We start from the raw sequence: 61,037 nt of genomic DNA, 5'->3' as shown, positions 1-61,037 counted from the left end.
GAGATGTCTTTAATTGGCATGAGAGATTAGAAGGTTTTTTTTTGTTTTTTGTTTTTTGTTTTTTTTTTGAAGGCTGGAACCTTTATTATTTCAGAAATGAGCATCCTATGTAACATGAGGTGGTTGGAATAGTGACTTAGAAGAGTTTTAAAATAAGAAGACACTGTGTTTCCCCCCTGTACATCTGAATGTGAAGTTTGTGGCATGACCTTATGTTGCCATATGAATTGTCATTGCACCAAATTAAGTATGTGATTCAGGCAGTTCTATTTAACACTTGATAGAAACAGATGGAAACCCTGTGGAGCAAATTACAGGATGATTCAGAGCAGGAAACACACTTTCACGAGGAAACAAGAATCATAAGGCCATGGTAATCGTGTGTAATGGGTTCACCCAGGACTATTAAACAGAGGCCCTTGTGGGATAAAGCAGCTTCTATGACTCTTAATGGTTTTCACAAGCTCAGAAACTTGAGTCAGCCTCATTCAAGTGATTTCAGGACTCAGAGGCGTTCCTCATGTCCTGTTTTTTTTTTTTTTTAATCTCCTGACAGATGCCACCCTTTGCTTTTCAGTTCTTGGCTAATGCTTCTTTTTTTTTTTTTTTTTTTTTTTTTTTTTTTTTTTACCTTAAAATGCACCTTGATTGAACACTGATTTAAAACAATTTTCCCCCATTTTTTTGCCACCAAATTTTCCTCTAGTTATTTCTTCTTATTGTATTTTGAGTAATAATGTCTACCAACACGGAGGACTTATTATAAGATAGTTGTTTCTCATTCTTAATTAATCAAAGATAAAGAACAGTTCGATTTAGAACTTCTGGTCTGCTAGAGACCTAGCCACTACCACTTCACTGCCTTGGTATATTCTAGGCTATAGTTTCCCTTTACACTCATTTATCACTTCTGGGACCTCCAAAATGGAGACATTGTAAATGAAGAAGCAAATGCAATGGAATTTTGGTGAAAGAACAAGACTCGTTATTGAGTGAGCTCATATCCTAGTTTTGTATTTCTCGAAGGCAAAATACTAAACTGAGCCTCATTCATTTAAAAGATAATAAAACTTTCTGCATTGTGGGGAAAATTTAGATGGTTCAATATGCATAACAGTGAGGGGGGAAATTAACCATTTAATTTCCAATATTTAGAGTTATTTTACCCTAGTTTTATCTAACTTTAGCTCTGTAAACAAGAAGGCTCCAAATAAGAATAAAAGGTAAAGTTAACAATTATTTGAGAAGTTGGTAAATTCTTTGGTGGAACTTCTCCCAGAAAGTGAGAAAATGAATGACTCTGAAGTGAGTAACAAATGTTTCTCAAAGTAAGGTAGTTTCTAATTCTTTAACAAATCAGCTGGAGGATCATTAAACAAATTTTGGTGAAGATCACTGTATTAGTTTCCTGGGGCTGCTATGACAAAGTACCACAAACTGAGTAGTTTAAACAACAGAAATTCATCGTCTTACAGTTCTGGAGACTAGAAGTTTGAAATCAAGGTGTCAGTAGGGCCTACTCTGTCAGATATGTAGTGGAGAGTCTTTCCTTACCTGTTCCAGATTTTGCTGCGTGTCAGCAATCCTTGGTATTCCTTGGCCTTAGGTGGATCACTTCAATCTGTATTAATCAGTTGACTATCTTCTCTGTGTATCTTCACCTCATCTTCCTTCTGTTTCTGTCCAAATTTCCCCTTTTTAAGATTTTATTTATTTGAGAGGGAGTGTGAATAAGCATGAGCAGGAGGAGGAGGAGCAGAGGGAGAGGGACAAGCAGATTACTCACTGAGTGGGGAGCCTGACCTGGGTCTCAATCCCAGGACCCTGGGATCGTGACCTAAGGTGAAGGCAGCCACTTAATTGACAGCCACCCAGGTGCCCCTCCCCACTTTTATAAGGGTACCAGTCTTATTAGATAAGGGGGACTATTGTGTTCCAGCATGGCCTCATCTTAACCAATTAGTCCTGCAACAACCCTATTTCCAAATAAGCTCACTTTCTAAGGTATTGGGAATTAGAACTTCAACATATGAATTTTGGGGGACACAATTCAACCAAAACAAGGAGAAAGAATTCTAGAGGAAAGAAATTGCTAACTCATAGCCAGAGAACCTTGATAATTTTGTATATTCTGATTTATTTCAGTCCTAAGTCAATAAAAATTGGGAGTTCAACTTGGCCTTTGGGTATTCATTGCTGACTGGAGAGCTGTTTGGAGGCTGGGCAGGTCCATTAGAAGCATAATTCCTTTCCAGAGGTGGTTTGGCATATGAAGCTCACCAGGGGTAAAGGCAGTAGTAATGTGTGGGTGAGCCAGCAGGAGAGGTAGACAAGTCCAGACATAAGTTGAAAAGAACCCTTCTATTCTGGACTCACTTCTCTCCATATTATAGAAAGCAGTTCCTACTGGATCCAGGGAAAGCACCTTCTCAATAGAATGTGACCTTCTCCTTCCAGAGTCACAGATTTATGAATTTTCCTGTTGGTTTCTTTATTTTTATCTCCCTAGTTGCTCAGAGGAAAATCAGGATAATTCTGACAGTAGAACTTTCAACCTAAGACCTTTCATTGCTCCTGGGTTTGTGGTTTTGGGGTATTACTCATACATTTACATCCACAAAGTAACCTTGAGTTGTTGAAATGTGGTCATTAATTAATCAAGTAATCTAAGTAAAACCTTCCCTGTTAGGCGTTTCTTGTATCGTTTTTCCAGTGAGTTTGAAACTGGGTTTCCAATAATTTCTGATCATGGAGGATCCCCTGGCTTTGGACTCACAGTAGAAAAGTTCATGGAAAGCCTAGGGTGTTAACTTCTTTCCTGGCTGTATTCCAGCTGGTTTTAAATCGCTCTGCTTGCTTTGGCTTTCCCACATTCCCTCTTTATGTGGGTGTTATAGGAACCTTCCACTAGTGTCCAGTAAAACTCACCCCTTCCCTCTCAATCTTGCTGCAAAAGGTTGGAAAAAACCTGGTGCTAATCTTACCTTAAAACTCAGGCCAAAGGATAGACAGAGGTAACCACAGGGGGAAGTGAGTTGTGGTGGTCATTTTTCACACTTAACTATTTGTGAGGACCAATCAGGAAAGAGCTCCACAGAGGGAATGGCCCTTTATGTAGTGAGCCCTCTGGAGAAATATGAGTCCCATGAGAATTCCAGGTTCACCTAGAGGTTTAAGAAAGGATTAGCAATTTATGTGTGCTACCAGCCAAAGGCAAAAAGGAAGTTATTCTCGCATTGTGAGTGGATAAATGTCCATGGAATCTATGAAGTTATTTGACAGACATAAATAGCAATGAAGAAAAACAAAGGAGGTATTTTTTTTTCTAAGCAGACAGCTGCACTATTAAGTCATCCAGGTAAGCACTGAGCACTTAGGGGGATATTCAAATGTAAAGAGCATCACACTGTCTCATAGTATATTTTCATTAAAAATTATTATTACCTCCCTTTTATAATTATGAAGATAATACATGCACATTGAAAAATAATCAGACTATATGGAAGAAAATTAAGGAACTGAGAAAAAATATACTATAAACCTTCTATCACAATTATTTTCATCATTGTGCTTTACCTTCTGGTTTGTGTTTAATGCTTTCATTTTCCTTGAGTTGTGATCTGCTTAATATTAAATCATAAACATTTTCCCATGTTGTTACATAGTCTTTATCATTATCATTTTACGTGGTAATATAACTAGTTTATTGTATTATGTGTGTTAAACCATTTTCCTATATTGGGATATTGGGAAACATGGACTTTTATGGGTAACTTGAATTATATTCTTCATAGATGGTACTTTGATTCTTTGCATTTGGGGGAAATACATTTTCTAGGAACATTTGTGTTCATTAGACATAAGAACTTATTAAAAATGAGAATTACCCAGTACCTGTTCCACCAGCCATTTGTAGAAGATGAGTATTAGAAAGTTGGTACCATGGAGTTAGTATTCTAAAAAAAGAAAAAGGAATAAAAAGTGTTCTTTGGGTGTCAAAGAGAGTCAAAGAGAAATTTAAGGCATTAGCAGAGAGATTAGTGACTATACTAACGTATTTCTGTGTTCTGAATAAGAAGCCATTCGGCATGGTCTGTGCAAAATGAAGCCAAGTAGAAATGCAATAATGTTAAGAAAACTTTTCTTGGCATTATAAGCTCACACATGTACTTTTATGTGCTACAAAGCTGAAAAGAAAGTTAAAATTCTGAAGTATTGAGGCCACAGCTATAAAAAAATTAAGGTTTTAAACTAGATTTATGAAAGTAGGAAAATATATGCTATGGTATGCTAAATGCTGTTCTAAATAGTGCTTTTTCATGCTGGCAAATGCTCTATTTCTGCCAATGTGAACAATTATTTTTGCTGGCCAAAACAGTTCAAACAAAAATAGAAGTAAGTCACCATTTCTTAACGTAGTAAAGTTGAAAATTTCAAACATTTAATGGAAATTATTTTCACATTTATTTCATTGGTATTCAAAGGAAGTAGTAGGAATTCCATAAAAGTTTGTGTTTATGGCAAAAGTAATTGCTAGTGTAAAGTTATTTGGAGGTTAGAAGTATGATAAATGGAGATGGTTTAGAAACCAGTGTATCTATTTTAAAAACATTGTTATTAGGGCGCCTGGGTGGCTCAATCTGTTAAGCATCTGCCTTTGGTTCAGATTATGATCCGGGTCCTGGGATCCAGCCCCGCATCAAATATCACCCCCCATGCTCGCTGCTCCGCGGGAAGCCTGTTTCTTCCCACCCCTCCATCCCCCCCGCCACCCCCTCCTGCCACTCCCTTTTATCTCTCTCTCTCAACTAAATAAATAAAATCTTAAAGAAAAAAAGTTATTATTAGCTTCTTTCTTCTTTGACCCTCACAAACTATGTGTAAGAGTTTAAAAAGGATGTGGTGAGTGAACTACCAAATATTCATTCTTTTTTCATGTTTAACAGAAAGTAAATTGTTCTCAATGAGTTCCATGAATCCAGCTAAAATATTTCTCCAGACTTGCTCACAGTTTGGGGTAGTGACATGACATTTTCAGCTGGTGAAATAATTGACAAAATCTCCTAGATTTTTCTCCTTTACTCTTCTTTCCTTCTTGTTCTTGCCTGGAAGGCAGATAGTGAGGTTGAAGGTAACAGCCAACTGAAGACATCCTCAGTAAGGATGAGGCATTAGGCTACATAATGAGAATGAGAAGTGAAAAGGAAATAGGATTCTGGGGCACTGATGACACCATGGAGCCACTGGGCTGCTTGTCTCTGCACTTCTTTTTATGTAAGGGCATTTGGTTAAGCCACTGTCATCAGATTTCTGTTACGTACAGTACACACAAATGCTAAATGATACAGAGCCCTTGATATAACCTCTTTTTGCATCCTGTCCTTTTATTTAAAACTGTCCATAATGGATAATAATGTACATAATTATTTTTATCCTCAAATCCTCTGAGCTATTAATTAAATTAATGACTTAACATTTGTAAAGCTCATTCTCTCTTGCTCATCATTGTATTAAATGCATGTTTCTACACATCGTGTGCACTTAATGTTTCCAAGTAATTTGGAAAGCTGTTTTGACTCCAAAATGTACACACACACACACACACACACACACACACAATCTTTACATAAATGTATGTATGTGCAAATATTTTATATAAATTATGTGTTTTAAAATACTTGTATGGCTTTGAACTACTTAGATATTAGAGAATCACTCTATGAGAATAATTGTCACAATTTATTTCTCTTCCAATTCGGATTTGTGTATTACTGTAATGATGGACATTTATGTGTCTCACTGAACTCTTTTTTTTTTTTTTTTCTCACTGAACTCTTAAGGTCTTAGAGAAACATAAGGGAACTGATGTGACTGAAAGGGAGATAAAGTAATAGTGACTTTAGATCTCCAGCAGCATTTGTCAGGCTACCTAAATAAGCATTCTGTAAAAACAAAATGAAACAAACACATGGGATTTTAAACTCAAGTAACTTTTGGAAATACAGCATGTTACACCATCTTTTTCCTGGTGATTCATGGGTCCATTAAAGTTGCCTACAGTATAGAAATATGTTTAACTTTGTATAATCTGGCATTTTCCAATATTATGTGCCGTGAAACCCTTCTATTCAAGTTACACTTGTTAATAATGCCTTTGGAAATACTTCTGTGATACATACAGAGATGTAGGTAGGGATCAAAACACGAGGACCAGAAACATGAAAGATCACCACTATTCTATGGTATTGATCTAGAGTATTTAGTGCAATTAGATAGTAATCAGAAATAAAACATATGACTTTTGAAAAAGAGAGGAAAAATGAAGACTTTTTACAGAAGACCGAAATACCTAGTTTACTATGAAGGTGAGATATTTATTTTGTTCCTCATTTTAGCTCTGGTGGCCAGAGTACCCATCGGAAACACAAGCATGTTCAATAAATTCTTTTTTTTTTAAGATTTTATTTATTTATTCATGAGAGACACACACACAGAGAGGCAAAGACACAGGCAGAGGGAGAAGCAGGCTTCATGTAGGGAGCCTGATGTGGGACTCGATCCCGGATCCCAGGATCACGACCTGAGCCAGAGGCAGATGCTCGACCACTGAGCCACCCAGGCATCCCGTTCAATAAATTCTTGTTGATGGAAGGAAGTTATAGTGGAAGGAAGGATTGATGAAGAAAGATAAGGAATCTCACGGGATACCAGTATTCCAGAGAAACACCCTGGCAAAGCTGTCTAAGAGCCATGGTTTGTTAAGGTTTCGGGAGACTTGAACATGCCTCAACATATTGCTTTTTGTCCAAATTCTCATTGTTTGATATCTGTTAATCAGATTTTTCTCAACATAGAAATTCAGGCAACTACTACCAGTTGATTAGCATAAGCAACAGAGCTAAAACCATCTCTAGTATCATGATTACTATTTCTAATATAAGCCTTAATATTCCTTTTTTCCCGGTCAAATAACTTATACTTATTTCATAAACACTAGCCTCATGTCCCTAGCATTATCTGAAGACAGATTATGTACTTTTCCCCCTCACATCCTATTGTGCTGGTTTTAAAATGACTACAAATTCTTCGATATTTCTCTTCAATAGTTGGAAGCTAATCCTTGTCCACAGAGAGTGGGCTGGGGTGGACTTAGTGAATCTCTTTTGTTTTTTTATTAATTAATTAATTAACTTTTATTTATTTATTTTTTAGTGAATCTCTCTCTTTTTTTTTTTTTAGATTTTTTATTTATTCATGAGAGACACACACACAGAGAGTCTGAGACACAGGCAGAGGGAGAAGCAGGCTCCTTGTAGGGAGCTTGATGTGAGACTCGATTCTGGATTCCAAGATCACTACCTGAGCCAAAGGCAGGCACCCAACTGCTGAGCCACCCAGGCGTCCCATAGTGAATCTCTCCTAATGAAAAGAATGTGATGGTAGTCACAGTGTGTGTCTTTGAAGCCTGGGTATAAAAGACACTGGCTTCTTGCTTATTTTTTCTCCTTCTCTCTATTTCTATCTTTCTCATGCTCAGATAATTCACTGTGGAGGAAGCTAGCTGCCATGCTAGAAGCCCATGTGTGAGGAACTGAGGCCTCCCACAAACAGCCATGTAAAAGAGCAATCTTCGGCCCCAGTCAGGCCGTCAGATGAAACTGCAGCATCAGTCAATATCCTAACTACAACCTCATGAGAAGCTCTGAGCCAGAGCCACCCAGACAAGTGGCTTCTGAACTCCTGACCCAGAAAAACACCAACACATGATTCCTACTTCAACCATTAAGTTTTGGGATAATAATTAATATATAAATGGATAACTAATTCAACAAGCTGAAGACCTTTTAAAGAAATAGGACTCATTTACAGCCCTTTTTAAAACCCACCCTCTTGTACTCCAATTTCACCACTTTGGTATGGCCAAGTTAGCCAGTTATCCAATGATTTTCTTCTTCCTTCCTTCCTTCCTTCCTTCCTTCCTCCCTCCCTCCCTCCCTCTTTTCCTTCCTTCCAAAGCAAGGGTCAGAAAGTACTTTTAATACAGGGCAAGATAGTAAATATTTTAGGCTTTGTGGGCCATGTGGTCTTTGTCCCAACTACTGAACTCTGCCCTTGGAGCATTGAAAGCAGCTGTAGACAATATTTAAATGAATGTATGGCTGTGTTCTAATGAAAGTTTATTTATGGACACTGAAATTTGAATTTCACATAAGTTTCACATCATGAAATATTATTCTTCTTTTGATTTTTTTCAACCACTTATAAATGTAAAAATCATTTTAGCTTGTAGGTCATGGCAGTGGGCCAGATTTGGCTGATGGGTATAGTTTGCTGATTCCTGTTTTAAATGAATAGAGTTCTTGATATTTAACTGTCACATGGATGCTCAAAATAAATACATATTTCAGACAAAAGCCCCGTGACCACATTATGGTTAAGGAGATGTAGGTGAAAATGATACATGTGAATTCTGAGTCATGCTCTTAAAAGGAAGTGGTGGCCTCTCCCCTGCCCCCAACTTTATTCCCCTTTCCAACTCCTCACTGGCTACAGTGGAGATCATCTTAGGCCATGTAGATGACAAATATGTCCTCGGGATAGTAGAACAAATGGAAAGAGCCAGAATTCCTAGCTTTGGATTGTGCACATATTGTTATAAGGGTGAGAAATAGACATGATTTCAGGTTCCTTTCACACATCACCAAATGTGAGCTCTAACTAATTCAGCTGGTTAGTTTTTGGCTACCACCTCTTAATGTACTTTCAAGAATCTCTGCAGTCAGTGGTTAACAGTTATGTGTGGAGTTAAAGAAATTCATTCTTGGTTACTTATCAAGTCAGGGTAGTCTGGACATAGGATAGCTTTAACTTTTTAAAAATCCAGAATTTCTAAAAAATTGCAGGTACTTGCCTTTTCTTCTGATTGTTGATTTCCTGCAATTTAGATGTGAACAAATGTGCCTTTGTATCCCTTGTCTCCCAAATCTATCATATTATGGCCAAGAGTAGGACATTATTAATCGAGAGAAACATAAACTGTTCACTCTTTATAATCTCTAAGGAAGAATTAATTCATATTGTCCTTTGTGGAGCTTATTTACGTAAATGAATGCGTTTAAAATACCCCACCCCTCCTCCAAGTATCCCATGGTCAAAGGATCTTCTCATTCATATAACTGAAAGAAAAAGTCATAATAGATATCTTATGAGGACTTATTTTCCATAGCAGAACTTGGGGGTCCCAGGCTGCGAATCATAGTGAAAAAAATCCCTCAGCCCAAGTCTACAAACCACTATGGGAATCGTCAGCCATCACTTGGCAGCACCAGAGTATCAGGCATTGTCCAAATACAATTGTTTGAGTTCTTATGCTGACACACTGTTTCCCATTCATCCCCCGCCTACCCCGACCTTCTCTCCCTCTTTTTCTCCCTGCCAAAAACACAACTCACTTTGTGTAGGCACAATCTTCCAAGTCCTGGCTGTTAGTGTCCCCAAGAGATTTCAGGGAGATGCAGCCTTGGCTGAGGGTTAGATCCGGAGGCCAGCCAGTGAGGGGAACAATGTCTGGGTTTTGAGAACAGCTGGAGCTTCGGCTGGGGAGAAAAGCAGTTTGGCGAATGAGGAAAGAATGTAGTTGTCACTTCAAGAGGCAAGAAACTTCGATTTCTCTCCTGCTCCAGCCAGCAAGTGTTTATTGGAAAGGAGAGTGGTGGTGATGGCAGGTGACTTTTGGTTAGGATTTTATGGAATTTTTCATGTTTATTTTACCTTTTCAAGGAGCAGATAAATGTACAAATCCCACAATATAACTATTCTGAAGTCTGCACTTGTTTTTATTGGATAAGTGAGTGTTGTTCCGCAGAGTTATTTTTAAGAATACTGTCCCTGGCCCATTTTGAAACTCTGCTTGCTTTCCTTGTATGTGAGCTAATATTTGTTGTAGCAATACTGGAGAAAAGTAGCAGAGGGTATTAAATGGAAGGTGAAGGCCTAAGGGAGGAAAAATCCTGTTCTGAGAATACGAGCTGAATTTTTTTTTAACTAGCTCCTTTCCTTGTAACAATCTGTGAAATGCAAAATATTATGCCCGTTTTGAAGAAGGGGGACTGAGGCTTTAAGGGTCCTCATAAGTTGCCTGATACTATCTGATATTCTATTAAATGGTAAGGTAAAGTTATTTGGACTTAAGAATGATTTTTTTATCCCAAAGACCATATTCTTTCCACGGTCCCATTTTTGTCTCCATAATAAAATCTGGGTTGATTATGTTTAAATTGATTAATCACTAAAAACTGATTGGTCAGAAGTAATATCTATGTATATTTTATTACTTTTCTCTTGCTAGTGTATTGTGATTCTAAGTAATAAGACATAGTTACAAGGACACAAGGAACCACAGAGTCTTCAACTATATAGTCACTTTGGGTCCCCACATTTTCCCTAACTAGAACGAGTACTTCTTGAGAGAAAAATGGTATGTTGTGGTCTATTTGTCACTAACCACAATGAATCTCCTGGCCTGGCAAGCTTAATGCAAGCCACTTCAGAGGCATGGTCTCTTCCACATCAAACTGTGTGGTAACTAAACCTTTAACTTGGGCACTCCTCTCTGAGGCCAAAGTACCAGTTTCACTCAGCATACCTGGTGTGAAACATAGCAACTATTTGCAAAAAAGTGGTTTGAGGGCTGCTGTTCTTAGAAGAGGCTCGTGAGCAGAGCAGGAACTTAGAATTTCACAGACTCCTTCCCAGCACAAGAACAGATAAGGTGCGTGTGAAGTCAGTAAACTTAAGGGAATATCCTGGGAGCCTCATCTATTGTAGTCTTTCTCCATTCACCAATATCAAAAGCATCACCAGTGGGTTGACATATTGTTGGTTTCTTTTTTCATTTTTTAAAAATTTTAAATATTTATTTCTTATCTATTTATTAAGTTTTTAATTTTAATTCCAGTATAGTTAACATACCGTGTTATGTTAGTTTTGGGTGTACAGTACAGTGATTCAACACTTCCATTCAACACATAGTACTCATCACAAATGTACTCCTTAATCCTCATCCCATATTTCACCCATCCCCCCACCCACCTCCCCTCTGGCGACCATCAGTTTGTTCTCTAGTTATGAGTCTGTTTCTTGGTTTGTCTCTCTCTCTCTCTTTCCTTTGTGCATTTGTTTGGCTTCTTAAATTCCACATATGGGTGAAATCATATGGTATTTGTCTTTCTCTGACTGACTCATTTTGCTTAGCATTATACTCTCTAGTTTCATCCATGTTGCTGTAAATGACAAGATTTCATTCTTCTTTATGACTGAATAACATTCCATTGTATATACATATATACCACATCTTCTTTAGCCATTTATCTATCAAGGAACACTTAGGCTTTTTCCGTATGTTGGCTATTATAAATAATGCCGCAGTAAACATAGGAATGTATGTATCCCTTTGAGTTAGTGTTTTTGTATTTTTGGAGTAAATACCCAGTGGTACAGTTGGTGGCTTACAGGGTAGTTCTATTTTTAACCCTTTGAGGAACTTCCATACTGTTTTCCAGAGTAACTGCATCAGTTTGCATTCCCACCAACAATACACAAGAGTTCATTTGCCTCCACATCCTTGCTGATATTTGTTTTGTTTTGTTTTTTAAGATTTTATTTATTTATTCATGAGAGACACAGAGAGAGGCAAAGACCGAGGCAGAGGAAGAAGCAGGCTCCCTACGGGGAACCCGATGCAGGACTTGATCCCAGGACCCCGGGATTATGACCTGAGCCAAAGGCAGACACTCAACCACTGAGCCACCCAGGTGCCCCAACACTTGTTATTTCTTGTGTGTGTGTGTGTGTTTTTATTTTAGCCATTCTGACAGATATAAGGTAGTTTTATCATAGTTTCGATTTGCATTTCCCTGATGATGGGTAATGTTGAGCATTTTTTCAGGTGTCTGGCCATCTGGATACCTTCTTTGGAGAAATGTCTGTTTATGTCTTCTGTTTTTTAATTGGATTACTTGGGTTTTTTGGTGTTGAGCTGTATATATATATATATATATATATATATATATATATTATATATTATATATTTTGGATACTAACCCTTTATCAGATATGTCATTTGTAAATATCTTCCCCCATTCAAAAGGTTGTCTTTTAGTTTTGCTGATGGTTTCCTCTGCAGTGAAGAAGGCTTTTATTTTGATGTAGTCCCAATAGCTTATTTTTGCTTGTATTTCTCTTGCCTTGGGAGACATATCTAGAAAGATGGTTACAGCTGATGTCAGAGAAATTACTGTCTGTGCTCTTTATAGGATTTTAATGGTTTCATGTCTCACATCCTGGTCTTTAATCCATTTTCAGTTTATTTTTGTGTATGGTGGAAGAAAGTGCTCCAGTTTTATTTTTTTGTATATAGCTGTCCAATTTTCCCAACATCATTAGATGATGAGACTATCTTTTTCCCATTGCAAGTTATTTCCTCCTTTGTTGAAGATTAATCGACCATATAATTGTGGGTTTATTTCTGGGTTTTCTATTCTGCTCTATTGATCTGTGTGTCTCTTTTTCTGCAAATACCATACTGTTTTGATAGCTACAGCTTTGGGGCAGACCAGGTGGCTCAGTGGTTTAGCGCTGCCTTCAGCCCAGGGTGTGATCCTGGAGACCCGGAATCGAGTCCCACGTTGGGTTCCCTGCATGGAGCCTGCTTCTTCCTCTGCCTGAGTCTGTGCCTCTCTCTCTCTCTCTGTGTCACTCATGAATAAATAAATTTTAAAAAATATTTTTTTAAAAAAGGAAAAAGATAACTACAGCTTTGTTATATAACTTGAAGTCTGGAACTATGATACCTCCAGTTTCATTTTTCTTTTTCAAGATGGCTTTGGCTATTCGGGGTCTTTTGTGGTCCCATACATATTTTGGAATTGTTTATTCTAGTTCTCTGAAAAATGCTGTTGGTATTTTGATTGCATTAAATCTGTAGATTGCTTTGGGTAATATAGACATTTTTACAATATTTATTCTTTCAATCCATGAACATGGAGTATGTTTATACTTCTTTGGGTCAAATGATATATTGTTTTGAGTGTCTACTTTGTGCTAATCATGGTAAGAATATTAATAATTTTTAGAAATTGAAAAAATTCTTAACTCTCAGAGATTGTCATGTTGCTGTGTTTACAAATATAGCAGTCAATACAAACACTGGCTAAGGGGTGTCTCAACCACTATAGAAATGTAGAATTATTTCTTATAACCCAGAATATTAAATTAATCAGAACTCTTATTTTCCAAGCATTCTGAGTAATCAATATTTTCTTATCATGTGTACTATGAAACATCTGGGTTGTTCAGTACACTTTATTCTGAATCTTTCTTTAGCATTATGTGAAATATACATGGGAAATATGCATTTTAGTAGTTACAGTAATGGTCACAATAAAATCCAAGTGGGGATGGCATGTTCTAATTCTCGTGAATTGAGGGATGATATTTTATGTGGTTGTTTTCTATAACAAGACCTAAAAAAAGCTGCATATGTCTGGCAATTTAAAAGTTTCAGTAAACTGGGGCACCTGGGTGGCTCAGTCGGTTAAGCATCTGACTTGATTTAGACCCATGTCGTGACCTCAGGGTTGGGGATCGAGGCCTGTGTTAGTGTCTGGACTCAGTGGGGAGTCTGCTTGAGATTTTCTCCCACTGCCCCACCTACTGATTGTTCTCTCTCTCTCTCTCTCTCCCCCCCCCTCTAAAATAAAAATAATTTTTTAAAAAGTTCAGTAAACTAATGCTTGATAATGATACTGACTTATTTCTCTTAAGGATTAAATAACTGGAAGTTTAATTTTGCAACTATATTTAAAAATAGCATATGTCATATAGGATTGCTGATAAGAGTATAGTAGAAGTTACTGGATGAAATATGTAAAACAATTTGTCCCTTGACCAAACCATACCTATAGGGCAAAGTGGATCAGAAGAGTTTTCTAGGGTAACACAACTTTACAGGCTCACATTGCTATTGTTCTATTATAAAATCACATCTTGTAATAGGTATACTTTTACATGTCTAAAATTGAAGAACCTATTATAGATACTACACTCCAAAGCATTAGTGATTCACTGAATGAATTATTAAATAGAGTATTTATTAAAGGACTACTTTTGATAGGTTTTCTAATTTGGTTGTATCATTTTCAATATTTTAAAGGCTCATACATTTAAAATTAAAGAACAGCTACATGTAAAATATCCATACTACTCAAAGCAATCTACAGGTTCAATGCAATCCATATCAAAATACCAAAAGCATATTTTCACAGAACTAGAACAAATCATACTAAAATTTATATAGAATCAGAAAAGACCCCAAGTAACAAAATAATTTGAGAAATAAGAACAAAGCTGGAAGTATCACAATCCCAGATTTGAAGATGTATTACAAGGCTGCAATAACCAAAATAATATATATAGTATTGGCACTGGGACAACACACAGACCAAAGAAACAGAATAAAGAGCCCAGAAGTAAATACACATTTATATGGTCAATTAATCTATGACAAAAGAGGCAAGAATATACAATAAGGAAAAGACAATTTCTTCAATAAATGGTACTGAAGAACTGGAAAGCTACATGCAAAAGAATGAAACTGGACCTCTTTTACCACACATAAAAATAAACTCAAAATGGATTAAAGACCTAAATATGAGACCTGAAACTATAAAACTTGTAGAAGAAAACATAGGGAGTAATCTGTTTTTTTTTTTCCCCTAGATATTTCTACTCAGGCCACAGAAACAAAAGCAAAAATAAACTGTTGGAACTACACCAGAATAAAAGGCTTTTGCACAGAGAAGGAAACCATCAATAAAATGAAAAGGCAACCTACTAATGGGAGAAGATATTCTCAAATGATATATCTAATAAGGATATAAAGAGATTATAATGATCTTATACAACTTAACACATATAAAAAAATCCAATTAAAAAATGGACAGAGCTCAAGTATACTTCAATTAAAAAACATGGACAGAGGACTTGAACAGGTATTTTTCCAAAGAAGACATACAGATGGCCAACAGACACATGAAAAGATGCTCAACATCATTAATCACCAGGGAAATGCAAATCAAACCATGATGAGGTATCACCTTACACTTGCCAGAATGGCTAGAATAAAAAAGATGAGATAAATGTTGGCAAGCGTGTGTAGAAAAAGGAACCTTCATGCGCTATTGGTGGAAATGTAAATTGATGCAGCCACTGTAGAAAATAGTATGGAGGGTCCTCAAAACATTAAAAATAGAAATACCATATGATCCACTAATCCTACAACTGGGTATTTACCCAAAGAAAACAAAACACTAATTCAAGAATATATATGCACTCCCCTGTTTACTGCAGCGTTATTTACAATAGCCAAGATATGGAAGCCACCCGAGTGTCCATCAATAGATGAGTGTATAAAGAAGATGTGTATATATACACAATGGAGAATATCAGCCATAAAAGAAGAATGAATTCCTGCCATTTGTGATAACATGGATGGATCTAGAGGCAAAGAAAGACAAATACCATGCAATTTCACTTATATGTGGAATCTACGAAACAAAGCAGAAAAGACCCATAGATACAGAGAACAAACTGATGGTTGCCAGGGGAGGAGGATGGGAGTATGGACAAAATGGGTGAAGGAGAGTAGAATTAAGCCTGTTCCTTCTTCCACTTATGGAATGAAAAAGTTATGGGAATAAAAGGTTCAGCATAGGAGGGGATTTAGTCAATGGTACTGTAATAGCATTGTAAATGACAGATGGTAGCTACACTTGTGGTGAGCACAGCATAAGGTATAAACTTGTTGAATCATTATGTTGTACACCTGAAACTAATGTAGCATTGCGTGCCAACTGTACTTCAATTAAAAAAAAAATACAAACATTGTCTGAGTATATCAAGCAGTCAATGAACCAAGTCTGGGCTTTTCTAGGACTCTGGATTACCACCAAATGTGATCTGGCCCTCACCTTTTGGCCTAGGTACTCAGTTTTGTTAATGCTTGAATTGCTTGTCACACAGAGCTTGGCAAAGCTTTGTGTATAGCAGCATAGCAGAGAGATTAATTATGTGGGTTCCTGGAGATAGACTGCTTGATTAAACCTTGACTTTGCTTTTTACTGGATTCTGACCTTAGTCAAATTATCTGACCCCCAGTCTCAGTATCATCATCTGGAAAAGGTAGCGTAATAATAGTACATCATGTTACTATTATAGTGAAATAATGTGAATAAAATATGAAGTTGAGGGAAATGATGCTTCTCAAGCACACTTAGCCTATTCCTGGCAATACTAATGGCTCAGTAAATGTTAGATGGTGACAATGATGTTATGTTGTGTATTTTCATAATTTTGTTATTATAATGACTATTTTTATTATATAAAGCAGAAAATTAATATATAAATTTATAATAAAACATGGTATAGTATCTAGAATGCTTGGATAACCTCTCAGTAGCACTTCATTTCTTGGTTTAAGGATAATTTAGATATAGAACTGGCAGTTAGAAAGCTGTCTGATTAATTAGGACAAAACAGATGAACATAGGGTAAGGGAAGAAAATAAAATAAGATAAAAGCAGAGTGAGAGGCAAGCCATAAGACATTCTTAACTATAGGGAAAAAACTGAGGGTTGGTGGGTGAGGGCATTAAGGAGGGCACTTGAAGTAATGAGCCCTGGGTGTTATATGCAACTGATGAATCACTAAATTCTACCTCTGAAACTAATGATACACTATATGTTAACTAAATTGAATTTAAATAAAAAAATAAAAATAAAATAAAATCTTAAAAAAAAGATTAGTTGGGCACCACGGGTGGCTCAGCGGTTTAGCCCTGCCTTTGGCCCAGGGCATGATCCTGGAGATCCGGAATCCAGTCCCATGTCAGGCTCCCTGCATGGAGCCTGCTTTTCCCTCTGCCTGTGTCTCTGCCCCTCTCTCTGTGTCTCTCTGAGTAAATAAATAAAATCTTAAAAAAAAAAAAGATTAGTTTATGGACAAATTACAGCCTAGTTTTATTTTGTTTATTTTTTATTTTTTTGCTTTTAGCTGGTATTAACTCACCTTAACATAGTGACCTCTGGTTATCTGTGCTGGTAAAATGCTGATTGGCCACTGTATTTACTGTTGAATAATTCTTTTTATTGAGATGAAATTTACATAATATAAAATTAATCATTTTAGGGTATATAATGTGTTGGCTTTTACTACATTCAGAATGTGCAAACACTTCCTCCTAGTAGTTACAAAACCTTTTTATCACTCCAAACAAAGCCTCATACCCATTTCCCACTCCCCCTAGCCCCAGACAACCACCAATCTACTTTCTATCTTTTGGGATTTATTTATTTGGGATATTTTCTGTAGATGGAGTCATACAAATGTGACCTTTTATGTCTAGCTTCTTTCAATAAGCTTATATTTTTGAGGTTCATCCACATTGTAGCATACATCATACTTCATTCCTTTTCATGGCTGAGTAATACTCCATTGTATGTATCAACAATATTTTGTTTATCTGCTCATCTATTGATGATTAATTTTTAAAAGTAGAAAAATACTTGATAAGCACACACAGAAAAATACTTAAAAAAAAAAAAGATTTTATTTATTTACTCATGAGAGAGACCCAGAGAGAGGCAGAGACACAGGCAGAGGGAGAAGCAGGCTCCATGCAGGGAGCCTGATGTGGGACTCAATCCCGGGTCTCCAAGATCAAGCCCTGGGTGGAAGGCGGCGCTAAACCCCTGAGCCACCCGGGCGTCCGGAAAATACTTTCAACATGGGATTCAAAAGTGAAAATCTTAGTATCATGAAACATAAATGCTACATTTACCTAGCAACCATTGGATCCCCAATGATGAGTACAAAAAAAAAAAACTGTGACACATAGGAAGTACTCAATAGATATCTGTTGCATGCACAAATGAATAAACTGTTATATGAAGTTAAAAACGGACTTATAGATAGAATCAGTGCTCCCCATTGCATAAAGCAAACTAAAAGGCAGAGGTCAAGGGAGCTTATTGATAGAGTCTGTGCAGGTCAGCCATAAAGGCAAGAGCAGTAAGAAGAAAAGTGGAGCTGGAGGGGGAAACTAAGAAAGCTATCATATGCACCAAAAGTCACTTAGGTCAGAAAGGGGCAAGTAGTTGTATCTCTTGTCTTATTAGGGGCCATAGAAGAATGAGTGATGAGTAGCATACAGATATGCCCCTATTTGTGCTTTCCTCCATTAAACCTAACATTCTGGTTATAATACAGGGGACCAAAAAAGTAATATATATATAGCAACTATGATTTTGATTAGTATATAGTTACAATTTTGGAAACCGCTGAAATTTAAGACCCACAGAATGACAGTAATGAGCCTAAATTTTAAGAAAAATTGAAACTTGCCACACTATATGTATCATATGCCCTAGATCTGATTGCAAAGAAGCAAAATACACTTAATAGAAACTGTGCCAGTTTAAAGAGTCTGGGAAAGGATCCTTACTGAAAGAGCTCACCACACATTTGCAAACATAAATCAACTTTAAAACAAAATTTTCCTTGAATGTGGTAGTTGTAAAACGTATTTTCTTTGTTAGCCTATTTATGAGCATAACCAGAATACTTTCACCACCCAAAGTACCATTTAGTTATTCTCAAGATTATAATGAATTTACTCTGCTCCAGAATTGCTTTATGTCCCACATGCTATATTTTTTTAAATCTGGGAGTAATTTAATGATGCTTTCATCTGGCTAGCATAATTCAAGATTTAAACACAAATGCTTATGCATAATTTTCAATAATAGTTTTGTGATTTATGGACCTGCCAGGAATTAGATGAGGTCTGTACACCCAGCAGTTAGGCACATTTTATTAAAGAATATAGAAAATTAAGAAGTTGGGAGGCAGAAACATACATGAGAAGAAGACAGGAGAATAACTTATATGAGGAATGGCTAAAGCAATGAATATAATTTAGCTTAAAGAAGGGATATTTAAAGAGGAATATTATGGAAAAGGCTGACTAACCGGATCTTTATTGAGCACATGGGATAATGAACTTAATGAAAATAAGTTAAGAATATGAATACTGGATTTAAAGTGACTTGGGTTAGAGTCCCATCTCCAAACACTTACAGTCTATAACTTTGAGCAGATTCCTTAACTTATCTGCCTTTGGTTTTCTGACATGTAAAATGCAGATATAACATTTTCTGATATATAAAATGCAGGTATAACAGTAATTATCTGATAAGATTGTTGGGAGGATTAAATGAGCTCAGCTTTGCACCCTGCTGCACAGTAAAGGTCCACTAACCTATTTTTATTGCTTGAAGTCAAGGACATTTAAATATCGGCCTAGATCATCAAAAGAAGGGATTCTTCCCTTGGGAGCAGTGAGAATTTGAGGGGTCCCCTCTGTCTTCCAGCAACATTCTTCTCCAGATGATCCATTTATGTATTTTTCTAGTTCACAATCCTACCAGCAAACTATAAATAGGAGCAGCTGTTGTAAAAATCCTTGTTATGTTGGCTTTCATGTTGGCTTGCTATCTCTGGGAAGAAAATTTTTTGCTATTTAAGTTCCATGTTTGTCATTCTGAATGTAGGTTGCAATCAGGGCCTTGCTGCTGATAGGGCTACACCAAGGCTTCCAGTGGGAAGCCCGTGCCCGAGAGGTATGCTCCTCTTCATGCCTGGCTCTTATTTCACAGGCAAGCCTCCCCACTTCAGTTAGAGAGGCCAAATCTGCCTGATATTTTCTTCAAAGCCAAGGGTGGCTACTCTGCCACAGCACGTGGCAAATGGAAGGGCCAGGGAATTGACGTTCTCCAGGAGCAGTCTTCCCCAGAGACTACGAGTTGGTGGGTGAGTTCTTGAGCTCCTTTACTCCTCAGATGAGAAAATTCCTCTCTTTTACATGATTTTCTCATAGGCCTCCAACCCAGGCACCCATGTGGGATTCACTTTTATTTGCTGCCTTCTCTCTCTTGTCTCACTTCCCCCACTTTACTTTTGGTGTTTTGGGGATCATCTTTCAAATAAATTGTTTGCATAAAAATCCTTGTTTCAGAGTCTGCTTTTGGGGGAGCTAAACTGAGGCAACTGAGCAAACAATGGCTATCTTTCATGATTTGTTGATTTGTATTTTCCAGCTTTATTGAGATACAATAGACACGGAATTGTGTAAGTTTAAGGTGTATGTATAAAGTGTTAATTTGATACACACATATATATTATGTCTTTCATGTTTTCAGAGCAGTGAGCATCAAAGTAGAGATTATGGGAGATTTGATGCGAATGGGAAAAGATAGGATTTTCAGGGGAATCGAGAAGATGAGTGTCCATTTATTTTAATTACAAACATCTTATTAAGTATTAAGTGCCAGACACTGGTATAAATCTCACTAGCATAAAAGATGGGTGTTGTCCTGGACAGATTCACCTTTCTGTCTAGGGTGATAGGAAAGATAATCCTAACAATTCATCATTAAATTCCAGTATGATCCAAGACTTCAGAAAGCTGAAAACAAAGTGCTATGGGAGTACAGATGAGAGAGAAGCTCAGAAGGCTGCTGGAGATGTGCTTTAAATTTGCAAATGAAGTATATTTGTGCCAAAGGATGAGTAGGACTTTGGTGGACTCATGTTGAAAAGTGCCTTCTAGGTAGGAAGAACAACCTGCACCTGCATAGAGTTTGAAGTTGCATGAAGTGTTTGCATGGATAGTTGGAGAAAAGTTCATTGTGGGGTAGAGAAGAGGCAGGAGATAAGGCTGAAAGAATGTGAAAGGTCTGATTATGAAAAGTCTTGTCTCCTTCAACTGTGGAACTGAGGACAGGACAGAGAGGGGCTTGATGCATCAGACAATGCTAGTGTAATGCCTTGTCCCAACACTTCTTTTCTGCATTTTTCTTCTTTTCTTTTCTCTAGTGCAAGGAGAAAAGAGAGAGAAGAGACTCAGGAGAGAGGCTGTGTATTTTCGGGTACATTCATTACTGATCATCACATGCCAGACACTATGCTAGGCCTCTCTGAACCACATCCCATTTCATCCTCATGGTAAGCCTGTGAGGAAGGACTATTAAGCTGTTTGCTGGGGAAGACACAGAAGTTTAGAGGACGTCTAGAAAATTTTAAGATTTGGAATCATGACTACCTGATTATATACTACTATAATATACTACTTCTTTTTTGGAAGAAGCAAATGTGCCAAGGTCACCTTTCCTGGGATGGGGTGTCAGCTAAGTGGAGAGCACAGAAAGCAGAGCCCCACTTGCTGAGTTCTGCTCATCTGGAGCAACAAAAATCAGAAGAAAGCAGAAGGAGCAGCCATCACATTGAAAGTCATTTGTTTTATTATTTACTTTGGGAAGTCTCCAGAAAATATTTTGGAATAGAGTATTTGTTTTTTCATCAGATTCATCTGTAGCAACTGCTAAAAGCATCCAACAGATGACAAGAGAATAAAAAATATCACTTAAACCAGAACAGTGGCAATGCCAGTGCTACAGAGTAAGTGACTATTGGTCTTTGGTCAACCATTTCCTGTAAGAGCCCTCACATTGTACTATCATGATTCTATAACACCTCAAGTTGATCTTTTCTTTTATGAAAGGCTTAAGTAAACAAAATTATAGCTTTTCTACTATGCTTCCAGCATTTTTGAACTGCTTAGTTTTTTTGAACTTTGAAATTTGTCTTAAGAACCCAGTTTCTTGAATGAAAATGTTTGTTATTAACCTGTTATTTAGCACTTGAGAAAGTTGGGCCTAATTGATGTGACTTAATTTTTTTTTTTAAAGAACTCTGAAATCTACAAAGGTAAGAAATATAAAATCATCATATATTCTCATAAATAAATAATGAAAACAGACATAAATGGTTTCAAAAATTTTAGCCCTGCTAAAATTCTCATGCTATGCTAGAATAGAAGAGGGAAGGAGTATGCTCCATGCCTACCATAGAGCCCAACATGGGACTTAAACCCAGTACTCTGAGATCAAGACCTAAACTGAAATCAAGACTCAGTCACTTAACTGATTGAGCTACCCAGGCGCCCCAAAGAGCCAAAGTACCTTTTTAAACATGTGACTGAAGAATTAATGAAAAAGCTCCATAAATCCTAGAATAATCAATTATTAATCTTTCTAGACTAACAATCTTACTTTTAACAGAAGTCTCATAATGGTCAAGCAAGTAAAACATTTTTTTTTTCAAATAAAACATTATTTGAAACATCCCATTTAGGTAATGGATTTAAAAACACCCATATCATTAGTTGTCCTAAAAACTGCCATCCACAGTTACAAGAAGACCATGGAATATGGGGACTGGACATTTTAAGCAGTAACAGTTTCAGGCAACAATCTTACAATAAGGATCTAAGTCATTTTTCCATCAGCTACTTGACCCAGGTCCTCTGTTAGAACCAAAACAATGTTTACTCTGTATCAGACTCCCAGAGGTCTTTGAGAATCAACCTCAAAATGTTAACTTGTTGCTCCTGATGATGCTTGATGGTTATTCCTCTTTAGACTGAAGGGGGAAAAATCTAATGCATTCATCTAAAAACTTTATTTGCTGTGGGAATTTGCTTTGGCTAATGCAATGTTTAAGACCTGCTAGTTCACTCAAAGGTCAAGGAACATTTATGTAAGGAATCTTCAATAACATTCTTCCAGCTTGGCAAGCAGAGGATACCCTGATGCCAGTTTTCCCCTCTTTTGAGTATTAAATTTGTGTGTGCCTTCATCTAAATTCTCACCAAATAGTGAAATTTTCTCAAAATATGCAGATAACGTTATATAAAGTTAGAGCACTTGTTTTGCTTTTATTTCCTTTTCAGTGATTTTCTCTCTGGGTTTATCAAAAGCACTGTTTTTGAAACATTGATGATAACCAAAGCCTGCATTATGAAAATATATTTTCCTAAACAAGTCAGTTTGCATTAAAGATGCTCCCTAAGGGAATGTTTACCTTATTTCCCAAAGTATGTTCTACAAACCTCTAATTCTAAACACTGGTTATTAGGATGGTAACAGTTGTCATTTAGTGGAAGTGTTCTTTCTGTGATTAAATAAGTTTGAGTGATTCCAGGAATGTGGTGGCACAGCTTGCTTTCTTCTACTTTCAGTTTGAAACTACTTGACTCCCCTGGGCCAGGTATCTGTTGAGCCTGTGGGTCTTGGGGTGTGGATGAGGCTTTTGGCACTCTTGGTCCTTTTGGTGAGAACTGGTACAGGCCTTGCTTGGATTACAGAACACTTTGTAAGCACTTGGCAAGCACAGGGCACTCAATCCTCTGAATATCTTGGGGGGATATCCGCCTCAGTTTCAGGTAAGTGTGCTCAGTCTCCCCCTCCCTAAGTGTCCACAGACCAAGAGAGAGCTGAAAGGCTAATTTGCATCTACCCTGCTGTTCAGAGTAGGAGATAACAGAGAAATTCTGGTACCAGGACTGACTGGGACCCTGATTTTTCATCACATGCTACAGATCCTGAGAACCTTTTGCCTATCACTGCCCATGAATCTCACTGCCCTCTATGCTTTCTCAACAATAAAATCCAGATCCCAAAGAAGCTACAAAGAAAGATAGCAGCCCAGTGGAGAGGGTCCAACCACCCAAGAGAGAAGGAACAAGTTGAGCTATCAGAACATAGGCCACAGAAGTACAGAAATGGAAGCACTGGAGAGGAGATTCCAGTTCAAGATGGTGATGTAGGAGGATCCCAGGCTCCCATCCTTCCATGGACAAACCCAATCTGCAGCTACATATGGAACAAATTATTCTGATAGAAAAAAAACTTAAAAACTATCTGAGCAACTCCTGTACATCTGGTGAGTGAGATAAGTCCCACTTGAAGCAGGTAGGAGAGGCTGGGACACAATCTTGCCATAAGCCCTGTCCCTTGAGGTTCCTCCTGAGGAAGAAGGGTTTGAACCCTACATTGAACACAACTTTTGATACCTGAGAGAGAAGCCTCAAAACATCTACCTTTAAAAACTAATCGGGCTCATGTCCATGTGACCCACAAGGGTGTGAAGCTCTGAGAAACAGCTCTTCAAGGGTTTGAGCTCTTGGACTCATTTGCTAATTTTAAAGCCCTGGTCTGAGGGGCAGGCATCTAATTTGTCACGCATCTAGATGCCTGCTAGCTGTAGGTCCTGTCTTCACATACTCCCTCTGCCTCCCTCTAGCCAGCAGGCACTATCTGTTTTCTCTTTCTTTTTTCTTTTTCCTGCAAGCCACCACCTATATGCTTCCCCTGTGTCTTATTCTGGCTGGCAATTGCCATTTTCTTTTTTTTCCCAGGAGGCACCGTTTATACGTTCTCCCTTTGCCTCATTTCAGCCAGTGGGTGCCATCTTAGTGCTCTCCTATTGCCTCACTCCAGAGCATCAATATTTCCTGGAGGGGAGCTTTTACATGTGTCCGGTGTCCCTGGTTTTGTCTGCCACCCAGGGGACACCCCTTGGTCACAAGCAGGGGTGTTTGTGATCCTGAGTCCCATGGGACTGTCCAACCAGAGAGACAGTTCTTGGCAGGCTGCCTTTCCTGGGGCACTGCACAGACAGCAGAACAAAACACACTCCAGTCTTTCTGTCAAAAAGGCCTGCTTGCTTATGCTTATTCTAGAGCTTTGGTCTAAGGGTCAGGTTTCTGGTTTGGCGTACAACTAGAGGCAGACAGAGGTGCTCTCAGGGAATGGAAGCTGATGAACATCATCCTTGTACTCTCTCTCTGCCTAGCTACCATTCACCATATCACTCCCAAACAAGCTGATATGCTCTTCTGGTACCCTGAGTTTTGCACCTTGCCACCAGGGGACATCTGTACATTGCTTGACTCTGGTGGCCAGTGGGGCTTATGCTTGCAGTCCCACAGGACTGTATATATTTGCATATTTTAAAAGCTGCTGCTTGAGGGTCTGTCTTCTAATCAGCTAGATGGAAATTATGATGGAAAAGATAAAAGATTAGAGGGTAAATCCAGGAAGCTGAACATATGGGTAGTAGGTATTCAAAAGGGGAAAAGAGAACAGATGGAGGAGACACTGTCAAATTCTAGGGGAACATTTTTCAAGGCTGAGCTGTCTGGAGTCTGCAGATTTAAAGCATTTACAAGGTCCCAGGCTGAACTGTTAAGAAAAGATACCCAGTTATTTTCTGGTAAAATTCTTTAACTTTAATGGATAAAGAAAAAAATTTTACAATCTTCTAGGAAGAAAGATTAAATTATCTATTGAGAAAAAAAGAAGAAGAATGACACTAGAATACCTATCTATAAAGACACAATCTTGCCATAAGCCCTGTCCCTTGAGGTTCCTCCTAAGGAAGAAGGGTTTGAACTCTACATTGAACACAACTTTTGATACCTGAGAGAGAAGCCTCAAAACATCTACCTTTAAAAACTAATCGGGCTCATGTCCATGTGACCCACAAGGGTGTGAAGCTCTGAGAAACAGCTCTTCAAGGGTTTGAGCTCTTGGACTCATTTGCTAATTTTAAAGCCCTGGTCTGAGGGGCAGGCATCTAATTTGTCACCCATCTAGATGCCTGCTAGCTGTAGGTCCTGTCTTCACATACTCCCTCTGCCTCCCTCTAGCCAGCAGGCACTATCTGTTTTCTCTTTCTTTTTTCTTTTTCCTGCAAGCCACCACCTATATGCTTCCCCTGTGTCTTATTCTGGCTGGCAATTGCCATTTTCTTTTTTTTCCCAGGAGGCACCGTTTATACGTTCTCCCTTTGCCTCACTTCAGCCAGTGGGTGCCATCTTAGTGCTCTCCTATTGCCTCACTCCAGAGCATCAATATTTCCTGGAGGGGAGCTAAAAGACAATTGAATAAAATCTGAGAAAAAATAATACCTCAGGAATGCTATATCCAGCCAAGGTATTATTCACCTGAATAAAGACATTCAATAATAGGTAATAAAACAGTCATCCAAGTAACTCCTCTGAGAAAAATACTTAAGACAATTTAGCTGAGACATAAATGAACTAAAAAATTAAGAACTCAAGCCAGAGGGATACCTGGGTGGCTCAGCAGTTGAGCATCTGCCTTTGGCTCAGGGAGTGATCCTGGCGTCCTGGGATCGAATCCCACATTGGGCTTCCTGCATGGAGCCTGCTTCTCCCTCTGCCTATGTCTCTGCTGCTCTCTCTCTCTCTGTCTCTCTCTCTCTCTGTCTCTTATGAATAGATGGGTAAAATCTTTAAGAAAAAAAAAAAAAACCTAAGCCAGAGGAAAGATGAAGAGGACAGGAATAAATGATGAACAATGAGCCTTACCATAGGAACAGATCCATTCATTTAGTCAAGAGATATTTATTGTGTGCCTGATGCATGCCAAAATAGTTGTTGACAATGAGGATACTCTAGTGAATAAGATTAATAAGAATTAGATCTTAATGGATGAATATAATCTATCTGAGAATAAATAGCATAATGTTAAGTAAGGATGGCTAAAACACAAGGGATTACATCATAATAGACTTTAAAATAAATACTAAAATGTGCCCACAAAGCCTAAGAGAAGGGAGTAGGGAAGAATGAATGCATTATGAAATTCTCATGGGGGAGAGGGAAATAACAGATGTTGGAGGGGGGGAAGGTAAAATTTTAAATATTCTAAAGAACTTTTTCCATTGGGGAAGGCTGGCAAAGTAGCTGTTTTAATTGCAGATAACAAGTGGGCTTGGCTAAAATTGAAAGATGACTCCCCAACATCTCTTGCCCTAATCTCTAGGACTGTGAATATCATGCATGTGATTATGCTATTTTACATGGAAAAGGCATTTTCCAGATGTAATTAAGGTTGCTAATCAGTTGATTCTGAGTTAATCCAAAGAGAGATCATCAAGGTAGATCTGATGTAGGCACCTGAACACTTTTTTAGGGGAAGAGGGGCAAAGGGAAAAGGAAAGAAAGAATCCGGAGCAGGCTTCACACACAGCACAGAGACCGATGGCAGGGCTCAATCCCACAACCCAGAGATCATGACCCCAGCCAAAATCAAGAGGCGGACTGAACCACCCAAGCCCCCGAATCACATGAGCACTTTAAAAGCAGAGAGTTTTCTCCAGCTGATGGCAGAAGAGGAAGTCAGATAGAATGAAAGCACATGAAGGATTTGATGCATCATTGATGGCTTTGAAGATGGAAGGGGCCACATGCAAGAACTGAAGGGTGGCTTCTATTTGCTGAGAATAACCTTTGGACAACAACCAGTAAAGAAACAAAGACCTCAGTCCTACATAGGCCAGAAGCTCAATTCTACCAACAATGTGAATGGGCCTGGAAGCAGATTCTCCCCAGATCCTCCAAATAAGATCCCACCATTGCCATCATCTTGACTTCTGCCTATGAAACTGTAAGCATAGATTCCAGGTGTCCAGACTTCTGACACATAGAACTATGAACTAATAAATGGATATTGTTTTACACTGCTGAGTTTGTAGTGATTTGTAATGCAGCAATACAAAACTAATATGTCAGCTTGTGAAAGTATTGATACTTGACCTTAATGATATTGTCTTGATGCTTTTGACTAATCACATTTTTATAACTTAATTTATTATCAATTGCATAATTAGCTTATGTAATTGATAAACTTATCAATAATTTGATTAAAAATATCTAAACTGAAATAAATAAGAAAGTAATTTATTTGGAAGCCCTTTGTAGACCATAGAGTGATATACAGTCTCTAGAGGCATAATAGAACTTTAGGAAATGCATAAGGAGCATTATTTAGTTTGTTGACTGTTCTCCTTCAGTGTGACAGTCACATTAACTGTGTTAACTCAAATGGAAAGTGGCCTTTAAGTTAATATGAAGTGTTTTCACTTCAAACTTCTAATTAACACAGAAAAAAAATGTTTTATGCTTTCTACAGAGATTTGCCTGGTTAATAGATTTTTCTCATGCTTTGAAAGAGCATGTTGTCTTTTATATTTAAATATATATCCTATTTAAATTTTCATCCTGTCATTCTCTTAACATCTTCAGCTTTGTTTTCACTCTCATGGTTTATAGCTTCCTCAACTTTTACAAATGTAGATTGACCTTATTATATCTATCTATGGAGCCTGGAGTATAGTATTTCTTAAGTAAGTAATATATAATTTTTGGGTTTATCTAATTTCATGATTCTTTAATTAAAAGACCCTTCAAAGTTATCCAAAGCTCAAAAGGCAGTGTGAAATGGCAGAAAGAATGTTATGCAATATTAGAAGCTGGAGGACTGAGTTCAATCATCAGACTTCTTTAGCTAGTATTTCCATTTTTGGCAAATCTTTTCCCTCTCAAGCTCCACCTTTTAAGGTTTGTAATTCAGATCTCCACTTCTTTCTTTCTTTATTTTTAAGTCAGCTCCATGCCCTACACGGGGCATGAACTTAAAACCTCAAGATCAAGAGTCACATGCTCTACCCACTAAGCCAGCCAGCCAGACACCCCTTAACACTTGTAATTCAGTTTCCACACTGTAGAACCTTAAGCCTTTGTTAAAGATCCCCATGTTTCTCCTAGAAATAAGTCAAGAGCCAGTGGGGTGGCTTTTGGATACCTTCTCCTGTTTTAATTGGTATAGCTTTTCTTTTATCTAATTCATATAGTGGCTTCTGTATGACATTTCCTTTCAAGAAATAGCTGTATAGCTTTTAAAAAATGAACACCAGAGTATTAGATGATTTATAAGATTTATCCTGGTTTAAATATAAGTTCCCTCCTCCACCTGAATTCAGAATAGAATATCTGAATCTGAATAGATTCAGATAGCAAAAGATATGCATTATACTATGTATTAGTCATATCCATAGAAACAGAACCAACAGGATGTGTTCATTTTAAGGAATTGGCTCACCTGATTGCAGAGGCTTTATAAGTGCAAAATCACCAGGGTAGGCCAGTGGGCTACAGACTGCCCTTTGTGTCAAAGAAAGAGCTGCACTTTGAATCCAGACAGTCTGCTGACAGAATTACCTCTTGGTTGGGACAGGATGGTGCTGGTGATGGTGTCTGTCTCTGAGCTATTAAGACCTTCAAGTGATTGGATGAGGCCCATCTACACTTTGGAGGGTAATCTTCTTTACCTGAAGTCCACCAATTTTAGTGTTAATCTCATCCAAAAAACTCTTTCACAGAAACATCCAGAATGTTTGACCAATTTCTGGGCACTCTGGCCTCACTAAGTTGACACATACAATTAACCATCACATACTATGAAGACAAGATATAGGACATAATAGCTATATAATTACTCTTTTGCCAATAGACAAGAATCCATCCCAATAAAAGATAAAATATTTCGTTTTTATTTTATGGAAAATGACAGAATTACAGAAATCAAAGTTTCATTTGGATAAGTAAAGAATGCTATTTTGAGCAGCTAAAATGGATGTCGATTTTTAAGTTAAATTGCTTGGACAAAAAAATTTCTCCTCTTTGAGTAAATGTTGGGCATATTGCTATAAAGAATAGCTCCTCCTAAATGATACCTATTTCTTTAACTGAAGAAATCTCTGTGGTGCTTGGAGACCATGGATTCATGATATCCCACTCTTTACTTCATCTCTGTTTCTTCCTAAGTCTCTGTTTCCTATATCTGCTTACTGTTTCCCTTTGTCATTCCTCCCATCTCTATTCATTTGTTGCTATTGTCTTCAGCAACTTTTTGGTAAATCGTGGCATTTTGCAATAAATAAATGATAAATTGTTTTATCTAAAGAATGTATGTTTTTTTGTATTTGTTCATTTGGTAATTATCTTTGAGGCAAAAGGAAGGGGCAAGGTACATTCATCTTATAGAACAATAGAGAAATGAAGCATTTGTTCAAATTTAGTGATAAACATAATGCATAATAAAGGTTCCCTTTTCTCTGAGGGCCAAATGAAGTTTACATGATTTAGCCATGTATATCAAAGAATAAAAATAGTTTGTGTAGTGCTGTAGCTCCCATTGAACTAAGTTTCCCCTCACAGAGTGACATTTTATTGCTAATTTAATTATTCTCTTCTCTGTACCTTAAGATTTCTAGAGGTATCCAGATGTTAAATATGCCTTAAAAAAAGAAGTGTTTCATTATGAAATGACATGTGTGACATATTTGCTTATAATAACACTATATAGCTAAATTCCCAAAGCAGCAACAATAAAGTTTCTTAGGCCATCTTAACAACTCATTTGTATTCTTTCAACATGATTCCTAGCTTATACACTGCTTCCTTGTGTTGGACCAAGGTTATAACTGATTTATCTCTTTTGCAACCTCAGGTAGAGACTGATATTTTATCTCAAAAAAAAAAAAAAAGATGATGAATGAGACTTCCAGTATTTTTTTAAAACTGAAAAGATTGGACATAAAATTCTGGAATAGAGTACAACTTTTTCCTGCTTTCAAAGTAAGTAAATGCAAGGAAAATGTAGTAGGTCAGAGTGGATTGTGAAGACAACCATCTGATGAGCAAGAGTGCTATTCCAACTCTCAGGAAGTGGCCAAGGAGCCAACTCAAAACATCACCGGCATTTGAGAAAGACCATCACATGTCAACTATCCTGATTTGAGGTTACTTTAGAAATGAGAATAGTATGCTCACAGTTACTCTGAGATTATTCTAGTAAAAAGTATTTCCCCTTTGCCAGGGGGCTCAAGGAGAGAGGAGCAGATTTTAGAAATTTGAATATAGTGTTCTATAGTTAGCATTTCTTTTTCCATGGGAATATGGTCTTGCCTCCTGCCTCCTTGGTTCATTTGGACAGGACTGTTTTATTTACTGTTGTGTCTCTGGAACCTCATACTGGTCTTGGATAAGCTTGCATACTAAAGAAATACTTGTTAAGTTGAACTAATGAAAGTGATTTCTCAGTATTAATACACTATTTATTCTAGCTTTTGCTTATTCTTTTATTTGCTTATGCTGCTGTATCATGAGATCTTAGAATTACTCTGATTGATATTTTTTAAGGCCCAGTAGAAGCAACTAAGTAACAGTAATATAATAATAACATCCTTCGTTTTTATGAATCAAGATACAATAAAAGACTTAGAAACAAATTTTAGTATTAAACACAGGACACCCATCTCTATATTAAGTTTAGGGGCTACAGAAACCCTGAGATACTTCAGTGCCCACCCTAAGAAAATAAAATGTTGATTTCTAGTGAGTTTAGTCTAACTTCCTCAGAATTTTTTTCCTAAACTTTCTTGTGAAGGCAACTAATGAATAGCTATGCCTTCTGTGCCTATTCATACATTATTAGTGTTCTATCATACCACCTCCCTTTGGTTATTTCTAACTTGTTCGGGTTTAGAACTAGAATCAGAAGCTGCAGACTAATGGTCTGCACTCAAATAGGGCTTGCATAGTTGGTTTTGTTTGATATTTTAAAAATTAGTATTTGTTTTTAGGGGTCCTTAAAACCATCCTTAGGTTCAGTGATTTGCTAGAAGGACTTACAGAACAAAGAAAGACTGTTATACTCATGGTTACAGTTTATTACATCAGAAGGATAAACAATTAGAATTAGCAATGGAAAAATATATATAGGGCTATGTCTAGGAGACACGAGGCAGAGTTTCCAGGTGTCCAATCCCAGCCGTCATGGGAACAGTGTTTAGTTATCCCAACTATGATGTGTGACAGCATGCATGGAGTGTTGCCACCAGGGCCATTCACATGAACCTTGGTATCCAATGTCTTTCTTAGTTGGTCACATAGGTGACCATTCTGTTCAGATGTTAGGCTGATATCACGTACCCTAAATCACATTGTTGGCATAGCCTATCTGACATGGTCTAAGGCCCTTAGGTAAACAAAACACCCTTATCAGGCAGGGTATTCCAAAGGCTTACAGGTTACCATCCAGGAGGCAGACAAAGACCAAACCTTTGTAATGTGCAGAGTGTAGTTAACCCAGACCAGCTGAGTGAATCCTTGGTCACATAGTATTAATAGTAAACCTATGAAATTTAGGAAATTTCACATTAAATATGGATTTTTGGATTCTCTTCAAAAACTGGACAAACTGGCCCATGTGTCAACTTGGCCACCACTGATGGGAGCTGAGCAGCTGTTTTTACTTTAGAAAAGCATATTCTTTCCAATTTACCATAGTAACTTCAATATACTCAGTTTGTTTTACTCAATTACATTACTTGTTCATCTCTAATAAGCATTAAATTAAAGATAGTGTGGAAACTAAGAGATTTGTTGAAGATTCAGAATAAAAAAAAGATCATCCTTTTACCTAGTGAATTTGTCATGTGTCTCCTCAAGTTGTTTTTTCTATGCTACTTTGTTCACCATTTTGTTGCTTAATGCAAGGGATACTTTGTTATTCCTGAATATATCATCATTATTCAAATTAAAATTAAAAGCCAGAAGATTATTCTGAAGCAAGTTTTCAAAATTTTTTAGTCCAGTGACTACTGCAACAAAGTAATTACAGATCATCTCCTTTTTTTGACCTTACTCATCCCTTTCTCCTAAACTACTCTCACCTGAACTAAAGGAATAAATATTGTTTCTTATTTTAGTAAGATTTCATTCACTATCACATAGAAATTTTAGCTTGGAAACCAGGACATAAACTTTTAGACTCCATATGGCAACTTTTTATTGAGACCTGGTCTAAATTAATGCCCTATAACCTGGCTACTAGATTAGAATGAAAGCAATTTGCAGAACAAAAATGCCACACATTCATATACTTGTTAAACAAATGTTTTTTAGAAAATAGGTACAAAACATGGGGTGCCTGGGTGACTCAGTCAGTTAGGTATCTGACTCTTGATTTCCCCTCAGGTCATGATCTCAGGGTCCTGGCATGAGGCCCCTCATCGAGCTCTACGCTGAGTTCAGAGTTTGCTTAAGACTCTCTCTCTCTCCCTCTGCCCCTCCCTGGCTCAAATCAATCTGGAAAAAAAAAAGAAAGAAAGAAGAAAGAAAGGAAAGAAGAAAGAAAGAAAGAAAGAAAGAAAGAAAGAAAGAAAGAAAGAAAGAAGAAGAGAGAGAGAGAGAGAGAGAGAAAGAAAGAAAGAAAGAAAGAAAGAAAGAAAGAAAGAAAGAAAAGAAAATAGGTACAAAACAGTTTATATTCTTTGCTTTGTAAGCTTGATGCAGTCCTCGCTCTGTGTCCTTATAAGCTTTGGTTGCCTTATTATAAGAACAATTTGATCAAGGCACACATCCATCAGTACAGAGGCAGAATAAGGCACCTGAATTCTTCCTAATCCAAGGGCTCAGAGCAGGACATTTAAGGATCAAGCCTGAGTATTACCCATAGGGGGGCAGCTGTAGTCCGAATTTTACAGAGTAATTGCTTGCCTTAGAGCTGAAGCTTAAGCCAACTGGCACACCCATAATTCTATATCGTCTCTGCTGAATTATTTTAAAGTCAATTACAAATTTCTTAACACCTTTCCAGACTTCTAGTGATAATTATTACCTGTTGAAAAAGATAGATCTCTCTCTTAGTCCAAAGCAGGAGTTGCACTTAAAATGTGTGTATAGGTATCCGTCATATCCTTACATTTCTGTGGGCATTATGGAGAAAGTAGAGATTTTATTAGGGAGTTGGTGGTTATTATACTTTAATTCTTTTGCTGATACTCATTTTGAGAGGTTTTAAAAACATGCCAGTTTTCCTCACTTAAAAAAGTAATGATTAATAAAGGACTATGACTTATATAGAATATAGGGGTATATGATCATAATACAATAAATCATAATGAAAATGAATGTAGGGTAAAAAAAAGTTTTGGCTTCCAAGCAGCTTACTTGACTGGCTTTGAGATTTGTTTGTAAATAACAACAGGCAAAACAATTATAAAAATTTGGAAATACTGTGTTAATCAGTGCAACATTATGAAAGCACAGTCTTTCTCTTGAGTTGGTAATTACCAAGAATCGGAAGTTCCATTTATAGCTGTATATACAGCTTATAGCCATTAAAAAGTCAACTTTATTCCTGAGAGTTCTGCAGGAAAATGAAATTTGTTGTTAAGACTCTGGAACTCTCTAGCTCCCAATCTCTTTTCTCTCCATGATTTTAGATAACTAAAGTTTCTTAGGAACATAAGGATCACATTATAACAGAATAGATGGTATTTAATGCAACACTAATAGTATCTATGGGACTCGTAAGAGACAAGTGGGAGGAATTGTAAATATCTGAGCCATTTTCTTTAAACCCTGGGATTTTGTTTCACAGGCAGGCCTTTAGCTGCCTGTGAACATTCATTCTTCTGATGTTTAAAAACAGAATAATTATTTTTCTTTGTTTACAATTATATCAAGCAACCTGGCACTTGAGCTTAGTCTTTGCTGTGGCATAAATTGTTAGATTCTATGTGTGTGTATACTCCTGTACCCAAGGTACATATAGTTCGGCACATCCGGGTTCTGAGTGCTCTTCTCTCTCAAGAGTCCTCCCTTCTCCTACTCGAATTATATCCATCTTAGGGATTCTTCTCTTTGCCTACTCATGCAGCAGCACTGGGTTGAAAGTGTGTTGAAAGATAAATGTGATTGGGTACGTGTATTAAAATACAGTTGGCACAGGAGCAGGGGAAAACAAGAATGTAAGAAATTCTGTGTCAGGGAAAGGGATGTTTTATGTGCAGGAACCACAGAAGCCAATAAGACGCTAGGTAGTATTTCTCCATCGTCTGAAGGAATGCTAGAAAATGTGTTAATCATTAAAGGAGCCAAACGCTTTTAGATGCCTCATTCATGTGCTATCTTTGAATAAGCCTGAAGCCGGTGATTGTTCTGCTAGTGATTTTCTGTCTGCAATGAGGAAAAATGAGTTACTCTTCTTAATTATATGGTGTGTGAAACCCTTAGTCTGTGGGGCACACTGCCTTCATTTGAGAACTGTTATGTTGTTTTTATCTCAGGGAAATTACACATCATATTTTGTTGGTTTTGAAAGTTTTCCAATTAAAGGTTTAATGATGGGTGGGGTGAGGCTGAGGGGGTGAAAGGGCCCAAAGAGAATAGGTCTCAAAATTCCCTCTCTCTAGAGCTGGCCACAAAGTACTCTGTACTTTGAATTCTCCCTCTAGACAGAGAATCAGGAGAAATGTAGTATGTATTTTTAAAAACGTTCATTAACTAAATAGGGAAAATTTCATAGGGTACCAGCTATTTTTATTTTTTTCAAATATGAACATGCAGAGTCCCAGCATTTAGAGACAACTCTCCATTCACCTTTAGATTAAGCCCAATCAGTGTCTATTCATTGCTTATATTTTAAATTTTGTTACTCTCTTATGTGTACTGCTTTATACGATCATAACTTTATTCAAATGTATATCCTGAAAATTTCTAACATATGAACACAATTGGCAGTCAGTTGGATGATTATTATTATCTTAAATTTGTAAGTGTTCCATTAAAAGAGGCTGGTTGTTACCAAGATGCCAACCAATTTATTAACAGTTGTGGAGAAGGGGACAAGACTGTGAGCTCAGAGAGAGAGCACCGTCCGCATCATGTTTGTCATTGCATTCTTAGCACTTGATATGGTGCCTGGCATATACAGAAGGAGTTTAATACATGTTTTAGTTTGCACAACTGGAAAAGAAGATCGTGTAAATGCTGTGATGGACATACATACTGCATTATCTCATTTAATCCTCAAGCCCCTCAAGTAGGTACCATTTTTATCCGTTTTATTAATAAGCTTAATAACTTAAGGACTGGTCAGCTTTTGTGGCTTGCCTAAGGTCACACGAATAACAGGGAGTGGAGCTGAAATTTGAAGGCAGATTCTTTAACCTTCTGCTGCACTGACTTGCTTTTGACACAGAGTTCTGAATATCTAAATCGTTTTTTAAATTTTTAAAAAGACTTTATTTACTTATTTGAGAGAGAGAGAGGGGGGAAAGCCTATACAACAGAGGGGAGGAGCAGAGGGAGAAGCAGCCTCCCTGCTGAGCTCAGTGCCCTAAGCGGGACTCGAGCCCAGAATCCCAAGATCATCACCTGAACTATTTTAGAAGGAAGGGAGTTCAAGATTTGCAGTGAGAGTGTTGTTGGCGTCCTGCGGTTTTGCTGTCCCAGCCCAGTGATCATTGCATAAAAGGTACCCAAAAGATTTTATTTATTTTTATTTTTTTGTAAGATTTTATTTATTTATTCATGAGAGACACAGAGAGAGAGAGGCAGAGACACAGGCAGAGGGAGAAGCAGGCTCCATGCAGGGAGCCCGATGTGGGACTCGATCCTGGATCTCCAGGATCACACCCCAGGCTGCAGGCGGCGCTAAACCGCTGGGCCACTGGGGCTGTCCCCAAAAGATTTTAAATGGATGTAATGTGAGAGTGCTCTGAGTTTCTGTTTTGGGCAGGAGACTTTTTTTTTTTTTTTTTGTAATACAACTATTTCCAAATGGGAGAAGGAGGGAAAAAAAAATTTAGAGATCTTTACTCTCTCATGAAAAACCTTTTGAATACATGTGAAGAAAAATCTCAGCAACGTGAGGCAGGGGTTCAAATGTGGATGCTGATGACTGTTGATAGGTCCAATTACACCATTTATTCTAATAATGACACCAACTTATTTTCTTTTAATTTTTTACTCAATTCTCTATTCTAAGTTTAGATTTTTGAATCACTAAACTGTTTCTGAAGCAGTTTCTAAGGAAACCTCTCAGGCGAAGCACTTAAATCAGTAATTAGAAAGTCGTTATGTGTAAAGGAAGTGAAGCAGGCTGCGTGCCTAGAGGAACAGATGGGAAGGGGCAGTTGCAGAGATTTCAGCTAAAGTGGCCTACATGTTTCATTCCTTTTCTGACAGCACCCTGGAAAACAAGCTTTCCAAGATCCCCAAGGATGCAAGATCAAAGTGTAAGAACGATTTTCTAGTTATCAAACTTTGTGCCATCTCTGCCCTCCTTCCCCTCCCCCTGATCTTATAGCCTCACCTTGTCCGGGGACTTTGTGCTGTCACTGGTCCCTCTGTCTTTCAGCCACCCGACTGCACAGGTGTGGTTCCAGCAGTAGGGAGGAGCTGCAGTGTCCCAGGCTTGGACTCTCCAAGTACTCTGGCTTTCTGGGATTATTTCACCTGTCAGATTTAACTGGAATTGATGCAGCTCCCTTCCTGTAATCTTGCACTTACATGTTGGTGGAAACTCCAGACCAGTCCCAATATTTTAGGCAAAATTTTCTTTCTTTCTTTTTTTTTTTTATTTTTGGTGCCAGTGTTGGGAGGTATAGAGTACAATTTCTCCGACTTCCTCTCTAGCTCTGAATTCCTTCCTCTGCCCCTACTGAGCCCTGTGTGCTCTGCATTTTGCTCCTCTCCACTCCATTTTTTGCTGATTCTCCCCAAATCAAAAAATTCACCCTATTCTATTATTCAGAGCAATTCAACTTTCTGCAGCCATGACTGCAAACTTGGTGCAGACGCACTCTAGCATGCTCAAAAAAATCAAAAAGCCTAGTAAACAAAGTCTCTGTGCTCTCTTAGCAGCATGAAGCACCATCAGAAGCGTTGGAAGGACGGCTTTTCCTTTATCCTAGGCCAGCTCCCGTTCTTGGCTGTGACCTCCTCCTCAGGAATGTAGAAGGCTGCAGATAGTGTTGTTTGTTTTGGTTAATGTAGTAAACTAACCTCCAGGTTTCTTTTTTCCAGGCAGAGGGACATTCAAGTTTGGCCTCTCCTGATCCCTTGGTTCTGTCTGTTGGTGAGCCTGGGAGGAGAGACCAGGCACACGCGGGGCCCAGATCCTTCCTGCTCCGGAGTCCTGAAGTTTGCCTGCCTAGAGGGAGTGCACATTCCCCACCACACTTCCGTGACATTAATTTTAAGGGGCAGATTGACCCTCTCACTTTTTTTTAAACTCTGCTCACCAAAGGTATATTCTCACAAAGCTCCCAAAGTAATAAAGGGAACATTCTGATCTCAGTTTCATTTTTACATGTCATTCTCTCAGTTATTTTCAAACCTATGTGGAGAAAGGAGGGTTGGCTCCTTCAAAATCCATCTTTTTTTTTTTTTTTAAGATTTATTTATTTATTTGACACAGAAAGAGAGAGTGCACACAGAGTAGGGGAGGGGGGAGAGGGAGACAGAATCTCAAGCAGACTCCCCACTGAGCGCAGAGCCCAACACAGAGCCCATCGCATGAGCCTGAGATCATGACCTGAGCTGAAATCAAGAGTTGGATGAGCCAACTGAGCCACCCAGGGGCTCCCACATCACTCTTCATTTCATGCTTTCAAGGTGCATGTAGGGTGTCTCCGTCTATCAGCACCTTCTCTGGTGCTGAGTCACCCGTTTCTCTCCTGCTGCCCCTTTTTTACCCGTAAGCATATGTAGGTGTCCTCATCATGGAACCTTGCTCATTACATTGTCTCCTTTGTATGCCATTGTCCCTGTTTTCTTCCCTTAAACGAATATCCCTGAGGAGGAGTGTCTATTCACTGATTATTTCCTCAGTGTGTGAGGCTTTGCATGGGATTCTCAACCTTTCAAAACCTTAGTCTCATTTGTACAATAATGGTAATAGCAGTGTCCTCCTCATAGGGCAGGTGTGAGAGTAAAATGGGGAACAAAACATACTAAGCTCTTTACCCTAGTTTGAGGCACTAAAAGTCTTCAGTTCTAGGCTTCCTTGCAACAGCTTGCCCAGCACAGTTTGCAGTTCTGTGTCCTGAAATCCCAGGCATTGTTTACTCTCATCTTCTTGAATTTTCACAATATTCAGTAATTTTGACCACTCTATCTGTACATCACTTCCTTCTCTTGGTTTCCTGGACACTTTACTCTCTCTTTTCACCTCTCTCTCTGCCTCTCCTCCACTTGCAGTCACCTTTTCTGGCTCCCTTTTTTTTTTTTTTTTCTTATTTCATATTTAAGTGGCTGGAGTTTCTTGAAAGCCTCTTTTCATGTTTTATGCTTTCCCTGGGGTGATTTTATCCATGTCCACAGATCCAGTTCCTATCTATCCACTGATGAGTCTTAGATTCACTTTTCTAGGGAGGCTTGTCCTCTGAGCTCCCCAGCCATCTATCCATCTGCACAGGTGGCCACAAACTCTGTGTACCTCAAATGAAACTCAAAATGTTCCCTTTCCTCACCAAACCCTGACTTGGATCTGAGTTTTCTAATATCCCAGAAATCCCTCCCATACCTCTTAGACTAGGCCAGGATCCCTGTTTCAGTGTTCACTGTTTCCCAGTCAGACTATTCCCACAGTTACAATAACTAGTTATTTAGCATCTTTTTCCGCAAGTAGTACAAATGGCAGGACAGCCAAAGTGTCCCGTTAACAACTGAATAAACAGCATGTGGCATTTTACCTTATGTAAATAAACATTTCATGAGTACACAAAATATCTTATGTGAAGAAACACTTAACAGAATCTCTGGCACGTAGCCATCACTTGAAAATGTCAGCTATTACAATTTTAGCCACCAACCTGTAACTTCTCTTTATCCCTTGAGATACTGGTGTTTTCCAGGGTTTCTATCTCTCATGTCATACTTTACATATCTTTTTTAAGACAATATAATCTACTCTCCGGTTTTACCTACTCCCTACGTCCTGACGTATTAGCAGGACACTTAATTTATACTGAAAGACCAGGGGCATGCTCTTTGAGGAGTGACATTAAGTGCTGAGACCTTCAGGAAAAGTATGGGCCCAGAGGTCTGAATAACCACTGGAAGAAATTAGTTCCAAAAGGCTACCTTGGCTTTAGGTTAGCCACCAAGCATGAGGTATCAAACATGGCATTTCAAATAAATTTGTCACATACTGCTGCTGTCTCTTCTTGTATTGAAGTCCTACCCTCTCTGGTTTGGTGAAGCAAATGTCACTGGGTTTGACTCTGTATTCATCATCTATTTCTAGTCATGCAGGCCATTCATTAAGCTGCCATGATTCTACTAATCTGGAACAGACAAAAGAGCAAGAAATTTTAAATGGTCATATAAAGAAATATTACTATATACCTTGAATGATGTAGATCAAGGGTTGTCAACTTGTTCTGTTAAAAAGGTAGACAGTAAATTATTTTGAGGTTTTCAGGGCCAATAATACTAATAAATAAATAAATAAATAAATAAATAAATAAATAAATAAGTAAGTAAATAAATAAAATGCATGGTCCCGTGGCCAAGAGCAAACAAAACTGCAGTGATTCTTCCAGATCTTGGGTGGAAAATTTCTCTCACCCATGGTCAGTGCTATAAACAGTTAAAGGGAGACACATCCATACTGTCCTGGTTTCCCAATGTTAAATCTCTTTAATTGGTAGTCATACACACAGCCATTTTTATTTTTATTTTATTTTTAAGATTTTTATTTATTTATTCATGAGAGACACAGAGAGAGAGGCAGAGATACAGGCAGAGGGAGAAGTAGGCTCCCTGTGAGGAGCCTGTTGCAGGACTTGATCCCAGGATCCTGGGATCATGACCTGAGCTGAAGGCAGATGCTCAACCACTGAGTGACCCAGGTGTCCCCACACAGCCATTTTTAATAAAGCAAAAATTATTAATAGTATTCCCTTTCATTCTCAATAACATCTTGATTTGGATAATAAATTATATGATCACCTTCCTTAAAGTTGACCCAACCTAGAGTGATGGGGTGATCAAGAGAGACGGCAGGGGGATTCTAATTTTGGCTTCTTGATATGCTCAAATATAGCCTCCCTCAAGACAACGGAGGTTCTGCCATTGAGCCAAGTTCACCAATCTTTGACCTTGTCTTGTCACCTTGAATGACTTCTTCACACCCTTGGTATACTTTATAGATAGCTGGCCTAAACTGGGACCTCCTCAATACCGCAGAGAGATTTTATTTACATTGAATTCTAGGAGATGGGGAATCAGTCTCAATCTCTTTCAGATAGGGATGCTCTCACTCTTCCAATGTGAATTCAAGCATCTTTTCTCTGGCATTCTCAGATTCAGCATAACAGGGAGTATTGCTTGGCCAGCTTGGAAACTCTGGTTCTAACTTCTACCTTATGTCATATGATCAAAATAGTCCCCTGATAAGATTCAGCTTAGAATGAAGATTTGTCCAAGGTGACGACAGGTCATCATCAGTGAGAGACTTCGAAACAGCTCACAACTTTAAAATGTTAGCTTCTCGATCTTTCTTTTATGTATACATATACACATTATTCACACACACATTCATAAACACATAGAAGTAAGTATGGAAGTCTGAAAGGTTATTCTTCAAGTGATAATTATAAAAGCTGTTTTCAAGTCAAACTGAAGAATGAAAAAAACATAAAAAGTATTCTGGTTACATTTTCATCAACAAGCATATATTGAGTATCAGCTATATGCCAGGCACCATGTAACTATTTTGAAATAACATAAGAAATAAAATGATGTAATCTGGGAAAAAAAGTTGAATTTTTTTTTTTGTAGTTTGTAGCTCTCTAGTTGCATTAATTGCACATTTATTTTTCTGCCATAGAACATCATACTCCCTTCCAGTATAGCATGCATCACCCTATATTACAGCTCTCTGCTTCCATTTTTATTGCCTCTGTCGGACTGTGATCTCCTTGAGGGGAAACTCCATCTTTTCATCTTTGTAATGCCAACTACTGGCCCAGTGCCTGGCTTATAAGAGGAGTACTATTTTTTTTTCTCTTGATATTAGTTTTTTTTTTTTTTAACTTTTAATAAGTCCATTTAGAGCTAAAATAATTGAGTGGATTTGAAATCTGTGTGGAATGATTTCAACAGCAGGCTAAGGAAAAAGATAGTTACAGAAATACTTTCCTAAGTGAACTGAATTGAAAATAAACTCCCAGAACTTGATTTGAAATTAGCTTAAGTTTAGAGAACAATATGTAAGTTTCAGAATGATTATAGATTCCAGCAAACTTATCAGAGTTGGGTTATGATGAAATTTAAGTTTTTTTTTGAATAAGAACCATATCTCATCAAGGGCACCTGCATGGATCAGTTGGTTAAGTGGACAGCTCTTAGTTTCAGCTGAGGTCATGATCTCAGGGTCCCAGGATCAAGCCACTCCCATCCTGTAGGCAGGCTTTGCACTCAGCAAGGAGTCTGCTTCAGGATTCTCTCTCTCTGCCTCTCCTCCTGCTTGCACATGCTCTTTTTCACTCACTCTCTCTCAAATAAATAAATAAACCTTAAAAAAAAGGAACCATAGGTTATCATATGTGTCTAGTCCATCTAGATAGTACCTTAAAGTAGGTGTTAAATAAATGTTCGTAGAATGAATAGGTCTACATTTATTATTGAATTTACATTAAATGTTCTACTAGAAATAGTAATGTTTTGATGCTTAACATCTATCTAATAATAAGGAAAGCTATTACTTATAATATGTTTATAAATAAAGCATATGCTTAGGAGTTAATATTTCCTTATTAGCAGAGCAATTAATAAATGCTCAAAAATATTTGGCAAAATAACAAAATCAAATGACCATAGTTTCCTCCCTCTGTGACTGGTCTAGAGAATTGGGCATTTTCCCTACTGCCATTTCTTATTCTACATCTATTGTAGTTCTTAGTTTTATGCTGATACTATATTTATTTGCCTGTCAATTTTGCTCACTAGGAAACCTTTAAGGGGCCAATGTGTGGCAGCCTGGAATTGTGACACAAGCCACATCCTGATGCTAATGCCATTCTCTCCTAATTTCATTAACTCTGTTATTTTTGGATTTGTTTCTGTTGGTTGGTATTTTTCTTACTTATGGGTCAACTTTCTTGTTTTATTTTCATATCTGGTAATTTTTGTCTTGATGCCAGATATTGTGAATTTATGTTGTTTGTTGCTGGGTTTTGTAGTATTCTTTAAAGTATTTTTGGGCTTTCCTCTGGCAGGCAGGTAAGTTACTTGGAATCTATTTGACTCGGTTGAGGTTTGCTTTTAAGCTTTGTTTGGGCATGTCTAGAGTAGCCATTAGAACTAAGGCTATGAAAGTATGCTTTTTGAGTACTCTACCTACTGTCTCCTATATTATGAGATCTTTTCAATCTGGCTTGTGGGACAAAAACTATTCTTAGTGCTGAGTGACCTCTGCAAATTGTTTGTTTGGCACACTGCTGTTTGGCAGTTCTTAATGCCACCTTGTGGAGTATGACCCTTGCAAGCACAGATCAGTATTGAGTAACAGACTCAAGAGGAATTCTTTCCTCCCTGATACTCTGCCCCACAAATGCTAGATGCTTTCACCTTCCCATATTCTGATCTCTATTTTCTCTATTTCCTGACTCAGTGCTTTTGTTCGTGCTTTCTCTCCATGTATTGAGGCATGGAAATTTTCCAGGGTTTTCATATTATCACATTTGGTTTTTAAAAACTTTTTAAAGATTCTATTTATTTGAGAAAGAGAGAACAAGAGAGGGCAAAAGAACAATGTAGGGGCAGAGGGAGAGGAAGAAGCAGGCTCCCCACTAAGCAAGGAGCCTGGTGTAAGCCTTGATCCCAGGACCCCAGAATCATGATCTTAGCTGAAGGCAGATGCTGCCCCATCATTCGTTTTTATATTATCAGAGATCACAGCCCTGTACTATCTGTTGTCCAGTGTCTGAAGCAGTTGTTGATATATTTTGTCTGATTTTCTATTTATTTAATGTGGCAGGATAAATCCAGTCCCTGTTACTTCTTCATGGCCAAAACAAGAGATTCATATACTGTATCATTTTAAAATTTGATAGCTGTAATAGGATTAAGAACTTTTAGTTTGCTGATTAAGAAAACAAAAGGAGGGGCACTTGGGTGGCTCAGTTGGTTAAGTGTCTGCCTCTCAATTTTGGCTCAGGTCATGATCTCAGGGTGTTGAAATTGAGCTCCACGTCAGGCCCCAAGCTGGCTGTGGAGCCTGCTTAGGATTCTCTCTCTGTCCCCACCCCCTGCCTCATGTTTTCTTTCTCTAAAGAAAAGGAACAAAAAGAAAATTTATACCATCGCCCCATTTCATTGAAGAAAGGCTATTTAACAACAAAAACTTAAGAAATCTCTATTCTAAAAAAATTCCCTTCTATTAAATAAATTTGGTTCATGAGAAATTTGCATTATTCATTTTCCCCTTGTCACATATGGGTAGAGTTTACTTATGACCAGCTTTAATCATTTAGTATGTGGTCAGAAGTCACTGATCCAGGCCATGCCTTCCTTTTGCCATTTTACAGAAAAAGCACTGATATTCAGATAAATTAATGAGAAAGTGATAAATGTTTAGCAATAGCCCAAGGTAAAAACTCAGATCTCCTTATGCCTAATACAGTCTTACACAATAGGGTTTTCCATGTGTGAACCTAGTCAATTGAGCTACTAGACACTCACTCTACACATTACCTTCCCATTGAGGTGTTACAACATTATTTTGGCCCTTTGTCACTAGTCTCTAATCTGAGTTAAGTACAATTTCTTCGATAAAAATGCTGACTAATATTAGTGTCAAGAAATTAGGAAGTATGCTCAGTGAAGCAATTAAAATAAGAAAATTCAAATCTGTTCATGATTTGTGTGAGAGACAATGATGCTCACCAAAGCTTCCATCTGATCCCTAACATTTAACAGTCCCCTGAGTGAGGCAGGTGATGTGACCAGTTCTGGCCAATTGACTGTGGGCAAAAGTGGCATGTGTTGGTTTTATTCAGAAGTATAGAAAAACTGGAGTATGACTCACCCAATACCTTTCCTCTGCTGTGGGGACTGTGGCATTTACACATTCCACATGGTAAAGCTATAAAACAGTAGAATTTCCTTTAGCCTGGATTTTTGAGTGACTCTGTGGAGAAGAGTCCCTACAAACCCATACTGGGGGTGTAGCATGCATTATAAATACATCTGTTTTTGCCTTAAGCCTCTGGGATTTAGGAGTTACTACAGCATAATTCAGCCTATGCTGCATTCTCATTGATTATGGGAGGCAGTCCTGGATTACTGAGGAAGTAATGAATGATTCTGAATGTACCTGCCAGTTTCCATATTCATCACAGCTCAGTCACATTGATTTTTGTCTGTCAAATATTCTTTCCTTCTTATGTTGCTGTGCAACCTGGCAGCTTTGAGGAAGTACTGTTAGTCACTGTGATTGTGATAATGGACTGGGGTAATTATAGCATGTCAGCATGTATTGGGGACATTTTTATCAAACTGCATATTTTTGCATATTTAGCTGATATCAAGCCATGTTCTAACATAAATAGTTCATAGGGGAGGCTGGGAAACACGGTATAACATGCATTTTTAATGAATAAAGCCAATTTTAGATAGCTCAAAAAAATCAACAACATCAAGAAAAGGAATGTATTGTAAAGATATTTTGCTATCTCAGAGAACCCAAGAACATCTGCCTCTATGGCCTACTAGAGCAATAATTGAAAATAAAAGATAAATTTCTAATCCAAGCAATACTCTTTGTCTTCAGTCTCTGGTCTCTGATCTGCTCATCATTCTGCTTTATTCTTTTCTATTAACTGGAATGTTCTGCTTTGTTGTATGCATGGGGGGTATATGGCTACCCCCAGTTCTCAAGTTGGCATTATCTTGCTTCTGCTCATATGACAGAAGTTAATTAGCTGTGTCTGAGCCTTTATTCCAAATTCCTAAGTAAAGTATGATTGGCTAACATAGGATCAGAAGTGTGTGTGTGTGTGTGTGTGTGTGTGTGTGTGTGTGTAGTGGAAAGGTGTTATGGTACAGTAAGCAGTTCTTAAAAAAATCAGATCACTATTAAGTGAGCAGAGATTCTGAAGTTATTACCATCCATTTGAGATATGGAAAGCAGTCTCAAGAGCAAATCAAAAAGTTTGTAGGCAAAATTCACCAAAAGCTTATCTAGAAAAAATGAAAAATCTTAAAACCAACAACAGTTTATTTAAAAATGAAGGGGTTGAATTATTGATCATTAAATACAAAAGCAGAGGATAAGACATGTAGTAAATTTTGCTTATAGAGGCTTTAAAAAAAAGATTTTATTTATTTATTCATGAGAGACACACACAGAGAGAGAGAGAGAGAGAGAGAGAGAGAGAGAGAGGCAGAGACAGGTAGAGGGGAAAAGCAGGCTCCATGCAGGGAGCCTGACGTGGGATTCGATCCTTGGTCTCCAGGATCACACCCTGGACTGAAGGCAGGCGCTAAACCCCTGAGCCACCGGGGCTGCCCTAGAAGCTTGTTTTGATTGGTTAAATGCTTATTAATTTAATGAGCTAGAATAAGCAAAATGCATGTCATGGAGGAAGTATTCCTTAGTTTTACTTCTTCTCTTGCACTCCGTTAAGTTGGCTTGTTCTTTTTTTTTTTTTTTTAAAGATTTTATTTATTTATTCATGATAGTCAGAGAGAGAGAGAGAGAGAGGGGCAGAGACACAGGCAGAGGGAGAAGCAGGCTCCATGCACCGGGAGCCTGACGTGGGATTCGATCCCGGGTCTCCAGGATCGCGCCCTGGGCCAAAGGCAGGCGCCAAACCGCTGCGCCACCCAGGGATCCCAAGTTGGCTTGTTCTAAGGGAAATGCATAAATGCTGCAAGAGTCATTTGTTATGTGGATAGTAAAAACAAAACACCCCTCTCCCCAAGAAAAAGAAAGGAGAGAATTAAAGGGTTTCAGAGTTTCCAAGAAAGGAATTGTTAAGGCGAGCCTGATATTTTAGCCAGATGGCTCCCAAATGGGTGCAGACCCTGAAAGATGAAGTGCTGGGATACAGAAAGAAAATATTTATTTTCTATTTATACTTATTCTTTACTTAAAAATTAAGAAATGAAGCTTTGCTGATATATCAGAGCTGGTAGCCTAACTTGGATTGCATGTTAGATTTGAGGTACCATGTCTGATACACGAGGTAGAAGGCCAAATGCATTATGATTAGGATCACAGACTCCACAACCATATGTCTGGGTTTTAATCCCATCACTTAGATCAACTACTTATGCGACCTTACATGAATGCTTTAAATCTCTGTGCATTTTTGTCTCAGCTATAAAAGGAATAAAAAAATAGCAGCATTTTTTTCATAGAATTGTTCTGAAGGTAAATGAGCTGATCCATGTAAAAGTACTTGGAAGAGTTGCTGATACACAGAAGCATGATGTGAGTGTTAGAAATAACTGGTTCTGAGAGAAGCAGGGGAGTGCGACAGCACAGGGGAGCTGACAGGGTTATCTTCCCTCATTTGTTCAATTTCAGCATTATGTAATACACTGCCAGTCAGATGCACTTGATTAAATGAAATAATACAGATTACATCATGCAGTTCCTGTGAGGGCAGAAAGGCTTTTCAGTACTATTAATATAGAGAAATAAGCAACAAATTATTTTTTTTCATGTAAACTTAGAATAATGACTCTTGATTTTGGCTCTCAGTGATTCTTTCTAAATTAGTTTCTTTCTCAGAATAATAGTTTATAGGCTACCGTTTGTTATTCATGTTCTCTTTTTGAGGGATATATTTTAAGGCATTTCATCGAATACAAGGAAAGCGGTTGGAAAATAATACAATCACATGAATGTCTGAGTCAGACTGATTGTGTCAGGCATCAGCACTATGATGGAATCTTTAATTTGGGGCCAAATTAAAGAATAGACATCTTTGCCTTGAAAAATGAAAGCAAACCTCAAAGATAGAATGTGTGCGCATAATCATAATTATTAGGAGGATGGGAGTGGGTTGGATTGTTCAGAGCTTGTTCTGCCTGGCTGGGAATAGGAGCAGGTCATTCCCAGGCACGTAAGGGAAAACCTGGGTGGGTTAAACCTGGGTGCCTGTGCCATTGTAGGGGAGGGAACATTTCATGTTTTGTAGAAAAGACAAAAACTGAGCAGAACTGATATTGAGAATTCTGGAAAATAGTAGAAAGTATTTTCACATGGTTTCTGAAGACTAAGGATCAGGGAGGCATTCCTGAGTTGGGGTCTCTGTGTGGCCCCTCCATTTCTCTTCGCGCACAGAAAACCGGAATTTGGTTCTTGGGAAGAAGAGCCAAATCAAAGGATGTGCTCTATGCCGTAATGGTCTATTCTGTGTGTCAACTCAACTGAGCCACAAGGTGCCCAGATATTTGGTCAAACATTATTCTGGGTATGTCTGTGAGGGTGTTTTTTGATGAGATTAACAGCTGAATCAGTAGACTGAGCATAGCAGATTGCCTTCTCTAGTGTGGGTGGACCTCATCCAATCTAAAGGCCTGAATAGAACAAAAAGATTGATCTTCCCAAGAATAACATGGAACTCCTCCTGCTTGCCTGTTGAGCTGGGACATTAGTCTTTTTCCTACCTTTGAACTTAAATTGAAAAATAAGTTCTTCTTGGGTCTCAAGCCTGCCAGCTTTCAGACTGGAACTAACACCATCAACTCTCCTGGGTCTGTAGCTGACTGCAGGTCCTGGGACTTCTTAGCCTCCATAATCATGTGAGTCAATTCCTTATAATAAGTGTATTCATATAATCAAACATACATATGTGTGTTTTATATATATATATATATATATATATATATATATATATATATATAGTTTCTCTTAAAACCCTAACTAACACAAGGGTCAGTAGTATTAAGAATGATTATTTTCATTCTAATATATTCTGATAGTATTAAAATGAAGAAAAATGGCCCACATACTGGCTTAAGCAAGGTATACTGAAGAAATTTAATTTAGTGTAGAGATCTGAAAAGCAAACAAACAAAAATAATTCTGAATCAAGAATACAAGGCATTTCAGAATACTACTTTTTATACTAAATACCACATCTTGGTGTTAAAAACAGTATATGACTGCTTAAATCATTATATATAGTATATTGATAGAGGAAAGAAATGTCAGGCAAGTATAAATGGAATCTGTATGTATATAAAAAGTGAATAACTTGGTCTTTCAATAAGCCTACACTTCACATTAATATTTTTTGTGTGTTTTATAGAGTTGAATATTAGGAATAATATTATTGAGTATTTTTTATTTGGCTTTGTCTTTTAACCATTAATTAATATGGATTTCACCATTCACTAAACAATATGGCACTGTGATTTGGCAGTGCAGGAAATAAACATTCGTAGCATAGCTTTTATTATTCTCCAGGCAGCCATGAGACCAAATAAAGCAAAGATGAGACCCAGTGTTTCATATTTTACCTCTTTTCCTATGTGCAAATGGTCTGGGTTTACTGAAAAAATGTTCCCCCGAAACCTCAGAAAATGTTTGCTTGGACTGAACCTCAAGAAAATTTAGAGTTAGAGAGAGAAGGAAAGATGCATTTTAAAATCTGAGTGAAAAAAAACATAGTTTTAATAAGCTCTCAACTAGGGCACATTGCATGTTTTCTATGACTTCTGTTCTCTTGGCCTTTGAAATAATTTGGGTAGGTGCCTTGATAAGCAGCCAGACAATGGTATTAGTGAAGCTGATCATGTGGGCGCTAAACCCAACACCAGCTTTACCAGTTGTACTTGCCTGGGCTTTTCCACCGTCTCAGGTATGCCTGCAATAGCTGGAGATTCTGGGACCGATTTCCTACGCTCCACATAGCCAAAAGCCAAATAGTGTTCATATTTCATTCCCAGCTTCACCACAAGGCCAAGCTTTTGCCAGATATCCCAGTACCTGGATCCAAAATATATTCCTTACAGACTTTCTTTCTCATAAGGCGTTATTTATGTGACGGTCTTGGGGTTGAATAACATGACTTTTAATTTAACCGAAAGGCGATGGCGATACACTAGATGCTACTTGTGAGACAAGCGTCTACATGAGAACAGTGGTCTCTTGAGGAAGAATTAGACGTGCACGTGTAGGAATAGGCTGCCTGACAATAAAATTGTTATTCCTAACAATCAAGTCAGACTTCTTGGCAAATGAGCTCTGGGTAATATGTAGCTTGCAGTGTCTTTTTACTTACAGATTGGCAGGGTCCAGCTGATTGGCTTGCTGATACATTACATTCCTCTTGAATATTAAGGAAAATAAATCCAGGAAAGTGGTGTGTGGGGGAGATTGTTGCTATTTTCCCCAAATAGGCAGCTACAGGGTACCAGTGCCAATGGGAATGCACTGCTCTGAAAGCCACTTTGGTTTCTTGGTGGGGGCTAAGAGAGGAAGGTCAGGTAATACACTTTATGCCAAAGACTGAAGTTTAACAGAGTTGGACTGGACCTCACAAGGAAGGAGCAGCTGGGGCTTGCAATTTCATCTGTTACAGAATCTCTGCCCTGTTTCTAATGCATAAAGATAGTTATACGGAGCAAGAAATATTTAAAGTCATTGGTAAAATAGCAAATTGATCAAGTAATTCTCCTAAACTTCTTCTTCCTCTCTTACAAAGCTCATGTCTTTTTTCCTTGTTACCCTGAGGCGTTATCCTTCATCATAATTACTCTTCCTGTGTCATTTCCCCTGAGGCTCTTCCACACTTTAATGATAAAACTGAAAATTCTATTTTGGTGACAGTGTCAGTGATCATTATTCAATGTGTTGTGCCTCCTAGGCAATATTTGTAATTTAAACAATAGTTTTCTGCATCTCCATCCATGATAAGCAGTTTGGGCTCATTTTTTAGTGTTATTCTAAATACCACAACTTGACCCTGAGAAGCAGATTAAAATATTCTTCTGGGTCTTAGAATTAATTCCACATAGGTTTAATAAAACCTACCATTTGCCAGAGACTGTTCTAATCACACGAAAACAAAGATGAATAAAATACAACCCTTGCCCTCAGTGAGCCACCAAAGATTTTACTACAAAGGAAGTATTATAGCTTCTGTGCATGGTCTGAGTTCCCAAGTTGGAAGGAAGTCATGAGCTGTGAGAGGACAAATACCTAAGCTAAAGGTAAGAGCTGTGAGACCCTACGGGATATGCTAATCACTTCTGTGCTTACCACAACCCCTACCCCTCATTCTCTACACTATGCTGTGAGGTCCTTGCTCAGAAAACAAGTTATTCACGTTCATACTTTTGGTACTTGCAGTCAGGGGTCCAATCTGATAGTTCAAACCTTGAATCTACATCTTACCAACTGTGACCTTGAACACATTTATTTACCTCCGCAAGTCTCAATTTCCTCATCTGTAAAAATGAGGAAATGAAAATCTCTAAATTGCTTATTTTGGGGGCAGGATTTAATGGGATAATTCATGCAAAGCACTCAGTGCAATTCCTGGCACATAGTAAGCTCTCAAAGAATATTGGCAAATGTAACAGAAATAAAAATCGATGTACCACGTAGCTCAATCTTTATGTGGAATTAAATAAAAGGAAATAGAAATCCATCTCCAGAAGCCTTGATGAATAACATAGGAATTTGGTGTCATTTTCTGAGAGAAGCAGGCCCCGGGATCTTAGAGGCCCTAACACATAAAGAAGCCTGTAAGAAATGCTCTAGAATATTTCCAGTCATTTGTTCCTTTGTCTCTCCAAATCCCTTGCCATTCATGACAACTGCTAAGAACCTTTCTTACTCTCTCAGCTAAATTTGTCTTCCCATTAATCTCCCCCACCCCCTTTTCTGAAGAGCTAATTCACAAATCACGTGATCATGTTCATGCTCACACTCCCTGTACTCAGGCACTGCCCCCACCCCTGAAGTGTGACCATCCCTACTAGGTGCAGCCCCTGAGAGACTTAGGTTTTCATTCAGAGTTATTTTCTCATGAGTGTTATTTCTCTTGAAATTATGATGAATCAAATGCCATGTTTCACTGCATAGTACTAACATTATTATGAAATGAATAATCAACGCATGACTCTGCCACTGTAGCATAAAAGGAGCCCCAGACATTATGTAAATGAATGGGCTATGGCTGTGTCCAAAAAAACAGAAGTGGATTATAATTTAAAAAGTAGGTGGATTATAATTTGCTGACCCCTGATGTAGCCATTGTGGGGACTTTGGCCTTTACTCTGAAGACAAAAGATGCTGATAGAGGCTTCAGGGCAGATGGGTGACATGATCTCACACTTGAAAAGGACACTTCAGGATCTGTGCTGAGAAGTGACTGTAGGGAAACAAAGGTAGAAGGTGCAGAACAGGCAGGGGGAGAGCAGGTAGAGGGATTACTGTGACAAAGAATGAGAGCATGAAAGTGCCAAACAGTGGGATTCTGGAAGTATTTTGAAGATAAACTTTTACAGGATTTGTTTGTGGATTTCTTGTGGGACTAGAAGTAGTAAAAGTCTGGGAGTGGGTTGGCCAGTTAGAAAGCAGTTAGGTATTCCAGATGAGGGGTGATGCGGGCCTGAACCAAGGTGTGCTTTATGGGTCTTATGCCAAACACTGGCTATGTGCAGTTGTACAAGGGTGTGGGTATGGCGGGGACACATTCCCTGTACTCTTTTTACGCGGGAAAACTAGTGATCTGTCCCATTTCATACTGAAGCTTGCCTCAGGGCTGCTAAAGCACCTTGCAGAAACTAAAGAGAGAACATGAGAGGTTGCTAACATCCCTTCTAGCTCTGTGCCTGCAAATGCTAGGCAGAGTGAGAGAACCTTCTTAGCCTGTAGGGGGGGATGGTTACCTGCCTAATAAAAAGGGAGTCAGCTAACGTTGACTTGGTTTCTGGTCTTTATTCCACAGTTTAGTATATAGAGATCTGAACTTTGGTCACATTCCTTAGATATTATCTGAATATTTTATCAAACTTAGGATCCTTTGATTATATGAGGCACCTTTATTTTTTACCCACTACAAAAGAGAAAAAACACAACTAATTGAAACACAGTGTTTCCTCAATTGTGAGACACGTCCTGATTTTAGAGCTATCGAAATGTTAAAAATATGAATATTAAAGATCAGTGAAATACAGCATGCTGAAAAAAACAACTGTGGAAGCTGACACCCAAATAAAAATCAAGGGCTTCTGTACTGGGTGCCTACATTATAGTAGAGTGCTACTTGGAAACTCCGAAAACTGGGATAACTTATAAAGCCTACTTATATTATGTTTTAGTAGATATATTTTTAAAAAGGATTTTATTTATTCATTTGAGAGAGAGAGAACACACAAGAATGGGGAGGGGCAGAGAGAGGAGCAGACTCCTCACCAAGCAGGGAGCCCCACCTGGGGCTCAATCCCAGGACCCCAGGTTTATGACCTGAGCTGAAGGCAGATGCTTAATGACTGAGCCACCCAGGTGCCCCAGTTTTGGTAGATATTTTGTTAAAATGTATATGTATTTTAAGTAACCCCACCACTATATCTTAAAAAGAGCATACTGAATAATATTCCATCTTTTTGTCAATGGCTTAAAGTCATGATCATAAATAACATTGGTTTCCAAGATGCCACTCTCTTTGTTTGACTCCTGGTCTAGTGGCTTCTCTGTCCCTCTAAGGGTTTCTTCTCATTTCCCCAAGTCCTACACCTCCAGGTGCCCCAGGGTCAGTCCCTCCGTGTCGTCTTCTCTTGGTGCCCTGGTAAGCAGCCTAACTTGGAGGGTTTTAAATGTTTTAAATACCACCAGCCTGAACCTCCCTCTGAACTTCTCTCTTATATTCAATGATACAGTTGTCTCCTTCTCTCGGACACCTAATGAACATCTCATACCTCACATCTCCAAATGAGCTCCTTTTAAAAGCTCTTCCTCCTACAGTCATTTTTATTTTCAGTGAATGACATTTCCATTCTTCCAGTTGCTCAGGTCAAAACATTTGGAGTCGTCTTTGACACCTCTGTGTCTCTCGTCCCACCTATCTAAGCCATCAGTAAGTTCTTTTCATCCTATCTGCAGAATATATCTGGAAGCCCACTGCATGTCACCACCTCCACCAGGACCAGCCTTCTTTCTCCCTTGGAGTTTAATAGCCTCTCCCTGCTGCCACCTTTGCCTCCCTAGCACCATTCTCTACATTTTTATAGAGAGCCTTTAAAAATCTCATCAGACTATGCCACCTTCCTGGTCAAAAACCTACAATGTCTTTACAACTGTTGGAGAATCAAATTCAAAGTCTGTACCATGATCTACAAGGTTCTGCATGGCCTTGGCCTCTGCCTCTTCTCTGACTTAACTTCGGTTTCTCTTCCCCTGGCTTCCTCTTTGGGCTTTTAATGCAGTTTCTCCATCTGGGCACTGTTAGCATATGCTTTGTTCTGGAGGAGTTGTCCTGTCCATTGTAAGATGTTTGCTAGCATCCTGGCCTCTACTTAGTAGACGACAGTAATGTCCCTGCATTGTGACAATAGGAAATATCTGCAGATGTTGCCAAATGGTCTCCAAGGGTTGGGGGTAAAATGGATCCTGGCAGAGAACCACTGCTCTAACATGTCAAACACACTTCCTCTTCCTCAGGACCTTTGCATCATCTGTTCTCTCTGCCTTCTTCCCGATACCACACACCTTGCTCCGCTACTTGGCCAGGTCTTTGTCTCAAATATCATGTTAACCATCTCACTCTCATTCCTTCTTCTTTTTTAAAAAAATTTAATCAATTTGCCAACATATAGTATAACACCCAGTGCTCATCCCGTCAAGTGCCCTCCTTAGTGCCCATCACCCTTTACCCCAACGCCCCGCCTATCTCTCCTTCCACAACCCTTTGTTCGTTTCCCAGAGTTAGGAGTCTCTCATGGTTTGTCTCCCTCTCTAATTTTTCCCACTCGGTTCCCCTCCTTTCCCCTATAATTCCTTTCACTATTTCTTATATTCCCTGTATGAGTTAAACCATATGATTGTCCTTCTCCAATTGACTTACTTCAGTCAGCATAATACCCTCCAGTTCCATCCACATCAAAACAAATGATGGGTATTCGTCCTTTCTGATGACTGAGTAATATTCCATTGTGTATATAGACCACATCCTCTTTATCCATTCATCTGTTGAAGGACATTGAGGCTTCTTCCACAGCTTGGCTATTGGGGACATTGCTGCTGTGAACATTGGGGTGTAGGTGTCCTGGTGTTTCACTGCATCTGTATCTTTGGGATAAATACCCAGTAGTGAATTGCTGGGTCATAGGGCAGGTCTATTTTTAACTTCTTGAGGAACCTCCACACAGTTTTCCAAAGTGGCTGCACCAGTTCACATTCCCACCAACAGTGCAAGAGGGTTCCCCTTTCTCCACATCCTCTCCAACATTTGTTGTTTCCTGTCGTGTTAATTTTCCCCATTCTCACTGGTGTGAGGTGGTATCTCATTGTGGTTTTGATTTGTCTATCTCTGATGGCAAGTGATGTGGAGCATTTTCTCATGTGCGTGTTGGCCACGTCTATGTCTTCCTTGGTGAAATTTCTGTTCATGTCTTCTGCCTATTTTATGACTGGATTGTTTGTTTCTTGGGTGTTGAGTTTAATAAGTTCTTTATAGATCTTGGAAACTAGCCCTTTATCTGATACGTCATTTGCAAATATCCTCTCCCATTCTGTAGGTTGTCTTTGAGTTTTGTGGACTGTTGCTTTTGCTGTGCAGAAGCTTTTTATCTTGATTAAGCCCCAATAGTTCATTTTTGCTTTTGTTTCCTTTGCCTTCATAGATGTATCTTGCAAGAAGTTGCTGTGGCCAAGTTCAAAAAGGGTGTTGCCTGTGTTCTCATCTAGGAGTTTGATGGATTTTTTTCTTTTTTTCTTTTTTAATTTTATTGATTTATTCATGAGAGATACAGAGAGAGACACAGAGACACAGGCAGAGGGAGAAGCAGGCTCCATGCAGGGAGCGCGATATGGGACTTGATCCCAGGATCCCGGGATCACGACCTGAGGCAAAGGCAGATGCTCAACGGCTGAGCCACTCAGGCATCCCGAGTTTGAAGGATTCTTTTCTCACATTTAGATCTTTCATCCATTTTGAGTTTATCTTTGTGTATGGTGTAAGAGAGCGGTCTAGTTTCATTCTTCTGCATGTGATTATCCAATTGTCCCAGCACCATTTATTGAGGAGACTGTCCTTTTTCCAGTGGATAGTCTTTCCTGCTTTGTCGAATATTAGTGGACCATAGAGTTGAGGGCCCATTTCTGGGTTCTCTATTCTGTTCCGTTGATCTGTGTGTCTGTTTTTGTGCCAGTACTACATTGTCTTGATGATCACAGCTTTGTAGTACAGCTTGAAGTCAGGCATTGTGATGCCCCCGGCATTGGTTTTCTTTTTCAATATTCCTCTGGCTATTCGGGGTCTTTTCTGATTCCATACAAATAATTCCTTCTTTTTTTTTAGGGGGGAGGGGCAGAGGGAGAGAGAGAGAATCTCAAGCAGGCTCTAAGCCAGCACAGAGGCCAATGTGGGGCTCCATCTCATGCCCAAGATCACCACCTGAGCTGAAACCAAGAGTCAGGTGCTTAACTGACTGAACCAGACAGGTGTCCTTCACTCATTCCTTATCAAGCTCACATGCTTTTGTTTTCCTCTGTTCCATTTACTATTGCCTTGTTTTAGCCACTTATTCTATCCACGTGTTTCCTTTAATGTGGAGGGAGCACAAATAGTGTAAAACTCTTGTCCTGTTTGTTCATGCCACCTCAGGGAAGTGGGATGACTTCATGGATTGGCATATTTGGTAAGAAGAAACTGTATTTTGGGCTCAGTTCTCATTTTTTTTTTCTCTTGGTGTGCTTCTTTCCAAGAGCAGGTGAGGGAACCTGCCCTCTTTAGTGCTATTTCTGACTGTGTGGGTAAGTTTGACTCAATCTGAGGTTCGATGACCATGTGGAGAGGGTGTACAGACATTCGCTCCTTGTAAAGGATTCTACTTGGGCAGCTTTTTTTTTTTTTTAATTTATTTATGATAGTCACAGAGAGGAGAGAGAGAGAGAGAGAGAGAGAGAGAGAGAGAGAGGCAGAGACACAACACAGGCAGAGGGAGAAGCAGGCTCCATGCACTGGGAGCCTGATGTGGGATTCGATCCCGGGTCTCCAGGATCGCGCCCTGGGCCAAAGGCAGGCGCCAAACCACTGCGCCACCCAGGGATCCCTACTTGGGCAGCTTTTAACTACTTTGGCTGATGCAAGAGGCTTTCAGCCCTAGGCCATGCAATATTTTACATTGGGTGGATGATTACAGTGGAGGCAGGTATTTCCAGAGTCCGCTGTCTTTCTACAGAGTCAAGACTATCTCTGAGAGGGAGGGCCGCTCAGCAAAGGCACCGGGGTCTCTGGCGCCTTGGCATGTGGTGTGGGGGCAGCCCTTACAAATGCAGCAAGCACAAGGGCAGAAGGTGTGGGACGACTTCAGCACAGCCGTGGGGCTTCCCTGTAGGCTGCTGCTGGTTAGCACACAGACGCGGCTCTGCCCTGCATATCCCTGGAGTGAAGATCCCACAATAGGCTACAGTGGTTCTCCATGTGATAGTCCTTTATGACATTAGGGGAAGGGAGCATATTCATGACCTTTGAACAGCAAAGCAACCAAGTCCCATGGGTGCTACAGAGCATAACTGGGGGCAGGGGTGGAAGTGGAGGTGGAGGGGTGGGCCTAGTTTCAATTGTTAGCGCCAGACCTAGCAGGCAGCATTAGATGGCCCCAAATTCCACTCAGAATTCCCAAAGAAAGGATAATGGAAGTTTAAGTTTGGATTTGTGTGTTCTTTTCATATGTAGGCCAAAAGTTCCCTTTCACTATGGGGCTCAAATTGGTTCTTGATTGGTTAATTTTGTCTGAGGGAGGAATATTCTCCCGGAGGCAACCTTTTCAGGTCTAACCATCCCTTGATGAGAAGTAGAGGAAACAGCCATTGTGGCCTAGGACCAAAAAATATCTGATGTCAAGGGAGTGTGAACATGATGATCCTGTGTAGAACCCACACTCCCTCTACTAATGGGATGCCATAATTAGGGATTCAGAGGGAAACGGAAATTAGATTTGTACAAAGGGAAAGTAAGGGTCTTTGACAAAGAACTGGTGACTGGTGCTCTCACTGACATAAAATTTCAGCCTTGTAAGAAGACAGTAACTTCTCCATATCACATACCTAGAAAAGAGACAAAATACACAAGTGAATCCCTCTCTCCTCCTCATGCTCAATGTGTCATGCCAAAATTAGCCAAACTTAAGTTCTCCTGACCTAAGGTAGGTCTCAGGGTCTTGGGCTTTAAGTACCAGGTTTAGCTGACTAACATTCTGGCAAAACTATCCTCACTTTTTAAAGATAACTTTGAGCCTTTGCAACACTACATATTTAGTTTCAGAAAGATAATTTTCCTTAAGATAACAGTTTTTTGGGGGGGGGGATTGTTTATTTTCTAATTTAGTGGGTGCTGGCTGGTGCCGTGATATACTTATGTGTCCAATTAACTTTTTGGACTCTATAATAAGGGAAGTACATCAAAGACTTGGCATTGCTCTGAGCAGCCCTGAGGCAACCACTCTCTTCCCGTAAGAGACAGCACACACTGCAGCTGATTAAAGGACCCCCAACTTCACCCAGGCAACAAGAACCCCTTCAAAGCAGAGTAAGACACTTTGGAAGAAGAATTGGATCTGAATTTTATTGACCTTTAACTTACATGGGTGAGAGTATTTGCTTCCATTGAATTTTAATACTTTTGGACATTAAATCACAGAGATTTAATCTCTGAACTTTGCATTTTTCTCCAAAATTACATAACAGAAGGGAGTTTATATCTAATTGTGGGCTATTGCTGTGTTGGCATATTATTATAGAGTGCTTTAAATTGTTTATTTTTACTAAAAAATCTCTGATATGCTTTCTTGGATAATGTGGCTTATCACAATTGGGTATGAGAAATAGAATAGGGAGTTGTCAATCCTAGTACAGAGTGACTTGATGTTGGTTTAATTATGCTATTCTAACCCCGTTTAAGGTTTTCTAGGAGAAAATTCTAAACTTCCCAAAAATGTTCTCAAAAAAGTGGCTGGTATTGAAAGTGTTGCCTCAAGAAGACAACAGCAGGATTGTTCTAATAAATTTCTTATCTCTACTCTGAGACACATAGCAAAACCCATGTTGATCATAGACTTATTGGTTAAGTCCAAGATTAAAAGATCAAAAAACTAGCAACTATTGGAGAAAAAGGCAGAAATGCTACTTCTTTATGTTGTCTTCTTCCATGTTTGGGAGTTAAATTAGTGTAATACTAACAGCACCTCTCCAATCCTTTGCTCAGAGCACAGTTAAGGAGGAAGAAATGACTTACCTAATTTGAACGTTTGGAAAGAATAAACCGTGCATGCTTGGGATTCAGCTCCTCCACTTCTCTCTTGGGACAGAGATTCCTCCTAAGCAGTCAGGTTTGTCCTGGCTCTACTTGCCCTAAGGCTTAGGCTAGGCGGTTTTGCCATAAGGGGATGCCTTCCCTTGTCTAGGCTTGCCTGTGACTGGGTGGGGGAAAGCCTGTCCAATTTGGGGGCTTGTAATTACTGGCTTTCTTACTTGCCAGCTACATCCCTTATGTTAATTTTTGTCCATAATAAAGGTGATATTTGACTTATTATCCATCTTTCACTTTGTCTTATTTTTCCATTTTCTCAGGACCTCAGCAGAGGGAAATACCCACACTTTAAAACATCCATATTTAGCACTTGGAAGTACATGGGCCTTGTATATTGACTGAGGCTGTTCTGTAGTAGTTCTTTTTCTGATGTTTAGTTGAGTTTCAGTGACTTCAATTTGTTGGATAAATGACATCTGGATAAGTGAGGTGTTACATTTCATTATGAGGAAATGGAGAATGGTGCACACATGATTTGAAGTTGGCAAGAAGGAAATTCTGTTTTGTTTCCATCAAGGCCAGCAAATAGTCATATTATCACATTTACATGTTTGGCTTCAGTTCACATTGGGCTTTGTCTTTCATATGTCCTCTTAAAAGTCTCTTTATTGTCAGAGACAATTTCCTCTCTTCCTTTCTGGATTTAAGCATGTATAGTAGTTCCCCCTTATCTACAGGGGATACGTCCCAAGACCTCTAGTGGATGCCTGAACCCATGGATAGTACTGAACTCTGCATGTTACTGCTTTTTCCTATACATACATACCTATGAAAAATTTTAATTTATAAAAGAGGTACAGTGAGAGATTAACAACAATAACTAATAAGATAATTATAACGATATGTTGTAATAAAAGTTATATGACTGTGATCTCTCTCTCAAAATATCTTGTTACGTTGTACTCACCCTTTTTCTCGTGATGACATGAGATGATAAAATGTCTACATGATCAAATAACATGAAGTAAATGACATAAGTATTGTGATGTGATGCTAAGCTATTACTGATCTTCTGATTTGTTAGAAGAAGGGTCATTTGCTTCTGAACTGTGGTTTCAATTTTGCTGTCCAAGTTTCCAGTTTTCTGTTTAGTTATCATAGTCCAGAAAACCTGTTTTATTGTCAGAAGGTTAACAGTAGCCTAACACTATGTCACAATAACTACACCATTCAGCTCATGTTATCAGATCACATGCACATTTTATCATCTCACATCATCACAAGAAGTAGGGTGAGTACTGTAGAATAAGATTTTGAGAGAGAGACCATATATTCATAACTTTTATTACTGTATGATGTTCATATTGTACTACTAATTGTCCTGTGCCTAATGTATTATCATAGGTATGTATGTAAAGAAAAACAAAACAAAACAAAAACAAAGAAAAAAAAAACCAGTATCTATAGGGTTTGGTACTCTCTGTGGTTTCAGGCACCCACTAGGGGTCTTGGAACATGTCCCCCATGGATGAGGGGGACTACTGTATAAATCTGGGCACACTTGTGAATATTCCCAGGTACTGTCATGTAGTCATCTCTTTCTTTTTTTTTTTTTTTTTTTTTTTTTTTTTTTTTAAATTTTATTTATTTATGATAGGCACACAGTGAGAGAGAGAGAAGCAGAGACATAGGCAGAGGGAGAAGCAGGCTCCATGCACCGGGAGCCCGACGTGGGACTCGATCCCGGGTCTCCAGGATCGCGCCCCGGGCCAAAGACAGGCGCCAAACCGCTGCGCCACCCAGGGATCCCTAGTCATCTCTTTCATCTCCTTTCCTCCTATGTGGCCAGCTCTTAGTAATGTTAGGGTTTTGAATTAGGAATTATTTTGAGGCAAAGTTATAAGCTTAAA

At 38.6% G+C, this 61,037-nt stretch overlaps 1 long non-coding RNA gene across 1 annotated transcript; it reads left to right on the top strand.

The window, feature by feature from the left end:
* Positions 1-10,702: 10,702 nt before the first annotated feature.
* On the top strand, positions 10,703-37,933 carry LOC121472614. Its single transcript, XR_005982954.1, has 3 exons — positions 10,703-10,771; positions 36,866-36,915; positions 37,706-37,933. It is a non-coding gene; the product is annotated as an uncharacterized LOC121472614 (long non-coding RNA).
* Positions 37,934-61,037: the final 23,104 nt, after the last annotated feature.

This window comes from Vulpes lagopus, chromosome 12 (assembly GCF_018345385.1).
Source record: "Vulpes lagopus strain Blue_001 chromosome 12, ASM1834538v1, whole genome shotgun sequence".
Taxonomy (NCBI): Eukaryota; Metazoa; Chordata; class Mammalia; order Carnivora; family Canidae; genus Vulpes; species Vulpes lagopus.
The sequence above is the reverse complement of the archived record's forward strand: the minus strand, read 5'-3'. Positions and strand labels throughout refer to the sequence as shown.